General features: G+C 38.1%; 3 protein-coding genes and 1 long non-coding RNA gene across 4 annotated transcripts in view; 3 read left to right on the plus strand and 1 right to left on the minus strand.

Annotated features, from left to right (window-relative positions):
* LOC113304167 (F-box protein CPR1-like) overlaps positions 1-881 on the plus strand; it is a 1,125-nt gene extending 244 nt beyond the window's left edge. Inside the window, exon 1 of the mRNA XM_026553226.1 lies at positions 1-881. This exon is cut by the window's left edge and continues 244 nt beyond it. Coding sequence (XP_026409011.1) covers positions 1-881 — 881 coding nt within the window.
* A 29,418-nt stretch (positions 882-30,299) lies between these two features.
* On the plus strand, positions 30,300-31,040 carry LOC113304169 (F-box protein At3g07870-like). Its single transcript, XM_026553227.1, has one exon. The coding sequence runs from the start codon at positions 30,300-30,302 to the stop codon at positions 31,038-31,040; it is 741 nt and encodes a 246-aa protein (XP_026409012.1).
* Positions 31,041-38,570: 7,530 nt separating this feature from the next.
* Positions 38,571-41,541, minus strand: LOC113304214 (heat shock protein 83-like). Its single transcript, XM_026553270.1, has 3 exons — positions 41,046-41,541; positions 40,416-40,696; positions 38,571-40,322 (listed from the first exon to the last, which is right to left on the minus strand). Exons 1-3 carry the CDS (start codon positions 41,329-41,331, stop codon positions 38,766-38,768), a joined length of 2,124 nt encoding a protein of 707 aa, XP_026409055.1. The 5' UTR covers positions 41,332-41,541; the 3' UTR covers positions 38,571-38,765.
* A 5,293-nt stretch (positions 41,542-46,834) lies between these two features.
* Positions 46,835-50,246, plus strand: LOC113301238. Its single transcript, XR_003336118.1, has 4 exons — positions 46,835-47,750; positions 47,867-49,292; positions 49,475-49,683; positions 49,772-50,246. It is a non-coding gene; the product is annotated as an uncharacterized LOC113301238 (long non-coding RNA).
* Positions 50,247-54,493: the final 4,247 nt, after the last annotated feature.

Consider the following 54,493-nt stretch of genomic DNA (forward strand, 5'->3'; position numbering starts at 1 on the left):
GTACAGAACATCTGCATGATAATTCTGTTGAATTGGATTACCAATTCAATTCTTTACAATATTTTCCGTTGTTGGGTTCTTGCAATGGTTTGGTTTGCTTGTTGTTAGATAGCGCTACTAGTTATGAATCCGTTTGTATTTGGAACCCAGCTACTACAGAATACAAAATCATACCTGATCCACCAGGTAAGCATATTGCTCAACCAATCACTCACTGGGCGTTTGGTTATGATTACAAGGCTGACGATTACATGTTGCTATGCTGTAGTTCGTTATCCATGGCTGTCTATACATTAAAGTCAAATTCATGGAACACCATCCGAACCCCCTATGAGCTTATGTATGGGTTATTTGTCAATGGAATTCCACATTGGTTAGTTGAAACTCAAGGCCGACACTTCTGCAAAGCTATAATCTCTTTAGATATCAGCTACCAGAAATTCGTAGAATTGCAATTACCGAATGAACCTTTAGAGCATAATCATTTGTTTGTGAACTTGGGAGTGTTGGAAGGGTGTCTTGGTGTACTTGTGAATGTAATTGGGGTTTGTTGGGAAGTATGGGTGATGCAGAGTTATGGAGTTCGTAAATCATGGACTAAACGCTGTCTCATTGCCCAAAACCGAATTTTCTGTGACTCTTCCTTGTCTCTGGTGTGGTCTCTCAAGAACGGCGACATTCTATTGAGGGCAAGGAGCTACAAAACTTTTTTCTTATATGACACGGTGCATGGAATTGCTAGAGAACTTAAACATATGAGGCAAGTGTATGATATTGAGAACTATATCGAAAGCCTAGTTTCACTCAACTCTGGTACTTATGCCAAGGAAAGAGCAAATATAATAGGAAAAGAAACACGAAAAAGAAGCAGAAGCAGATGAAATATGTCATTATTCCTCTTGTGCACTGTTTATCATGCATGGCTGATTTGGTTTTGCAACTTTTTTTTCCTTGTTGACAAGCTACTAAATATATCCAGTCTAGAGCAATAGCAGAATTTCAGTTTACCTTATTTTTCTTTATATTTTTGTTATTGATATCAAAGTGGGTATCATTGTCTCCATATATTCTCATCTGTAGTTAACAAGCATGGAAGAGGAATTCACAATATATATTCTTTGTTTTGTTGCATATGATTCTTTTTATTATTCGACCCTTCGAAGTTCTTCTAACAATATCAGGTCATGTTTATAAATCCGTTATCATTCCCTTCATATGTAGGTATCTGAAAGACCTTGTCATGTTCACCTGATATACCTCTAGTTTTTCAATCTAATATACATGACATATACAGTCTGAATCCTATTATAGAAAATATAATTTTGCAAAGGAGGACCAAATATTGACAAATTTTGGAATAATGTTGAAGAATAATGGTTAAACTATTAATAGTCATGCATTAGGGATTTAAACAATATATAAGTGCAGTAAACATAAATAAATCTCCTAGCAAGGAGATTGGGAACATGCATTAGGGACTTGAGTGATAAAGCCCATTTCTGTTGCTCGATCCAAACTATATATACACCAGAGAAAAAAAGTTCAGACAAGAAGTTTCTTCATGAATTTGTTTTGAAGTCCCAGAAAAAGCATTTGGTGGTCTTGACTGAAATGTTCAAGACCAAACTGGAGTTTAATAAAATACCTTCCCAAGGGCAACCGGGACAGTACATTCTTTCTTCATCTCTACGAGCATAACCGCCCCCCACCCACATCACCCCCCCCCCCCCCCCCCCCCCCCCCCCCCCCCCCCCCCCCCTTTATCGCGTTCCAAATTTTGTCATCCGGGTCCTTGCCTGGAGAGGAGAGAGCACCACTGACCTGTTTCGAAGAATACTCTATTTGTCAACGATAATCAAGTGTACGTTGGGCCTTGAGCATAATTTCCTCTAACCTAAATCGGTCAGTTTAAAACTAACCATAAACCCATATCTTGCCGTACACATAGGTTTTAAAAAGAGTTGTTTGAAACCCTAGTTGTTTTGTCTCTCAAATTGCAAGGTGAAGAAGAAGAAATGCCTAACCTTCCGGAAGAACTCCACCAAGACATCTTCTTCAGGTTGAAATCATTACTTACATGTAAGTGTGTTTGCAAGTTTTGGTTTAAGCTAATTTCTGATCCTATTTTTGTCAAATCCCAACTTAATCTTTTTATCTAGAAAAACGTCGATTACCCTAGTTTCTGTTAGGAAAATTGGCACCCCGAGCACAGCGGAAATCAGGATCACAAAGGGCAATTAGCGATTTGAACCAAACATGGAGAAATAAAGAGAGAGAGACTAAAGATAAACAAACACATAACCACAACACAAGATATACGTGGTTCACCTTTACAGCTACATCCACGGCCAACACAACCAGAAAAACTTTCATTAAATCAAAGACCATTATATGCTCTTTCCGAAACCCAAAACAAGAACCAAAGAGTTAACAAAAATACCCGAGAACACCGTCGAAAAAACCATATAATCCAATTTTCTAACCATTCATCGAATCAGCCTCATGTCTTCTCTTCTACACCGTCTTCATATCTGTTACTAACAGAGGAGAAACATGGAAACCCTAGAAAATAGGTTTAGGGAAAATCCCCAAACCCTGAACATTAGAACACCAAAAATCCTCTCTCTACAAGTTTTTCTCCCACACCGATATTGACCTTCACGGTAGCACAGGACCCTTCCTTACAAAGAGACCAAAAACCTAAGCACAAGGTTTTTCCAATCTTCTAGGTTGGATTATCTACAAACCTACAATTCTAGTCCTATATATAGAGAAACAAACTTGGCCCTTAAGAAAATTACTTTGGAAACAAGTTTCCCTAACTTGGCCCTTAAATTCCTAAACTTTAGGAACAAGTTTTAACAAGGTAGAGTTTGACCAAAAGTCAAACTATCACAACCGACTAAAACCAAGAATTCTCCACCTTGGATCATGCTTTCAAGCATGAGACGATCACAGGAAACCACCTCCATCTTCCACCAGAGTTATTCACCATCTCTATATACCCGTAGAATCACTTTTGAAGCTCAAACCCGAACTTCCATCTTCGTAGAACCATCTCTTCGATCAAAACACCATGAAGTTGATAAAAGTCTTAAAACCATCTTCTTCTTGAAGAATACTTGTGAAACTGGCCACGCTTCACAAACACCATGAAAATCTTCTACCACTACAACTGATCAACAAGAGAACCATCCATCAGAATCACAACTAGCTCCACCAAACCAGTAAGCTAACAACATATTGAACTCTAACCCAGAAAGGAAAAATTAGATTCAATATCATACTCTAGCACATGTCATGATTACCGTGTTCCGAAACAAACCATCAGACACCTCCATTGTGATTAACAGGCTTAATCCTTTGAGCGATTCCCAAGGCATCACCAATCTGACATACTCTTACCACCATCACACCTAGCATACTCGCTCAGAATATATACCGTGTGAATTCCCATATTATTGTGATACATGATTTCGAGATCAGGACATTCTTGATATTCCGTGCAAGCCATCAAGAATACTTTAACATAGACTTAAGAACATAAATCTATAATATCTCGTGCATAACTTCGAAACATTGTCGGACTTGCTTCTACATGAGACCTCACAGCCCCATCCTTTCTTCAAACTTTGTCACCAATTATTTATGGTGTATGGTCACTAACACCCTTTAAGAAGTAAATATGTATTCCACCCCCATTCAATTTTATTTTGCATCGCATACTACATCATAAAACTAAACGAAGAACATAAACTTCTACCAAGTTGAACCTCTCTGATTTATAAATCACATCACAAACCCATGTTTGTGTAAACACCGATTGAAACATTATCTTCAAAACATATTTCTCCACCCGAATAATAAACCATCATTTAGTAACAGGTTAAATCACACCAGCCCGTCCATGGCTCTGATACCAATTGTTGGGAAAATTGGCACCCCGAGCGCAGCGGAAATCAGGATCACAAAGGGCAATTGGTGATTTGGACCAAATATGGAGAGATAAATAGAGAGAGACAGAAGATAAACAAACACACAACCACAACAGAAGATATACGTGGTTCACCTTTACAGGCTACATCCACGGCCAACACCACCAGAAAAACTTTCATTAAATCAAAGACCATTACGTGCTCTTTCTGAAACCCAAGACAAGAACCAAAGAGTTAAAAAGACATACCCGAGAACAACATCGAAGAAACCATAGAATCCAATTCTCTAACCATTCATCGAACCATCCTCATGTCTTCTCTTCTACGCCGTCTTCATAGTTGTTAGTAACAGAGGAGAAACATGGAAACCCTAGAAACTAGGTCTAGGACAAAGCCCCAACCCCTTAACACTAGAACACCAAAAATCCTCTCTCTACAAGTTTTTCTCCCTCACCGATATTGACCTTCACAGTAGCACACGACCCTCCCTTACAAAGAGACCAAAAACCTGAGCACAAGGTTTTTCCAATCTTCTAGGTTGGATTATCTACAACCCTACAATTCTAGTCCTATATATAGAGAAACAAACTTGACCCTTAAGAAAATTACTTTGGAAACAAGTTTCTCTAACTTAGTCCCTGAATTCCTAAACTTTAGGAACAAGTTTTAACAAGGTAGAGTTTTACCAAAAGTCAAACTATCACAACCGACTAAAACCAACAGTTTCATATTTCAATATTGTGGCGATAGAAAAGGTTATGGACTCTGCTCCAAGAGTTATCGTTCATTATCATCATCTTCGGAAGATTTGTATGATAACTGAGTTGAATTGGATTATCCGTTCAAATTAAATAAATGTGCTTGGTGGCTGTTGAGTTCTTGTGATGGTTTGGTTTGCTTATGGTTAAATAAGGGTAATGACAAAGGATTCCTTTGTCTTTGTAACCCAGCTACTACAGAGTACAAAGCAATACCTGATTCACCATTTAAGCAGAAGGGTGATTATATTACTTTTGCCTATGATTATAATTCTGATGATGATTATATGGTTGTAAGTGTAAGCTATTGTGAATGCCTTTCAGTGGCTGTTTACACGTTAAGATCTAATTCATGGAAATGCATACAGACTAACCTTTATAAGAGTTGGTATGGGCCAGGGGTACTTGTCAACAAAATTTACAATTTATTAGTAACCCGAGTCCAAGACTTCTCTAAACTTATACTAGTCTCTTTGGATACTACCAAGGAGGAATTCGTAGAACTACAACTGCCAGAAGAATCTAACTTAGAGAATAAACATTTTTTTAGGAAGTTGCTAGGGTTGGAAGGATATCTTAGTGTTGTTGTGGGTATATTTTGGGTTCGGTTGGAAGTGTGGATGATGGAAAATTATGAAGTGGAAGAATCATGGAATAAACGTTACGTCATTGCCATTGACAGAATGATAAATTCCCCTTTGAGGCTGATGTGGACTTTCAAAAATGGTGATATTTTATTAACTTCGGATTTTAATTTAGTTTTATATGACACGGTGCATGGAACCGCTAGAGAACTAATACGTCTGAAGCAAGTGTATGGGATCGAGAATTATGTTGAAAGCCTGTCTCTCTCAACTCGGGTACCTACATGAAGGAAAGAGCAAAAATCAGAACGATTGATAGAATCATGGGAGCATGCCTAACAAAAACAATAAGATGGAATATCATTATTCCTTCTTGTGTATTTATTATCATCGCTAAAAATCTACTGTCTCGAAACTGAAATTTATTCTTTGTTTTGTTTTATATTATCTCGATCTGTGAATACAATGAAGTAAATATTTTCATTTTCTCTGTCACAACCTTTTTACGATGTTTTTTCTAACGCGGAATCTTTTTTGGCATGACCAAGATTACTTGAAATTGGCGAACAATTTACTTGACCTTCATGAACTAAGTCTGTCATTATATAAAGGGGAAGAATATGCCAAAATTGAATCACTGACAAAAAAACACAAACACTTCTGTAAAATTTGAGACTTTTCCTATGACCATTACCACCTTTATCTGGACGCCATCCTAATATTTCAAGATTTGCAGAAATAACAGAAGGCATCCTTCCAAAACTATAAATAGTTGTTTCAAGACTGACTCATAAACCCGAATGAACCAATATTTTGGTATATAGGTTTTAAAATCGTTTTTTTGAGCTACAAAACCAAACCCTAGTTTGGTTTGCCTCTGAAATTCCGAGTAAAGGAGAAAGAAGCAATGTCTAGCTTTCTAGAAGAGCTGTATCATGACATGTTTTTAAAGCTCCAATGAAATCATACTTGGTTTGAACCAATTTCTCATCCTAGTTTTGTTAAATCCCACCTTAATCTTGTTTTTCAATCGAAGGACGTGAAGTAATCAGCACCATGAGTTATTGTTGGAATATTTTCAACGCCGCTAACCAAAGGGGGGTCCTGGGGGGCATCGCCCCCCAGGCTGTGGTCGATTTTGAACTGAAGGTTTTATTTGGCCGATAAAAGCCTGTTCGAAAATTTCGAATCCAAAAGACACCATTGATGTCTGTTGATGAAGGAACCTGACGTTTCGTGAATAGAAACCTGTTGGCGAATAAAAAACCTATTCCCAACAGGTGCAAAACCCTTTATAAATAGCTTCTCCCAGTTTCGTTTAACATATAAGAAAAATCAATCTGTTTTCTCTATTTCAAAAAAAAACATCATCAGAAATCTCTTTGTGTGTTCTTGATTGAATCAAGGGGTACAAACCTTGAATTCAGTTTTCGTTGCAGGGCTTTCATTGTATCCTGAAGGCAATATTTCGCATACCTGTTGTAATCGCCAATTGTTATTGGGAGGGTAGAAATATTTGTCTAAAAGAAATTTATACAAGCCTTGAAAGTTTTGGAGTGCAACAATTTCTTCTCTGTGTCATTCATCCTTTGTGAAACCCATTTATTTTCCAACAGTTATCATTCATTCTTTTTAGCATCTTATCCGAAAGATTTGTTTGATAACTCTGTTGAATTGGATATTTGGATTACCCGTTGGCATCCTTTATGTATTCATGAACTAAGTCCGTCACATTAATGCAAGCAAAATTTACGCTGGTGAATCGAAATGAGTACGAGCTCTTTATTAATCTTTGAGACATTCTTATTCTATGCTAACTTAAGCCGATCAGTACGACGTTCTTATCGAATCCTTGATATCATCCTAATGTGACAAGGATTGCAGAAATAATAGAGGCCTATAGCATCTAGAAGTAGAAACGAACTTCTCGATTTGTGCACGTCAATGGGCAGGTGCCTTACTAATCTTCTCTGTAACGAACTTCACGAATCATTTTTAGGTACGTAAGTTCTTTGCGAAATTAAAACCATCTAATCAAAAATATTTACGAAGCCCATATCATATGTGTTTGCTGCTTCGTATGTCTACTCAAAATGATTTTGCTCTTGAAAGCAATCATTTGGAGTATATTTGAAACCAACTGGAGAAGTGCACGGTTGAGCAATTTTCTTACAGGGAAATCGAGAATTGGAGAGTTAAAATTTAGGATTCCAAAAGAGGTTACTAGAGAATTCTTTGGCTTAGGATCACAAGATAAGAAGAGCATTAAAAAATTCAAAAAAAGCATACAGGTATTCGACTTATGTGATGATGACATTTATATCACTTACTAAATAAGTATAATTAACCGTAACTCGATTAAGCTCTCTTGAACCTAATTGCATCGTCGTTAAAAAATATCTGACTGGATCTATAATTTTCTACAAATGTGCAGAGTAGAGAGATGAATATAAAGAGCAAACGGGAAGGAAACATGGTGTGGTTTCCCTTGCTAATAATGTCAATCTCCCGGTCCAGGAATTTCAATCCATGGCTTTCTTTGCCAACAAAGGTTTCAGTACAAGAGAAATACTTTCTGTTGATGAAAAGAAGATTCGGTCCCGCCTCAATAGTTCTGTTGGCGATGACTTTGATACAACTATGAATAATATGAAGAAAAACACCCTCGCCTTTTATCAATCCCTCCTCTCGCAGAAGGAAGGTAGTCACTTAAAGTTGACTGACTTACTCATTTTTTCTATGTTATGCTACTTATTTCTCTGTTCTTTCAAATGTTAATTGTACAAATCTTAATTCTATGTTATTTTTGTAGAGTCCGAAAAGTCGCATCTGGCCACGATTTCCCAGCTGAGATCTGACTTAGCTAAGACTCAGAAGGATCGCACAAGCCTTGAAGTTTCACTTTCTACTTCTCGAGATCGTGCGCGTAGGCGACTTTCGCATCTTCAGAATTTCTTGGAGATTAATGCTAAAAACCTTGAGAAAGAATCTTATCACAATGCTCATATTGGTGCCCAAACTCTGGTTAATGGGATTTTTTTGGACAACTCTCTTCCCCCAGTAATTATCCCTCCTCTTGATGTAGGCGAAGATGAAGAATTTCCTGAATCAGATAGCGACTATGATTTTACGAGCGAGAATGAAAAAGATCCTGAAAAAGATAATGAAGCTTCTCCCCAAGATGTCTATCCGAGAAGGATAAATCTGACCAGGCGAATTTTAATGATAAAGACAGTGCTGAAGCCACTAATCCAGATTCGAGTCGGAAGACTGATGCTAAAGTTCCCATAGTTAATCAAGAAGCTTCTTCTAATGATTCTTAAATAGATTGATACATTTTGAATTTTCTTTAACTTGTTTCTTAATAAGAGAGATAATATTTGTTCACTTGAATTACCATACTTGCCTCTTATTATATGTCTTGTAAGAAACAAGTGTGTGAAATTACTTTTCTTACTTTATTTTAAATATTCTGCAAAACAAACATATAATTAGATAAATATATTTTCTTTATCTCTTGAGGTCTTATTGTGCCTTATTAAGTAAAGGTCTTATTTTTCCTGTCTTCATTTTTCTGTGCGACGAGATCGCATGACGTCCTTACATTTTACTTTATCGACCCATTGATATTTACTGTATCGGCCCATTGATATCGTCTTAACTTATTCTTGTATTATTACCTCTTCAGGATTTCTCTTGTGTGTAAATGTGATAAGCCTTAATACTCCCGTGAGTAAAAAGCCTCATGAAATTTACATCTTTGACACAATTCAGCTCCCTAATGGAGGGTGTCCTACCTATCTTCCTCATGGTTGCGCCTTCAAGGAGGCTTACCTATACCGGGTTAAGGTTGGCTCCTCCCATCCGGTAATACAACAACCAGTTGATTTCGCAGTCTCTTTTCCCTCTACCGATAAGTTTTATGGTTACGAGACTGCACCCTAAGTGGGGTATCTTCGGACCGAGTGCATCATAGTCAGGACTTGTCAAGAGTATAAAGTAGGCTCCAACGTCCCTCGCACTCTTGACTCAACCGTGTACCTCGGCGCCCTGATCGAGTTTCTGCACTGCTTAGGAGAGATCTTATTACCCCAATCTTTCGAGCTAAGTGTCTCTCTCGGATGGGCTTTTTCGTTTTTTCACCCCAAATCTTTGTGACTCAAGTTTCAGGGTTGGTATGGCTTTCCCTTGAGTCATGCGTACCTGGTTTTCCTCGAATATGACGTGCTTTAGGTCTTAGTTTTATCTATTGCATGTATGGGAACTAAGTTGCACGCCACATTCGGATTCCTAGCCTCCCTAATGGAGTTTTTATCTCCGATGCCTTCTACTAAGGTCTTATTTCTGACTCTTAGTTATAAGAGAATCTCTTAAGAAAAAAAGGAAATCTTTAATCTTATTCATTCCACCAAACGATACATACAGATTCAAGCGAATAATATTTCACACTTATATCTTTCATATATCTGTCTTTCTGCGAATAATATTGCAAGCTTTTATGGGTAATACGTTTTTAAGTACAACTTATTCCATGGACGATCTAGCTTGCGACCCGTATCTTTCCCTTCTGGATCAGCCAATTTATAAGCTCCATTTCCAACTATCCTTTTAATGACATATGGTCCATCCCATTTCTTTTCTAACTTCCCATCTGGTCCTTTTTGATAGATTGGTATCTCTCACAGCACTAATTCTCCTGGTTGAAATTCCTAACTTTAACACGTTTGTTGTATTCTCTGGCTAAACTTTTTTGGTAATTTTCCATATGTTGTAGAGCATGTTCTCTCGCTTCCTCTAGATCATCAAGTTTTGTGAGAATTAAATATTCACTTAAATTCTTCTCCCATGCTTCTTTCTTTGTTGTAGGGATAATTATCTCCGTTGGTAACACTGCTTCTACTCCATATGTTAAACAGAAAGGTGATACTCCCGTGGCTTCTCTCATTGTCGTTCTGTATGCCCATACTACATTATGTACTATTTCGCACCATCCTTTATTATGCCCTTCTAGCTTCTTTTTCAAATTGTCTGCGATCGTCTTGTTTGTCGCCTCTACTTTTCCATTACTCTGCGGGTATAAAGGGGTAGACTTTCCACATTGGATTTTAAATGCATTAAGTAACATTTCTATATTTTCTCCTTCAAACTGTTTTTCGTTGTCAGACATTAACTGAGCTGGGATACCAAATCTGCATAATATATTCTCAAATATGAACGTGAATATATCTTTATCACAAATATGTTGTACTGCTTTTACTTCTACCCATTTTGTGAAATAATCTGTTGCAACAATAAGATACCTTCGTTGTACGGTTCCTGGTATAAATGGACCAACTATATCAATTCCCCATCTTCCGAATGGCCATTCATTGACCGATTTATTTAACATTGCTCCTGGTGCGTGTATTCTTTTCCCATGACGCTGGCATTCTTCACATCTCCTTGACACTTGCTTTGCATCTTCGTGCATATATAGCCAATAATACCCTTGTATTCTCGCTTTGTATGCTAGCGATTTTCCTCCACTATGATTTCCAGCATCTCCATAGTGTAGTGCCTTTAAGATTTCTATACCTTCTTTTAGCGTCAAACATCTAAGTGAAGGTCCAAGAAATGATCTTCTATATAAGATACCATCTCTTAACTCATAGTTTGTCGCACGACTTTTTAATATATGAGCCTCTAATCTGTTTCTCGGTGTGTCTCCCTTTTCCAAGTATAACTGAAGCTCTGTTCTCCAATCTTCTTCTTCAATTTGTTCATATGGAATGTTTTCTACTATCATCCCATCCACACTTTGTTGTCGTTCTTCTTCTTTCTTTACGGGAGGCCAGAAGAGTGTTTGGATTTTCAATTCTCGTGCCACTAAATCTACTAACATGGAAGGAATTAAGGCCAACGCGTCTGCGAATCTATTATCTTTTCTACCGATGTGTCTCCAGCTTACTCTTTTGATTTTTGCTGCCAATTCTGATACTAATTTCTTATATTTTTGTAAAGATGGCTCATTTGCTCATTGTAAAGAATTTCCTCACTCATAGATTGATATAAATCTATCTCATAGGCCTTTTTAGTCTCGCTTGTCTCAATATATTCTCATGATTATTTTATTGCATGGCTTCCTGTATCTGTCAATCCTTTGATCTTCTCGTCTATGATGATGTTCTCGTGGCTGTTCATATCGATCATATTCCAATTGTTGCTCCGTTCGTCTCGCTTCACGCTGATCTTGTAGATTGTCATCTAATTGCAAGTTTTTGCCTAAATTTCTTTCCCTTCTAGCATGTCCTTGATTAGATTTACTGTGTCTTGATAAACTTCTAATGGTTCTTGATCTTGATCTTGTGTGTGTTGCACATCTGGATCTCTGATCTTGCAATCTAAAATTCTCTTCTCTCAGGTTAACATTTTGTCGTATTAAATTCGCACGTATTTCATCTTCTCTACGTCTTTCTGTAATTAATCTTTGCCTCAATTCTGCAAGTGTCATATTATCTTCATTTCCTTCTATCATTCCCGTTCCTGCAGTTCTTTGGTCCTCTTCTTCGGTAGAATCAGTTTGTGAAGTATGCACGCTTACTCTATCATAATCGATAGGATTGTTCTGTTCTTGTGTACATTGATGTCCAATTGGATCTTCGTTTGTTTGAATATTTATTTCTTCCATCTCTGGTTGATCTGGAATTTCACCTCTTCTTCTCTCAACAATTCTTGTACTCCTTCTTGCTGCCGTTTGTTCGATAACGGATCTAATTCTCACCATCACTCCTTCTTTCTGAGATTGAATTTCTAAACATATTCACCAACAGGATTTATCACTCCGAATTGTTTCTGGCATCAAATGTAGTTGCAGGAAATCCTAGAACCACACAAGTATCAGAATCTAACAATGATCAATCAATCTCAATGTAAATCATCTCTTTATTAATCAAAATCATAAGAACAATTACAAAATAATGGAAACTCTAAGTTTACTCTCTTTCTACAATCTTTCTCTCTCCTGATTTCTTGACCAAGAATTCTAAAAGAACTCTCCTTTTACATGGACCATTTACTCTTATATAGGGTATTACATAGTGGATGACAGCTAAGAGATCCTTTATTTTCACACAGAATTTCACATTTTACTTGTGCCTAAGATGACATCATTCAATACGTCACCACATCTCAGCTGAGCGACGACCTTCACACACACCTGATTGTCTTTTGCTCACATATAACACATGTGCGATATTCTATTCCTATACCTATACCAAGTAAAATTTCGAAACCCAATAGTATCCGGTCAACAACTTTGTGCATAGTATATATAGACCACATAGGATATAGCGTACTGTTTGGCACTTGTAGATGGAGGTGCAAAGCCAACGACTTCAATTGTAATTGGTGGGCATCAGATGCAGTTTAGTATTATAGAATTTGATAATGCAAAATCAAGATAAGGGTTCAGTCCACCAATTCAAGTTTGATCAAGTTGCAGATTTGTTGCAAACTTCAACGGGAAGGAATCATGTCCCCATCATTTATTTGTCTCGTTATTTTTATCCGTATCTATTCAATAAGACATAAATAAAATCTTTCCTTTAATGTGATCAGTCCCTCTGTTTCTGCTCTTTTCACCATCATTAACATTAAAATGAATTACCAAAAACTATGCTCAACCAATCACTCACTGGACTTTTGCTTATGATTACAAGGCTGACGATTACATGTTGCTAAGCTATAGTTCGTTATCCATGGTTGTCCATACATTAAAGTCAAATTCATTGAACACCATCCGAACCCCCTATGAGATTAAGTATGGGTTATTTGTCAATGGAATTCCACATTGGTTAGTTGAAACTCGAGGCCGACACTTCTGCAAATCTATAATCTCTTTAGATATCAGCTACCAGAAATTCTTAGAATTGCAATTACCGAATGAATCTTTAGAGCATAATCATTTGTTTGTGAATTTGGGAGTGTTGGAAGGGTGTCTTGGTGTACTTGTGAATGTAATTGGGGTTTGTTGGGAAGTATGGGTGATGCAGAGTTACAGAGTTCGTAAATCATGGACTAAACGCTGTCTCATTGCCCAAAACGGAATTTTTAGTGACTCTTCCTTGTCTCTTATAGATGTCCAAAATCCTACCACTACATCCAACCATCTATAGCTCAACAGATAAAGATAAATAAACAAGAGATGAACAAAGACACAAGATCTATGTGGTTCGGCATGATTACCTACGTCCACGGGGTGAAATGAGTCATCTTATTACTTTCAACAATGCTACAAGGGGTGAAATCTCTTTTCTCAATGACTTACTTTCTCTCTACAACGCTCTTAAGGTGTATTCTCTCTCACTTGTAACCTGCCTCACTCTCTCTATAAGGCTCTCTATTTATAGGACGGTGATGCATACATCCAAATTATAGTATGAGTCAGGATATATCTTTCTTGATGGTCTGGTCGGGCCACGAGTGATATTTGTCTGACATGTCGGCTTTGTTAGTGATTCCCGATGACCTTTAATCCGAGATAGGCTCTTGATGCTATATGACTCCGATGTCTCCCTTTAATTTTTGGATGGATGCTCTTGACTTTACTTCCTTCTTTGACCGAGTACCTTCTGTCTTCTCAGCTATCCCGTCAAAACATTAATTTTCCTTGCGTCCGACAGCCACTTACTCGCCATGTCTGAGCCACGTGATATCTCTTTCTTCGTGCCTTGAAGATTATCTAGTGCTTCGCTTTTGTTTGGGATTGGTACAACACCTCCTAGGATCTCTCCACCTGGATTTGTGGATTATTTACATCTACATTTATGCCCCTTCTTTCACTCGTGTGTTCGACACGAGTGGAAGAAACCGCTTCGGCTCCCACGTCCCTAGCCATGCCGCGTTTCCAGACATGCAGTTCCCCACTAATTTTGCCTTTATGACTTGTAACCGCCTCTCCCAGTTCTAATTACTGAGGGTATAAAACTGTAATTATTCATTCGTTCCTTCATCAAGAGCAGAGACTTCCTTCTTCTTCACCCCCGCTGCTTCTCTGTTGTTGTTGTTCCTTTGGTAATCTCACCACCGGCTTCTTTTTTCTTAGACTTTCCTGCTTCATTCTTGTTCTGCTACCGTGATTTTGTTTCTGCTGCGGTTGGTGATTCCTGTCCTCCATCGTCTTTCTCCAATCTCATATCTTCCAGTTCCTATTCATCCTTCGGTCTTTTCATGTCTTCGTCAAATCCGCCCATGACTGAGAAAAGGTGTGTGAGTGATAATTTTTCCGACGGCGATGTCGTCTCTCTTGATTATTTGTTTTTAATCGATAGTCCCTATCATCATGATTATCGTGCCAGTAACTCCATTTTTTCTGATGGTTCTCCTCCGTTTCCATGTAGGACTGACAAAAGAACTATTAAGGACTTGACTGATGAAAAGTTCATCAATCAGTTGAAGGATGACTTCCACCTCCATGATTATGACGTCAGCCTCCTCTCGGGCCAAAAAGGTACTCTGAAGAGAGAAGATGTTGAAAAATTTGAAAATTCACCCGAGGCGACCATCATTACTAAGGGACAACTAGAGCTCGGATTGCGTCTGCCACTATATGACCCTAGTCGTCCCTTCTACTATGAAGTGTTGTCACAGATTCGTCATTATCGTGCTCTGGTTCAGTGGAACGGCAACACTTATTGCCTCATGAATGAGTGGGAGAGGCGAGGTAGGGGTGAATGTTCTCCGACTACATGGTCTACTTATGATCCCGCCGACGTCGCCGATTACACTCCTGCCAGCTTTGTTGGTAATTGTCGGAGCGGGACTGCTACAAATGATGATCTTGCCGGCTTTACTGCTAGTCCTCATCGACACGAGGTCCTTCCTAGAGGTGTTAAGAGATTGATTTTGGATGAGGATCCAGAAAAAGGACACAACTCTAATAGGAATGCTCGTCATACAAGTGATGTTGCTTGGGACCGGGTTCCGCTTGTTGTTCGTGGCTCTATTCTGAATGGTAGTTTTCCTCCTCCAACATTTCCTGCTGAACCCTACCCATTTTGGGTGGTTAATGTTGATAGTGTAAGTTCCTTTCTCTACATAACTTATCGGCTCGGGTGTTCGACAAAATTTTGATTCGCCCATTGTTTGCAGTCCAAGCCCCAAAGTGGCCAGCCCAAGGTTCCTGCTACTCGGAAGAGAGGTTCAAGCACAAGGGTCAAGGAGGAGCAAGTGGAGGTAACAAATACACTTCTCTAACCTAAGTACATGTACTTGCCCTTATTTTTTGCCATCACTGAATCTGACGATGAGTCTTGTGCAGAAACTTAGGGCCGATGAAGGAAACTTTGAAGGGTCGTCCGCCCGAGATGGTGAGGATCCTGATGATCGGCTTCCTTTATCTCATTTCCTGAGGAAGTCGCCTCAGAAAACTTCTGATATTTCATCTACAATTGTAGGTGGTAAGCCTGATAGGAAAGGTAACGAGTCCAAGGTCGAGGAGTGTGCCCCGAGAAGGAATCTGTCCCGACAAACTAGAGAGAAAGGCGTCACTCTAAAAGATGCCGATATTGTTATTGTGATGTCCGGTAACGAGGATGATGAAGAAGTATTTGGTGATGATGAGAATTTTGGGGAGGACGATGAGGAAGAGCACACGGAAATTCCTGCTTCTGGAGGGGGGTCTGTTCTTGAAACTGTCGGGCAGAAGCAGGCCGAGACCTCTTCCTCTAGGAAGGATGTTATTCCTGAGAATGAAGTGTTGGATCGATTTCCCCATACCTCTCACATCCCAACATAGGGTATGCATACAACGTTCACTGTCTCGGGCCCAGTCTGTAACTCGCTAGGGGCCCTGACTTCTCCTGATTTCAGCTCTTACTCTGATGCTCAGATGGTTGCTGTCGTGCCCCACTATGACGCCGGTATAAGCGACACCTTTGATGTTATGGTAAGCCGTCTCTTCTTGATCGTGTAGGTGTGATGTGGGAGGTGGAATGATTGTTGTTTAATGAATGGAATTGAACTGTCCCAGATGGCAAACCGAGTGTTGCTGGAGGCTTCTCTTCGTCGGAGGGAGCAAGAGAAAATGGAGAATCTCCGCGTCCAGCTGCAGCAAGAGAATGAACGACCTCGGGGGTTGGAGATGCAACTGGCCGATGCCAAAGGTAATTTATTCGAAATTATATTGCTTTTGATTGAGCCTGAGGTGTCCATATCCTGAGTGAAGTATTATGTGCCTAGCCGAGATAGCTAGTCTAGATATGGATTCCGCTTCGGAGTATCGCCTGATGAAGAAAAAATTGGGCATCGAGAAAGACCATGTGGCGAACCTTCTCCATCGAATAACCAACAAGGATGATAAGATAGATCGGCAGGAGACCGAGATAGGACATTTACGAACCGAACTTCTTCGATTTCAAAGGTTTGAATACGTACCCGAGGAGATAGACAATCTTCGGGCTAATTTGTCTCGGGCTCAAAGTCTTGTTGTCTGTAAGGGGTTGTTGGCCGACAATTTAGAGAGTCAGTGTGGTTCCTTAAGACGTCATAACAGGGATCTTCACATCGATCGACAACGAATTCTTCGGGAGAAAGGAGAAGCTGAGAGGTCTAATCAGGAATTGCAGGAGAAGGTCTGGAGTTTTGAAAAGGTGTCCCAGGAGTTAGAGTTGGTACAAGCCCAATTGTATGGCCTTCAACTGTCGCACAATCGTCAGAAGGCCGATGGGAGTGATCATAAGAAATACTGCCCCACGAACGAGTTCAACGAACAACATTATAATGAATTGACCTCCAAACTTTCCCAGCTCGAATAAGAGCTATCCAAATCTGTGGAGTCATTAAAAGTAGTGTTGCCCGCACTTTCAGGTCTTGTAGAGACATTTGGAGTTGTCCTGGGAGTGATCAATCTCGTCATTAATGTATTCCCATTTTCTGCCTGTCTGTTTACTAACTCATTTTGGTTGTGTGTTTCAGCTGAGCAGGGCCGACTTCGGGACTTGGAGCAGGAGGTCGCTCAGTTGAGGAAGAGCGAAAAGGTCGTTACTGCTGAAGCCGCGTCGACTGAGTTTACTCGTCAGCTTAACAATGAAAGGGCCGCCCATCGCGCCGAGCTTGGTGACAAAATTACATCCGGTGCGAAGGAGTATGTTGACAAGAAGCGGGCTAATATTGCTGCTAAGAAGGGAGGCTCCGGGTCAAGACCTCCCAAGCAGTGATTCGGTCTTTTGTGGTGTTGTGCCACTATCTTGCGCTTTATTATGGGTTCTAATTCGCTTGAACACCTACTTTTTTCTGAACATCTTTATTTTTGGGGTGTTGCGTCGCCATATGGTTGTTTTATTTCTTCACATTATGGCTTGGTGTTGTTCGGATGATCGCTTTAGGAAATCTTGTTGTTCCCGCATTCACATGGTTTGTTAATTAGCGTTAATTCTATTTCTGTCGAACACACTCAACAGGGAGGATTATCGGGCCCAATGCCATGTCCCGATTAAGGTATCTCATCACTTCTTATTTAAGTGACTGTAAAGGTGTTTAGTCATTCCTAGGTTCTATGTCCCGATGGCCCCAAGGTGGCTATCGATAAGCCAGCTTAGGCAAGTGATTTCGGCCACTTGCGATGGGGATAGCATGTTAAGTGTAAGTAGGTTACCTAGTTGTCCAGAGTCCGTATCTTAGCAACCTTTGGTGTCTGATTTCCAACCATCATAACCCTTAGACTGCCTCGGCACTTGCACATTGACGCTGCCCCGAGTTCGAATAGTCCGTCGTCTGTAAGCCACCTCGGCACTTTTTCACTGCCACTGCCCCGAGTACGAATGACCATTCGAGTGTAAGTCATCTCGGAACTTGTCCACTTCCATTGCCCCGAGTACGAATGACCATTAGTCGCGCATGTCATATTCCCTACCTGTCGTAGCTGTTATAGCAATTAAATGACAACATATCATACATGTTCGTGCACCATTCATGGGTGATATAGTTTCAAGTGCGGAGCGTTCCACGGTCTTGGCTCCTCGGTTCCATCTGGTTTTAATATCTTGTATGCGCCCTATCCTACTTTCGGTACGATAGTATATGGTCTGCCCCATCGTGCCCCCAGCTTTCCACCTTTCTTGTCATGCTCATAACTGGGTAGTTATTTCATCACCAATTTCCCCGGGTGAAATTCTCTTGGTCGGACTCGCTTGTTATATTCGCGTTGGAGTCTCCTTTGATAGTTTTCCATTTTTTGTAGATCCATTTCTCTAGTTTCTTCTAATTCATCCAGCTTAGCTAGAATCAAATCGGCCGAGATGTTTCTTCTCCATGCTTCAGTCCTTGTGGTTGGTATCATGGCCTCTGTGGTGAGGATGGCTTTGGTTTCATAGGTCATCATGAAAGGTGACATGCCGGTTGCCTCTCTTCGAGTAATCTTATATTCCCATAGTACATTGTACAATTCTTCACACCATTCACCATATTCATCATTTAAGTTCTTTTTCAGGTTATCGGCTATTGTCTTGTTTGTGATTTCATCCTGCCCGTTATTTTGGGGGTAAATGGGCGTGGCTTTGATTTTCCTAATGTTGTAAGTATTGAACAGAAGGTCAATGTTCTTTCCTTGTAGTTGTTTTCCGTTGTCCGAGAAGATTGCTGCCGGGATCCCGAAGCGACAAATTATATGCTCCCAAATTTTACGAAACACGTCTCTGTCTCGTATATGTATCGATGGTGCAGCTTCAACCCACTTGGTAAAATAGTCCATCGCCACTATCAGATATTTTCTTTGTACTGATCCGACATGTAATGGCCCGACGATATCGATCCCCCATTTGGAAAATGGCCAAGGACTTACGACTGAATTTAATGATACTGACGGCGCATGTATTTTCTTCCCAAACTTCTGATATTCATCACAAACTTTTACCATATGTTTTGCATCGTCATTCATGTAAATCCAAAAATGCCCATCGTTTTGGCTCTGGCTGACAAGCTTCGACCCGATCTATGATTTCCCACAGCAACGTAGTGTAACTCGTTCAGGATAGAATATCCTTCTTCTTTTCTCAGACATCTTAAAAGTGGTCCCAAGTAGGATTTTCTGTATAGTATGTCGTCCCTTAACTCGTATGTGGCTGCCTTGCATTTAATTTTGTTTGCCTCGGGTCGGCCCTTGGGAATTTCTCCGGTTCCTAGGTACTGGTGTGGGAGTTTCCACCGGTCGCCTTCTTCATATTTATCGAACAACGTGACAGCTACTAGCGCCTTCATCTCGGGCATCTCGGCTACCAACGACATTAAGACTCTCATAACTTGGATAACATTAATGCTCGGGTCAGTTAGCATGGACGCGATGTATGCCAAGGCATCCGAGTGCCGATTATCTTTTCTGCAGATGTGTCTGAACTTGATGTTGGGAATTTGTGCGATGTAGAACTGAGCTAATTCCCAATACTTTTGAAGCACCAGGTCATGAATGGCGTACTGTCCGTTGAGCTGTCTTACCACCAGTTGGGAATCGCTAGTTAGCCTTACTTCATGGATCCCCATTTCTACAATTAGTCATAAGGCATGTATCGTTTCTTCATACTCTGTGACGTTGTTGGTTGCCTTAAATTCCAGTCTGAATGAATGAACTATCTTTTTTTCTTTTGGTGTAGTGAAGACTATCCCGAGGCCCGGTCCATCTTTGTTAGAGGAGCCGTCTACACTTCACAATGATCACGACATGTGACTTCCCACATATTCCCAGTAACAGAACTGTAAAGACCCTCAAGCTCATCAACGCTATTAAATTAGTCAAGAGATCATTTAGCCGCTAATGACTCGATTAGTTTAACACGAACGTTAATTAATAAAAAATAATCTAACAACGATTTATATATGAAACTAGTACCACTGTTTGGATCTCGAAAAGTTGTGCGAATTAGGAAACTCGAACGTGTCATTCGGATACCAGATGAAGAAAAGATCATTGGATGAGTACGAAGGGTAAAATTATTATTTCTCGAATAAATGCTTTTATTGCAAGACAGACACGTTGTGGATTCCTTATCAAAGCAAGTGGTGTCCTAGTAAATCCTTTGGTCTTATCATCCACACCAGATCGAGGGAATCATTCATTTCCTTTCCTTTTACTCTTTCTTTATTCTTCTTCTTCTTCTTCTTCTTCTTTTGTTCTTCTCTGTCTGTGGCCTCTGGAAAATTAAAGGGTAAAATGCTTGTTCTGTGATCGGTAGAAGGTGGAGAAGATCGTATATTAGTCAGTGGTGATGGTGTTGGTGTTCGTGATTCATTCAGAATCAAATGAGGAAGTGAATTAGAAGTTAGGGTTTCTGAGTTTTGAATTTGATTGAAGATTAATGAGAAATTGAAGATGGTTTTGAGTTATTGACGTATGAATAACTGGGGGCTTGTTATTTAAATCATGAGGAGAAGAAGAGATGATGATATCATGATGAAGGTCGAGTAGGGGTTTTCAGAGAATTGAATTAGAGGTCGATTTGAGCGATGAATAAGAAGAAGCTAGAGGATGTGTTGATTGAATTGAAGAGTTTAATTGATGTCTTGAGTTTTAATTCGAGATTGAAGATGATTAGGGTTCATGTGTTCTTCCCCAAATTGAAATTAGGGTTTCTCTGTAAATCAAAGATAGAATCGAATTGTTGGGTTGTTCAGTTTTGAGATGAATTGCTGAATCAAGTCCAAGAAAGAAGAATAAGCTAAATTGAATTGCTTGAGAGGAATCCTTCCGAGGTAATTATTCTTCTGAATTAATTGGTGAAGTTATGTAGTTTCGTTGATTGAATATATGTAGTTGATGATCGAATTAAGGTCTTAGTTAGGTATGGAATGAAGTTGGTTGTTATTTTGAGTTACTGGGAATTGTCTTATGTTGGTGATTTAGGAATTAAAAGTTACAGGAGGTGGATTGTATTGGTTTGAGTCTAATGAATTACATTTGCAATAATGTGAAGTTGGAGGTATTGTTGGTACTGAATTATGTAGGTGGTTGTGTTGAGAATTGAATGGCAGGAATGAATGTGTTGTTGGCGGTTCAGAATTAGTGTTCTGTGACCAGAGAATGATGAAGATGGGTGTTGCTGAGTGGAGAAGATGAGGTTGTGGTGCTGTTTGTGTTTGGGACTTTGTGGAAATGGAAATCGAGTATCTGGTGGAGGTATAATTGCAGGTAGTGGTTCTAAAATAGTGAAGCTGAGTTATGAAGGTGAGATTGAGACTCTCAAGTGAAATACGGTGGTATTCTAATGATATATGTAGATGAATGCTTAGAATTTTACAGAGCTTTACTAGCTCAGATGACAGTAGTAAAGGATACCGGTGGTAAGGCAGTTGAACCACAAATGATGGGGTTGCATATATGTTTGATTGTTGCAGATTATTATAGGGTTGTTGGACTAATTGTGTTGATTTGAGTTGAAGATGTTATTGTAAGGGTAAGGTCACAACTGTGGTGGCTGAAATGAGGTTACAAGAATGGATTAAGAGACCAAAGAATTGGTGTCAGTGAAATGGAGATGTAGGTTTAGGTTGTTGAAGTTTGACTGTAGGTGTGGCATTGCAGTTAGTAGTTGAATCAAGATTGTAGGTTGGTTCAGGTGGTTGGTGTTTAGGGGATTGGTAGAGGTTGCTTATAGTGGAGATGTATTATATGTAGGAAGAGTGAAACCTTGGAACTGCTGAATTGCAGGTAGGCTGTTATCTTTGTAATTCTATTTGAAATTTATTTGAATGATTCAATTGATGTATTATTAGTTTGAAATTGAACTTGAGTTAGGTTGTAAAGTTAGAGTTACAGTTGTGTAAGATGAACCTTTTGCCTATCTGACTGAACAGATTCAGTCTGACTTAGTTCATTTCTGGATGACTGAGTCGAGTTACCCTTATTAACCAGAGTTTAGTCCTGTTTGACTCAGTTGACCGATTTAGACTTTAAAATTTGACTTTTTGACCTTGGACGTTGACTGTCAGTTGACCCTTTACCCTCACTTTGACCGTTAGTTGACTTAGTTGGACTGGGCCTTAGATTAAGGGGTCAGTTTAGTGGACTTGGGCTTAGAACATATTCGGACCCTTATGGTCCGAATTAACCTTTTGCTTCTTTTACAAAGTTGTAGATATTCACAAGACTTATCTAATAGACTGTAGAACCAACCCAATTCAATTAGTAAATCTTAGTTATGCTAAAGATAGATAAATAAAAGATGTAGAACCTTAAATGGGCCTAGAATCATTAGAAAGACTTGTATGATTCATGTGTGAGCCTTTTGGATAGATGCTTAGACTTCTTGTGTGATTAACAGTTAGTCTATATTAACAAAGATCGATTCAAAAGATGAACCAGTGGATCGTGGATCTCGAGGTAGGCGTGGCTTGTCATCAAAAGAGGTGGGAATACATTTGACTCTTTTGTAACCATTATTGTTGCTTTTACAAAAGTTTATGCTTATCAAACTCATGCATTGTCTGTCCTTGCATTCCATGCTTTGTTTAAATTGCATTATGATAATTCTTTTTTATTATGTGAATCTTTCCACAATTTGGAAAGGACTTGTAATGTTTTGTTTGTCATTATGAATTGTTATGGGAAATGAGAATTTCCACTTGTAGTATATAGGATACGCTCCTTCACAATTATATCTACATGAATTCAGCTTTTATGCTTAGAGTGGGTCATCATGGTCTTGGTGATATCAATATCTATTGAGTGTGGTTAGCACGAATATTATACATTGTTTGAAAGAAGGAGTTTGTTCCGTATACATGTATGTTTATTTCAGTGACTTAGTCAATGTTCAATGCTTCGGAAAAACATGTATTTTTTTTAAACTCTTGCTTATGATTACTTGAAAGTTAGATTTTATTCTTGTTGGGCACCACTTTTAGGGATGATGTGCTCACCCATTCCCACTTTCAGTTTCAGAGACAGATCAGAGTTACGCAGCGAAAGCTTCAAGCGTTGACTTTGTTAGTTGATTAACTTCTGCTATGTGTATTATGTTGTATATTCTATTTGTAAACCAAATGATTATTATACATGTATCATTTGAGAGGAGTTCTTGTATATTTAGATTCCTGTGCGGGGCTAGTTTTTGGGTTAAGTTTTGTAGCAGATTTCTTAATTGAATGCTTAAGTATATGATTTAGATTCTTAGTGCCTCTGTATTTAGTTAATCTCTTGGATTAGTCAGCTGCTAGCTTTGGGTGCGCTACAGTGTTGGTATCAGAGCTCACTATTAGATCTTATACGGGAAACAATAGGATTATCCAGTTCCAGTTAGTGAACTAGATTAGTTAAGAACTGAGTTGGGTTTGTGAGATAAATCTTAATCACTAAAAGATATCCATAATTAAAAGATTTATTTGATTGTTGATTAGTTTGTTTGATTGTTTGTTTATGTAATGAAGTAAAAATTGTAGTGTACACCAATAACTTTAGCTAATAAGGACTAGAGAATAATTAGTCTAAAATGTGTGAACAGGTACACAATCCAATACTACAAAATAATGAGATTAGTATGATTGATAAATCTTAAAAGTCGCATAGAAACTTATAAAATACGTTGACTTATATGTAGAATCAACAGTTTATAATTACATAAATGTTAACAATATTTCTGGGATTCAATAATTTTTGTAAGAGTAGTTAGAATAATAGTTCAACCATCAATGATAATAATCAAAATATGATAATAATAGTTATAAATGATAATAATTTTAATAAAGTAGTGTTAGCATCCTCAATTAGTATCATATTGAACTTAAGTTAACTAAAATCTCACTAAAGATATATATCAATAAAATAATAATTATGAGTAAATAGTTATGGGAATTTGATAGGGCTTATTTACGATTTAGTTTTATAAATTAAACTAATTACAAGTTAGAGATATATGTTTTTCGTCTAAACCAAATAGTTAATATAATACTTATTAGGCGTTAGACGTAAGAAGGTGAGGATATAATGCATAAAATAAAAAGACTCAACTTGTTAGTCATTTTTTAACGAAATTATTTTTAGTCTAATAGATGACTTTTTAAAGATATACATGAAGTAGTAATAATAGTTTTCGGATGTAATAGTAGATTAAAATAAAATAAATTCATATATTAATAGGGTACTTTATATTAATAGCAAAATCTAAAGACTATTAAGATATAGTATAATTTTATGCAGACTCAAATTTATATCATATTGAATTACTGACGCTAATATTTAACAAGATATAGTATATAGATTCAATGTGAATAAATAAAATCTATGGTGTCAATCTTTAGGTGAATATAGAGTTATATTTAGAAGATTAAGGCTTAGTGTACCAACTGGACTATCAACTTAAGAGTAATGAGAATAATAATACAGTTGATAATAGTATTTGAATAATTAGGCTAGCAAGAAATTTATGGTAGATTATATTTGGAAGATCTATATATGGTATTTTAGTAAAGTTAAACTATCACATATTATAAATTGACATAAAATCAAATTTAGATTACGTAAATGATAATAACAATAGAATTTATAATAAAAATAATCAAAAAAAGATAAGATGAATTCCGATGATTAAATGGTTTAAAATGTTGCGAATTATGTATATAATTTATGAAGTAAAATTTTTAAGTCAAATCAGTTATAATAAATTTAGAAAATTAGTTAGTCATAATAAGTTAGCGCTTAATTAATCCAGCACTGGGGAATAGTGAAGGTTGTGTTTTCTCTGTTCGTAGGAAGACATTGTTGGGCTTGGCCAACCTTGACAGGGAAACTGCATTCAGAGATGACCGATCATAGAAGTTTGGTATAATTTTGTAGGAAACCGATAATTATAAATTCACTTAAAAAGATTCGTAGGATTCCCCCTTGTAATTAGAGACAGGTATGTCATAAAATAAATATTAGTGTAAGGAACTTGGACTTCCCAATTTGATAGAACTTAAATCAACATAGTTGAACTTAGAGCTACAAATTTAGTTGTAGAAAATCCATATAGGTTTGTTCTTGGTTTTATGTTATTTGCGCAGAGACAAGAGATGGGATAAATTTATAAGTTAGGGAGTTTTTCAAGATCAGAAGGATGGAGTGATTTTCGAGGACGAAAATGAATAAGGTGGGGAGAATGTAAAGACCCTCAAGCTCGTCAACGCTATTAGACTAGAGACGATTTAGCCGCTAATGACTCGATTAGTTTAACACGAACGTTAATTAATAGAAATTAATCTAAGAACGATTTAGATACGAAACTAGTACCACTGTTTGGATCTCGAAAAGTTGTGCGAATTGGGATACTCGAACGTGTCATTCGGATACCATGCGAAGAAAAGATCATTGGATGAGTACGAAGGGTAAAATTGTCATTTCTCGAATAAATGCTTTTATTGCAAGACAGACACGTTGTGGATTCCTTATCAAAGCAAGTGGTGTCCTAGTAAATCCTTTGGTCTTATCATCCACACCAGATCGAGGGAATCATTCATTTCTTTTCCTTTTATTCTTTCTTTCTTCTTCTTCTTCTCTTCTTCTCTGTCCGTAGCCTCTGGTAAATTGAATGGTAAAATGGTTGTTCTGTGATTGATAGAAGGTGGAGAAGATAGTACATTAGTTAGTGGTGATGGTGTTGGTGTTCGTGATTGATTCAGAATCGAATGAGGAAGTGAATTAGAAGTTAGGGTATATAAGTTTTGAATTTGATTGAAGATTAATGAGAAATTGAAGATGGTTTTGAGTTATTGACGTAGGAATAACTGAGGGGTTGTTGTTTAAATCATGAGGAGAAGGAGAGATGATGATATGATGATTAAGATCGAGTAGGGGTTTTCAGAAAATTGAATTGGAGTTCGATTTGAGCGATGAATAAGAAGAAGTTAGAGGATGTGTTGATTGAATGAAAGAGTTTAATTGATGTCTTGAGTTTTAATTCGAGATTGAAGATGATTAGGGTTCATGTGTTCTTCCCAAAATTGAAATTAGGGTTTCTCCGTAAATCAAAGATAGAATCGAATTGTTGGGTTGTTCAGTTTTGAGATGAATTGCTGAATCAAGTCCAAGAAAGAAGAAGAAGCTAAATTGAATTGCTTGAGAGGAATCCTTCCGAGGTAATTATTCTTCTGAATTAATTGGTGAAGTTATGTAGTTTCATTGATTGAATATATGTAGTTGATGATGGAATTAAGGTCTTAGTTGGGTATGGAATGAAGTTGGTTTTTATTTTGAGTTACTGGGAATTGTCTTATGTTGGTGATTTGGGAATCAAAAGTTACAGGAGGTGGATTGTATTGGTTTGAGTCTCATAAATTACATTTGCAATAATGTGAAGTTGGAGGTATTGTTGGTACTGAATTATGTAGGTGGTTGTGTTGAGAATTGAATGGAAGGAATGAATGTATTGTTGGTGGTTCAGAATTAGTGTTCTGTGACCAGAGAATGATGAAGACGGGTGGTGCTGAGTGGAGAAGATGAGGTTGTGGTGTTGTTTGTGTTTGGGACTTTGTGGAAATGGAAATCGAGTATCTGGTGGAGGTATAATTGCAGGTAGTGGTTCTAAAATAGTGAAGCTGAGTTATGAAGGTGAGATTGAGACTCTCAAGTGAAATATGGTGGTATTGTAATGATATATGTAGATGAATGCTTAGAATTTTACAGAGCTTTACTAGCTCAGATGACAGTAGTAAATGATACCGGTGGTAAGGCAGTTGAACTACAAATGATGGGGTTGCATATATGTTTGATTGTTGCAGATTATTATAGGGTTGTTGGACTAATTGTGTTGATTTAAGTTGAAGATGTTATTGTAAGGGTGAGGTCACAACTTTGGTGGCTGAAATGAGGTTACAAGAATGGATTAAGAGACCAAAGAATTGGTGTCAGTGAAATGGAGATGTAGGTTTAGGTTGTTGAAGTTTGACTGTAGCTGTGGCATTGCAGTTAGTAGTTGAATCAAGATTGTAGGTTGGTTCAGGTGGTTGGTGTTTAGGGATTGGTAGAGGTTGCTTATAGTGGAGATGTATTATATTTAGGAAGAGTGAAAGCTTGGAACCGTTGAATTGCAGGTAGGTTGTTATCTTTGTGATTCTATTTGAAATTTTCTTGAATGATTCAATGGATGTATTATTAGTTTGAAATTGAACTTGAGTTAGGTTGTAGATTTAGAGCTACAGTTGTGTAAGATGAACCTTTTGCCTGTCTGACTGAACAGATTCAGTCTGACTTAGTTCATTTCTGTCTGACTAAGTCGAGTTACCCTTATTAACCAGAGTTGAGTCATGTTTGACTCAGTTGACCGATTTAGACTTTAGACTTTGACTATTTGACTCTGGACTTTGACTCGGCCTTGGACGTTAACTGTTAGTTGATCCTTGACCGTCACTTTGAACGTTAGTTGACTTAGTTGGACTGGGCCTTAGATTAAGGGGTCAGTTTAGTGAACTTGGGCTTAGACCATATTTGGACCCTTATGGTCCGAATTAACCTTTTGCTTCTTCTACATAGTTTTAGATATTCACAAGACTTATCTAGTAGACTATAGAACCAACCCAATTCAATTAGTAAATCTTAGCTATGCTAAAGTTAGATAAATAAAAGATGTAGAACCTTAAATGGGCCTAGAATCATCAGAAAGACTTGTATGATTCATGTGTGAGCCTTTTGGCTAGATTCTTAGACTTATTGTGTGATTAACAGTTAGTCTATATTAACAACAATTGATTCAAAAGATGAACCAGTGGATTGTGGATCTTGAGGTAGGCGTGGCTTGTCATCAAAAGAGGTGGGAATACATTTGACTCTTTTGGAACCATTATTGTTGCTTTTACAAAGTTTATGCTTATCAAACTCATGCATTGTCTGTCCTTGCATTCCATGCTTTGTTTAAATTGCATTATGATAACTCTGTTTATTCTGTGAATCTTTCCACAATTTGGAAAGTACTTGTAATGTTTTGTTTGTCATTATGAATTGTTATGGGAAATGAGAATTTCCACTTGTAGTATATAGGATACGCTCCTTCACAATTATATCTACATGAATTCAGCTTTTATGCTTAGAGTGGGTCATCGTGGTATTGGTGATATCAAGAGCTATTGAGTGTGGTTAGCATGAATTTATACATTGTTTGAAAGAAGGAGTTTGTTCCATATACATATATGTCTATTTCAGTGACTTAGTCACTGTTCAATGCTTCGGAAAAAAACATGTATTGTTTTTAAACTTTTGTTTATGATTACTTGAAAGTTAGATGTTATTCCTGTTGGGCATCCCTTTTAGGGATGATGTGCTCACCCATTCGCACTTTCGGTTTCAGAGACAGATCAAAGTTGCGCAGCGAAAGCTTCAAGTGTTGACTTCGTTAGTTGATTAACTTATGTTATGTGTATTATGTTGGATATTTTATTTGTAAACCAAATGACTATTGTACATGTATCATTTGAGAGGAGTTCTTGTATATCTAGATTCCTGAGCGGGGCTAGTTTTTGGGTTAAGTTTTGTAGCAGATTTCTTAATTGAATGCTTAAGTATATGATTTAGATTCTTAGTGCCTCTGTATTTATTTAATCTCTTGGATTAGTCATCTGCTAGCTTTGGGGACGCTACAAGAACCTTCTACAAATCCGTACTTGATCACAATTCTCCTTGGCTTTAAGCTTCGGAAAATCTTTCTTCTAGTTACATCGGTAACATATCCAGACCTCGCCTTGGATAATCTTTTACATCTGGATTATTATTTCCAAATCCCCCGTTGTTTAGATATACCACTCTTTAACCCAATCACATTCAACTGTATCGGCGTATTATCATATATATCTAAAATAACATAGTAGTAGCAGCTTGCTCTTTGCCCTAAACAACTTCTCCCTCATCCATTCAGTCACTTCATTAACTTACTGAAATTTTTAAGAAGTACGTTAACAGACTACCTTCTCTGAATCGAAAACGATGAACATTGTCGCTTCTAAAGAAACAACACTCCTGCAAATCACGTTCTTCCCGATTAACATCCTTCCAAAATCTCTACGGTATTCCCCTTTCAATGCCTTGTTGAAGGACCGCACTGAATCCCCGTATTTCACTTGAACTTAAGAGTCCAAAGAATCTTATTTCCGTTAATCTCCTTCATCAAACTATTTTTCGAAATCTCCGCTTGTTTCGATGCCATCTCTAACTTCACACGATCAAACACTTGAATCATCGAGTATTCTTCCAAGTCGACCGTACCGAGACAACCATGGCTCTGATACCAATTGTTGGGGTTTTCTCTCTGGTAACGGTCGACTACTTACGTCTGGTGCTCTATCAAACATACATACGAACAACCCAAATATAGATATAGCAAAGAAAACAAGCATAAAACAATTAACAAGTAAACAATAAAAGCATACCACGACACGAGATTTATAGTGGTTCGGCAACGTGCCTACGTCCACTTGGATGATGATCCTTTTCATTATCATGAAAATCCCCGAAGAACAATTACAAGTACACCTTCCTATGTTATCCACTTATGTCTCTCTATCATTACAATCATGATAGAAGACAACCTTGGCTCAAACTTGGCTCAACCACTATCTTGTTACCTAGCATCACAGCCCCATTGATGTGATTACATACAACCCTTGAAGAACACTCTTCTTGTTGTAACCTCACGCTAGATACAAGAAACACTCATGATAGCCTCACCTTTCTCTCTTGACCCTGCACAATTCCGTTGTGTTTCCTTAATTCTCAGGAAGAAACCTTAGACTCACCATGAAATCTCTTCATAAGATTACCACCCCAAGAGGTGGGATGGAATCCCTCACAACTGTATTGTCGATTCCATACCTTTCCTCAAAAGAGATCACTCCTATATATACTTTATCAATACTTGGATGTCAAGTATAATGCTCGGTGACAAAGTTTTCACCAGTTTCCTAAATATGGAATACTACGGTTTCCTAAATATGGAATACTTGGTTTCCAAGACTTACTCCGTTAAGTCGTGCTCCCTTGGAGACCAAGGAAATATTATTGATTATCGACAAATTAACTTCACACTCCTTTGTCTGACATGGTTGGTTCATGCAATGGCTTGGTTTGTTACTTGGCACTGTGCAAGTCCGCTTTTGGGTACTATTATGATCCCATCTACATCAGCAATCCCATCACCGGGGAATATGTTTATCTTCCGACATTCAACTTCTTCAAACCGGTGGAGGGTTATTTTAGTTGTGGATTTGGTTACCATCATTCCACGAATGAGTATAAAGTTGTTAGAATCTTTCGTGAGTTTTTCATTTCTCATAATTGTTGCAGCTATGTTCAAGTATACACTTTGGGTAGTGGTCGTGGGTGGAGAGATATAGGAAGAGTTGATCTCCGTTTAAGTCCAGAGGCCGGTGTTTGTGCTAATGGAACCCTTCATTGGTTTGAGAAGCACGATAAGCAAATCGTAGATTTCGACTTAGCAGAAGAGAAGTTTGAATTGATCTCATTACCAACACTATTCCCAACAGTTTCGTATTACAGTTGTCCCGATACTTTTCTTAAATTGTTGGGAGGGTATATGTGTGTTGTTCATACGGATGATGCAGGAAAAGAAGACAGATTTATTCACATATTAGAGAAAAAGAAAAAGTACATTAAAAAGCAGCATGAGTTCAAGTACGTGTGGAGTTGGAGGAAGACATTTAGTATACCATGCAGCTATGCCGTAAGATATACGCCGTTTGCGGTTACAAAAAGCAATCAAGTTCTAATGTCGCATAATAGAAGTGTCTTTTATTACTCGGAAAATACTAATGTCGCATAATAGAAGTGTCTTTTATTACTCGGAAAATACAACACTAAGAAAACTCTGGGATGATAGTCCGAGGGTGATTGCTGAAGCGATTCCATAATCCAAGAGAAGAAGATAAATTTTATGTGTGCGAGCAAACTCCCTCCTTCCCATTTTGTTTGACGAGTATCACGAGAGAAATCCAAGAGAAGATGATAAATCTATTTTGTTCTCCCACTGAAACAAATGCAGCATACTCTAACATATGGTGCCTCATCAAGTGCCTTCCACTTGGTTTCGGCATCTCCTCTTGGAACCTCCTCTTTGTGGCCTTAGCTTAATAATGTCCCTGTGTAGTTTTCTTTCTTCTCACTTGCTTGTTGTTTTTTGTGTTTTTGTGTATATTTCTCTTCTTAATGCAATCCCCTTTTTCTCGCTCGCTTCAATATGATCGCTCAAATCCAAGTTTATTCCAGTTAGACACTGTTCGAGTTCAGGAGATGCCGCTGAAGAAAAATACTCCGTGTGCGCGTACTATTTGGGGGAAGGTATCAAGAACGGAAGTATTAGTCTTAAATGTAGACTTGAAATAAAAAGAAAGTTGTGTCATGGTTTTTGTGCAAGCATAACATCCCAATGGGTTCTTTGCCTTTCCGTTATCTTGGGAGTCCCTATTCGATTAATGGGCTAGCTATAATATTGATTTCCGTTGCGCCAAAGCCTGCGGAAGCGTTTAGATTTGCACTACTATGAGGTATCTCAATATCGCCAAGAACACAATCACACACAAGAAGAACAAGTATTTAACGAGGTTGAATTCTCGGGAAGGAATAGCAATTTTATATATCACCGTATAGGTTGGAATACACAAAGCTCAAGCAAAGAAGAAGAGAACTCTTTCTAGTTCTGGTGTTGTCTCTAGTTCTCTCTATGGCTATTTATACACATCAATAGGAGTAGACACATTTCTTAACAAGGATTACTTTCCTACAAGTACATGGTTTCCTAACTTAGCTCTAAGAGACAAACCTCTTAAGCTTCTATACTTAGGACACAAGTACTTGGTTTCCTTAACCAACTAGATTTCCTAACCTAGTCCTTGACCGACCAACCAACAATTCTCCACCTCGGATCATGCATTCATGCATGAGACGATCAATAGATAAAATCACCTCCATCTTCCAACGTCGATTGAACCATCACTGGCTGCCTACGTATCCTCAATAGGAATCAAACCCGACCGTAGTTCTCTCAAATGGCCTTGCTAGAAGACCTCCACCAGGTTCCTAAGAACCTCTACCCAAAAAGGGCCTTTATCCAAACCGGAAGGATATGGATCAATTTCGAACAATGTCGAAATTTGATCCCAGATACTGCTTTAGTCAACATATCAGTTGGATTTTCTTTGGTATCGATCTTCACAAGTGCAATGTCGTCTTCTTCAAGAATTTCTCTCAGAAAGTGAAACCGTACGTCTACATGTTTGGTTCTAGCATGATGCACTTGATTCTTAGACAAATAAATTGCACTTAGACTATCACAATGCACAGGAAGTTGGTCTTGTACACCTCCTAAGTCATTTAGTAAACCTTATAACCATATAGCCTCCTTAAATGCCTCAGTCACTTCCATATACTCCACCTCCGTAGTTGAAAGCGCCACAGTAGACTGCAAGATTGATATCCAACTTACTGGTGCCCCTGCTATAGTAAATACATACCCTGTAGTTGAACGTCTCTTGTCCAAATCACCAGCATAGTCATAATACACATACCCAACACACAACTGATTGTTACTTCTATCCTTCACAAACTCCAACTCAACATCAACTATACCATAAAGATACCTCAAAATCCATTTCAGAGCATGCCAATGTCTCTTACCAGGACAATGCATATAACGGCTGACCATACTAACTGCATGTGAAATGTCCGGCCTTGTCCATACCATCGTATACATCAAGCTACCAACAGCCTCAGCATATGGGACTTGACCCATATACTTTCTCTCTTCTACAGTAGTGGGAGACATACGAGCATTCAACTTAAAATAAGCATCAAGGGGAGTACTTACAGATTTAGTTCCTTCGTAGACACCAAACTTCTGTAACACTTTCTTTAAATATGCCTTTTGAGACAAACAAACTCTAACCTTCTATCTGTCACGTTGAATCTCCATACCAAGAATATTCTTAGCCTCTCCCAGATCTTTCATCTCAAACTCAGATGACAACTTGCACTTCAAATTATCGATCTCTTTCTTTTTATTCGATGCAGTCAGCATATCATCGACATACAATAGCAACTATATGAAAGACCCATCACGTAGCTTCTTAAAGTATACACAATGGTCATTGTGACTTCTTGTGTATGTTTGGAAAATCATAAACTGATCAAATCGCTTGTACCACTGTCTTGGAGACCGCTTCAGCCCATACAACGATTTTTTCAGCTTGCATACACAATCTTCTTTTCCAGCAACCTTGAACCCACTCGGCTGAGTCATATATATCTCCTCTTCTAGATAACCATGTAAGAACGTCGTCTTAACATCTAGCTGAACTAGGTATAAATCATATTGTGCTACCAAGGCCAACAAAATACGGATTGATGAATGTTTTACCACCGGATAGAACACCTCATTATAGTCAATCCCTTCTCTTTGGGCATAACCTTTTGCAGCTAACCTTGCCTTGTAGCGTACTTGATTCACCGAAGATCCTTCTTTCTTAGCATATACCCACTTGCACCCTATGTCCTTCTTACCGTTCGGAAGCTTCACAAGAATCCATGTTCCATTCTTGTAAAGAGACTCCATCTCGTCCTGCATTGCACCTTCCCATTGTTTACACTCTACACTGCGTACATCTTCTAAATAGGAAGTAGGAGTACCATCTTCAACAACTGGTAATGCATAAGCAATGTAATCATTCATCCAACCAGGTTTCCTGGTTGATCTTCTCGGTTTGCTGGTTGTTATGTCATCCGTGACCGTAGCTTTTATATCTTCTACTGACTCTTGTTCCTCTTCCTCAACAGTGTCACTATCATTTGGAACTTCAGTAGTTACCTCTCTTTCAGATCCAATGTCTTCGGAAGTATTCTGAACAGATACATACTTAAATGGAATTGGTGGAGTTGCATCAATCTCCACCTGCTGCAAAGGCTCACTAGTACTGGTGCTTCTGTCCTCCACCTGCCGAGAACCCCAAGACTTTACCATAGACAACTCATCAAATGTGAAATCTCTACTCATGACTATCTTCTTCTCAACTGGATTCCAAATCTTGAACCCTTTTACTCCACTCTTTATACCCACAAAGATTCCTTTTACAGCACGGCTATCAAGCTTGTTTTCACTAACATGATACCACGCAGGACGACCAAAAATATGAATTGAGTCATAATCATAAGCTGGTTTACCAAACCACTTCTCCATAGGAGTTTTACCTGCTAATGCAGCTGATGGCAACCTATTAATGAGGAAGCACGCATGCGTAACTGCCTCAGCCCAAAACGCCTTACCTAATCTAGCATTAGATAACATACATCGTACCTTCTCCAGCAAAATACGATTAATGCGTTCAGCCACCCCATTCTGTTGCGGTGTCTTCTTAACTGTGAAGTGCCTCTTTATCCCCTCATTCTGACATACTTGCAAGAACCGATCACTCTTGTACTCTCCACCATTGTCCGAGTGTAGTACTTTGATCTTTCTGCCAGTTTGATTCACAGTTGCCTTTTTCCACCTCACAGATATTTCTAGGAATTCATCCTTATGCCTCATGGTGTACACCCATACACGCCTAGAATAATCATCAATGAACGTCACAAACCAATATTTCCCTCCAAATGATGCATTCTTGGAAGGACCCCAAATATGTGAGTGAACATAGTCAAGAACTCCACTAGTGTTGCAGATAGCTGTGCCAAAGCTTGTTTTTGTTTTCTTTCCCTTAACACAATGTTCACAAAATGCTAACTTGCAGGCAATATCACATTTCAACAAGTCTTGTTGAATCAACTTATGCAACGACTTCTCACCTGGATGTGCAAGTCTCATGTGCCACAGCTTCGTCTTCTCGGTAGCTGCTCTCTCGATTTGTTCAAAAATAGACACATCCCCTGTTGTTGTACTCCTAATCAAGTAATACAAGTTATGATGACGTGTGCCCTTCATGATTACCATAGATCCAGATATTACCTTTAGAACACCATTTTCAGCGACTATCTTATAGCCTTAGCTTCTAAAGTTCCGAGTGAAATCAGATTCTTCTTTATGGCAGGTACAAATCTTACCTCCTTCAGCTCTCTAACCATCTCATCATGTATCTTGATACGAACACTACCAATCCCAATCACCCTGCAGGTATGATTGTTTCCCATGCGTACTTCTCCATCAAGCTCTTCAAAACTTGAGAATCAGTCCCGATATGGACATATATGATATGTTGCTCCAGTATCTAATACCCATGTACCATCTGTAATAGCACAAGCTGATGGTGCCACAGTCAGTGAGAAATCAGAAGCATCATCTGATTCTTCATTACCTTTAGCAATGTTCACCTCGGTATTACCGTTATCTCCTTTTCTCGACTTACGCTTGGTACAATCCTTATCCCAATGACCAAAGTCATGGAACCAAGTACACTCATCTTTCCGCAGTCGCGTTCTACTCTTAGAACGTCCTCTACCTTTACCATAACCACCAGTCTTCCTTCTCCTGTCTGTTGAATGACCTCTTGCAAGAAGCACATCATTATTAGGTTCACTTGCAAGGTCTTCACGCTCCATCTTCCTGAACTCCTCACTACGCAATGCTGTAGTGACCTCAGCGTATGTTATCTTATCTTTGCTGTGCATTAATGCTTTAATCACGGGTTCATACTTTTCAGGAAGAGAGTTTATCATACACAAAGCTTGTTCCTCGTCGTCGATTATCTCATCGTAGTTAACCAACTCAGCAAGAAGTTTATTATATGAATCTAGGTGCTCGGTTAGGGTTGCACCTCTCTTCATGTTATAGCGATACAAATTCCTTTTAAGATGTATCTTATTGGCCACGTTCTTCACTAGGTATTCCTTCTCTATCTTTTCCCAGAGATCCTTAGCTGAAGTCTCGTGCTGATAATTAACTCTTACTGTAATTGCTAAACACCCTCGTATCGAAGCAAGAAATAATTTATTCATCTTGTTCCACTGCTTTTCAGACATCTCCACTGGCTGACCTTCTAGAGCTTCTCTTAGGTCAAGATGAACAAGAGCATCCATTACGTCAGTTCTCCATAAACCAAAGTTATTGGTTCCTGAAAACTTTTCTACCTTGAGTTGTGATCTATGTGAATGAAGTATTTCTTCTTTTGTTTCTTTATCTTTATTTGTGGAATCCGAATGTTCTCCTAAAGGATTTTTCGGATCTTTGTCCCCGTCAACCATTGTTCACAAACAACCAAATATAGATAAAAAACAGAACCTTTGAGATTTGTATTACCTCAAGCAATCTTCAGAAAAGAAAAAAAATACCTTCACTTCAACTGCAATTCGAGTACCCGTATCCAAGAGCGTCTCCTTGCTCTGATACCAATTATTGCGCCAAAGCCTGCGGAAGCGTTTAGGTTTGCACTACTACGAGGTATCTCAATATCGCCAAGAACACAATCACACACACAAGATGAACAAGTATTTAACGAGGTTGAATCCTCGGGAAGGAATAGCAATTTTATATATCACCATATAGGTTGGAATACACAAAGCTCAAGCAAAGAAGAAGAGAACTCTTTCTAGTTTTGGTGTGTTTTCTCTAGTTCTCTCTATGGCTATTTATACACATCAATAGGAGTGGACACATTCCTTAACAAGGATTACTTTCCTACAAGTATATGGTTTCCTAACTTAGCTCTAAGAGACAAACCTCTTAAACTTCTATACTTAGGACACAAGTACTTGGTTTCCTTAACCAACTAGATTTCCTAATCTAGTCCTTGACCGACCTACCAACAAGTTCTTCATTGTATAGCTTCTGCGTGTATGAATGGCCCAAGGCCGGCATTCAAACACTTTATTTGGTTGGGGGATATTGATATTCGCAAGAATGTTACTGTCGCGTGGAAAACAGTTTGCTTACCTTTTGCAGAGGGTGGCCTCAACATTCGATCCATTGCTAGTCTTAACTACGCTGCTTTCATGAAGACGACTTTGCAAATTTTAACGGGAATATCTCATTGGAAAGGTTCTTTACGAGATTCATTTTGGAACTGATGTCGTTTTCATTCAATTGTGGGAAGCTTGTTTGCCTCGTAGACAGGAGTGGATAGTTTGGAAGATACTTCATAATTAAACTGTTACAGATGAAATTCGCCAACTTCTGGTCTGAATCTGGTGTCCAGTTGCCTTTTGTGTGCCTCACATCGTTTCTGTGAGACTACACAACATTTGTTCTTCAACTGTGCCTATGCTCAATCTTTGTGGCGCTGGATCTTAACCTGAACTCAATGTGGGAACTTGTTCGTGGTGTCAAAAACTATCGAAAGTCTTTGCAAGTTCAACAGTTACTGCTGATTTCAGTTGTCAGTTGTTGCTGGACCATTTGGGATTTGCGGAATAAAATTCGTTTTGAACATACCTTCATTTCTTTACGACTGGCTTGTACGTACTTCCTTGGTTAAGCTCACTGCTGAACCTGGAAAGCTCTATCAAAAATGAATTCAGGGAACTTCTAGGTCTACCATATCTTGGTGTTCCTAGTAAAGCGAGAAACGCTCCAATCATTTAAAGGGTAAACTGGTATCCTTAACATCACTACTTCAGATATGGCTGAATTTTGGTGTAAATGTGACTCACTTCTTATCATACATGACTAATTCGCACATAACCTCGTTCCCTGGAGGCTGTGTGCAGTGAATTGCATCAAATATTTATAGAGATGGAAACTCTGTGGTTGATCTAATGGAAAAAAGGAGTGTTTCTTCCAGAGAAGACCGTTTCTGGAGTGGTCCTCCTATCTTTATTAGAACTGCAATAGACGTCGACAGAAGTCCGCTGTCTGCGTATAGATTTCGGTAGTTTGTTCTGTTTCTCTTTCTTCTTCCTAGAGGTAAAAAAGCGAAAGAAAATGCGAGCCCCGCGAAATTTGTACATCGACTTGCATCGGAAAAGGTCAGTGGCAGATTGGTTTTTGTCCTTAAAATCAAACATCTATGATCCATTCCATTTGCTAAAACTCTCTTAAAGGCCTGCAATCTAGTGTGAATTAAAATGTAAGTCATGAAATCATGGTGTGGAGTAAGCTACATCTAGGTAGGGCAGCGGCACTGCTTGTCCAATTAGTGTTAAATCCACGACATGGGCATCTCTGACAATGGCAGAGGAGCTTGATAATTCATTTGTGGAAAACTTGAGCTGGAAAGGGGCAATTCCATCTTGTTCGCCAGATGCTTCAAGAATGAACTTTTGGTAGAGATACTTTCCGATACCTTAGCTCTTCTTGACTATCTCAATTACAATTTTTTGTCCTTCGCGTACGCTAGATTGCAACATTTTTTGATCAAATATATGACAATTAGAATGAGCATGAGAAAGACTGTTGTATTACTAAAACGAAGCCCAAAAACAACTGTCAAGTATTAACAACTCTTTACCATTCCATGACTAACAGAGGGACTCAAAAGCAAAACAAAAAAAAAAACAAACAGAAAAGATCTAACTTTTTAGCAGATGACCACCACAAGCAGAAACACTCCTAACATGACCTGGTAAATCCTTAATCAACTTCCTCCATCTTGCTCTCTTCGGTTGCATCTTCCTCGAGCGCAGGCATATCATCACCAGCGGCTTCTTCCTCTTCCTCAATGCTGAGACCTAGCTTCAACATCCTGTGAATTCTCGCTGCAAAGGTGTTCGGTTCCTCCAGGCTGAAACCAGAAGTCAACAGAGCAGTCTCAAACAACAGCAACACCAAATCTTTAACGGACTTGTCGTTCTTATCAGCCTCAGCTCTCTTCCTCAACTCCTCCATGATTCCATTGTCAGGATTTATCTCCATAGTCTTCTTGCTGGACATGTAAGAACTCATGCTGCTATCCCTTAATGCTTGAGCTTTCATAATCCTCTCCATGTTTGCAGTCCACCCATATTCTCCAGTCACCAAGCAGCAAGGAGAATCCACAATTCTGTCAGAAACCACAACTTTCTCGACTTTGTCACCCAAAATGTCCTTGATGGTTTTGCAAAGATTCTCAAAGGACTTCTTCTTTTCCTCTCTCAGCTTCTTCTCCTCTTCTGTCTCATCATCTAGTTTCAGACCTTCCTTGGTTGCAGAAACAAGCTTCTTCCCATCATATTCCTTCAATTGCCCAACTGCATACTCATCGATGGCATCAACCATAAACAGAACCTCATAGCCTCTCTTCTTGAGCCTCTCTAAGAATGGAGAGTTCTCAACAGCTTTCTTACTTTCACCAGTAATGTAGTAGATATCCTTTTGCCCCTCCTTCATCCTGGTAACATAATCCTTCAAGCTGGTCATCTCATGTCCACTCTTTGTAGAGTAGTAGCGGAGCAAGTCTGCAATCTTGGCTCTATTCTGGCTGTCCTCATGAACACCCAATTTCAGGTTCTTAGAAAACGCCTCATAAAACTTAGCATAATCCTCCTTGTTCTCAGAGATTTCAGTAAACATTTCAATGCACTTCTTCACAAGATTCTTCCTGATAACCTTCAAAATCTTGTTCTGTTGAAGCATTTCACGAGAAATGTTAAGTGGCAAATCATCTGAATCAACAACACCCTTCACAAACCCAAGGTACTCAGGAATCAACTCTTCACAATTATCCATAATAAACACCCTCCTGACGTACAACTTGATGTTGTTCATCTTCTTCCTGGTATCAAAAAGATCAAAAGGAGCTCTCTTCGGGACAAACAGAATCGCCTTGAATTCAAGCTGTCCTTCCACAGAGAAATGCTTGACAGCAAGATGTTCCTCCCAATCATTGGTCAAACTCTTGTAGAAAGCAGCATACTCCTCCTTTGTGATCTCCTCAGGTTTCCTCAACCAAATTGGTTTCTGCTTGTTGATCAATTCCCATTCATGAGTAACTTCCTTCACTTTCTTCTTTTTCTTAGCATCCTTGTCTTTCTCCTCATCAATTTCCTCAAGAGCTCCTTCTTCTTCCTTTTCCTTCTTTGGCTCTTCATCTTCATCATCACTCACTTCCTTCTCTACTGTCTTCTCAGTCCACAGATAAATTGGGTAACTAATGAATTCAGAATGCTTCTTCACAAGATCCTTAATCTTTCTCTCTTCCAAGTACTCCAACTGAAAAAACACCCAAACCCACATTCAGAAACCAAACGAACATCAACTGAACCAAATACAGAAACAAAAAGGAAACTGGAGAGTTTGTCCTACCTGATCCTCCTTGAGGAATAGAGTGATCTTGGTTCCTCTGCCCAACTGTTCACCACCAACATCTCTAGTAACAGTGAATGATCCACCAGCTTGCGATTCCCAAATGTATTGCTCATCATCATTATGTTTAGTAGTCACAATGACTTTCTCAGCTACAAGATAAGCAGAGTAAAATCCAACACCAAACTGCCCAATCATGCTAACATCTGCACCAGCTTGTAAAGCTTCCATAAACTCCTTGGTACCAGATCTTGCAATTGTTCCCAAATTGTTAACCAAATCTGCAACATCCCCACACCCAAAACACAATCAGAACCAACAGAATCACCAAAATCTTTTAAGCTAGAATCCTAATACCTCGGCTTTGAAATCGACTTCTAGCAAGAATTCATAAGAAATCATTTTTTCATACAGATAATCGCGAAAAATCATAAGAACTCATTTCAAAATCATCAAATACTGAACAAGAAAAATACAAATCGCGAAAATCACCGATCACTAACTGATCAAAACTGAGTCGCACCGAGTCAACACCGATTCCAAACCAAAATGAAGAACACAACTTCAGATCGGAGTACTAATTAACTGAGAAAATTGAAGATCAAAATTAAAGGTTTCAGAAATTCATACCCGCTTTAGTCATTCCAACACCACTATCAATGATTGTAAGAGTCTTATTAACTTTATCAGGAACAATCCTAATAAACAACTCGGGTTGAGCCTCCAATTTACTCTTATCAGTTAATCCTTCAAATCTGATTTTATCCAACGCATCAGATGAATTACTAATCAATTCTCTTAAGAAGATCTCTTTGTTACTGTAAAAAGTATTAATAATCAGACTCAACAACTGATTGATCTCGGCTTGGAACGCAAATGTTTCCGGAGCTTCTCCTCCCATCTGTACTTCCGCCATTAGAATCTAACCAAATCAAAATCAGAAATGTTTTTCTGAACCGAGATTTTTTTGAGATTGAGATTGCGATGAGAATGTTAATGTTTATCTCAAATATGTGATGATGTGGAACGGAGTTTTAAGGGCGGAATTTTATATGGAGTGGTATTGGGGTTTCGGGATTGTTCTGAGTGTGGTTTTTGGAGGTTCTGGAGGGTTCTACAGGTATTTACTTTTTTGGCGGTTTTATGGAGATGGTTTTAGTCTCGAGAATGTTCTTTGTGATTTGTCATTTTCTAGAGAGTTCCACATCGTTTCAGGTACTAAGTGTTGTCGGGCTGGGTCGGGATGGCCGTTTTATATTTTTTTTGTTAGTGGGCTTTTGGTGGAAAGACCAATCGATAAAGGATAATTTTGTTGGAAGGCTAAATTGGGGGTCCTGGAAAAAAAAATTGGGAACCCTAACTACAGGATAAAAAAAGGTCAGGAGATAGTAATTGGGAGTTATCCCTTATCCCCACTTTTTTAAATGGCTGAACTACCCCAAATCATTAGTGGTAATTAAGTTAATTAATTATTAATTAGTTTAATTAGATTAAAATCAGATTTAGGGATAAAATTTTGATAAAAGAAAAATTGTGTTTTTGTGTTGTGGAGAGGAAGAAGTTGAGTTTTTGGGGGATTCCAGTAGAGGAATCATATTGCTCAAAATGAAGGAACCAATCCTCAAAATGAAGAACCCGAAGCTCAAAACAATCAAGTAAACTTCCTATACTCTTCAAATTGTATGAATGATGCCCCAAGTGGTCGATTCATGTACACTATGCAACTACTCAGAGTGAGGGTCGTTAAGTCGAGAGGGTAATAAACGAACGACTCTAAGGAGTCGTCAATTACTTGACACAACCTTTGACGACTCAAACCTGCAACTTTTACAGGTTATGAAAAATCGTCAACCAAGTGTGATATAATTGACGACTCCAGCTAGTTAGGTCATATAGAGTCATTAACTTAATATGTTTAGAACCCAACGACTCTAAAACTTTTTACTCTCTGAAGATGTTACTCTTAGGGTCGTCAATTAGGCATTCCTATATAATGACGACCCTAGTGAGCCATTTCATAGATCAAGGGTCGGCAAGCAAAATTTATAAAGCCAAACGACCCTTCAACATCGTTAACGACTTCACATGACGACCCTTCAACATAGTTAACGACTACAACCATTTGACATGATGACCCTTCCTATTTTTTGAACAGGGAACAAATTTTGTATCATATAGAGTCGTTAGCGATTTAGAAATCCCTATACGACACTATTCTAGGGCAGAAAACCAGGTTTAGGGTCATTATCTACTACACCCTAATGGTTAACGATTTTTTATCAATTCAACATGCATATAAAAAATCGATAAGCAACAAAAAACCGTGGTTAACGACCCTGGAACTGTAACTGCAATTTTGCAGTTGAAAACCTAATTCTTTTTAGTTTACTTACGACGATGAATCGATGGAATTTTTTTTTCTCAGAAGTCGTTAATTGAATGGGAAACAGTGGGAGAGAGGGAGCGGAGGAGAAGAAGAATGAGAGGAGAAGAAGTTATTAGAGAAGGTTAAAATAGTTATTTCACCATCATTTTGGAAGCCCCATATATCTTTTGGTGTGGATATAAATGTGTCCTGGCCCTCAATTAGTTTCCATGGCCCCCAATTCAGCCTTGTTTTGTTGGATTAGTTTTGATTCTTGAAACTTGTTCTGACGCATATATTTGTCCAAGTTCAGCTGAAAAGTTATCAGTCGAACTTATAAATTGTCAGCTGAATCTTGGTAAAATTATAGGTTCGGTAGATAACTTAAGTACGTCTAAAAAAAATTGAGTATGCCTGTTTGTTTTCTCTTTACTTTTCGGTGCGATCAGCACGCTATATCATGCTGTAATAATGAATATTTGGAAATTATGCTCCAACAGAAACTATTCTCTAATTTTTGGGATATCCCCCGACATGGATATTCTTAATTAGTGTCGACTTTTAATTTAACTTTTCGATATTTTTATCGTGAAAAATTCTGTGTAGCCCAAAAATGGCTTCTCTGTCTTCCTATAGCCCATCATTACGGTACATTATATTTTATTATAGCGATTTATGTCATTAGTATTATCGTATTTTTATTTAAATTAATTTAAGCATGCCAGATTGGCTATTTTAAAATCAATTGGGCATTATTTCACACTTCGACAATTGTTTTATTTGTAGTGATTTAAACTCGTACAAAGAATTAGTGTATTTCGAGATAGTAAACATTAATTTTGTGCTTTTTAATTTCAATAGTTAATATTTCGAGGATCGAACTGTCACATGGCAATGTTCCATAGTTTAATTTTTTTATTTTTGGTTAAAAATGATGGCATCACAAGCAAACATTTTTAGCTTTAACTTCGTACCGTTTAAGTTTATTGGAAAAAAAAAATGGTGCGAATTACAAGGTATGGGAATAGGGAAGATACTACAATATACAACTACTCCATTTTTATAGAGGTATTCCCAAATGTGAGCCTAAAGAAAGAAAAAAAAAAAGAAAAAATCATAGTTGCAAAATAAACTCATCACACTGAAAATAGCAACATAAATTGATATAAGGATGTCCATTTACTCCATCCAAACCCATCCTCGTGGGTAACCACTCTGTTTGGGTAGGTTTTACCTGTATAAATGGGGATGGGGTCGGGTATGGGGAATACCCGAAACCTGAGTTATGGAGATGGGGCGGGGTCGGGATTCAAGGTCCCCGTACCGTCCATTTCATATTACAAAGGTTACTATTGTCCGAGAATTTTTATCGTATTTATTTAAGTTTATACTTCCACCACTAAGATGAGCTACTCTTTTTATTTATTATATATTCTTGATCGTTCTTGTTTATCAATCACTTTCACTTATTTCTAGTGATCAGACACATGCTCCAAAAGTTAAAATGCATAGAGAGATTGGAGGAGATAGTGAAATGATTGACTTGGACAAAGAGTGAATAAGGAAGGAAAAAGTAGACAAAGTGATAGTCACTTATACATTATTTCAGTTCCTTATAAGATGAATTTCCAAATTTAAGATTTTTTAATGCATTGTTTTTGCATTATTGTTTAAATCATATTTAAGTTTTGATTATAGAAAAATTTATATATTAACTCAATGTTATGGGTAACCCGACGGAAACCCGTCCCATATGGGTATTCCCCTTACCCGCCCCGTCCCAATTCATGTGGGCAATGGAGCGGATATGGATATTTTTTTATGGACGGGGCAGTGGTTGGGATTGGCATACCCTCCCCATGGACATCCCTAAATTGATACCTTTTTTGTTGTTGTTTGTCTTGACCATTAAATCCTAACTTCCGGTTAGTTTAGAACTGTTGTCTCCTTTATATATACTCGTCTTTGTGGGCTTATAATAACAGCTCAATTGTTTGAGAGGCACAATACTAGGACTACAAATTGTTAGAGTATTATTTGGTTGAGCACTGACGTTGTTATGTCAATTCAGTTGTCAAATTTAGATGCCAAAAAACATTCTTGATTTAGTTTACTAAAGTTAACTTCGGACTAAATTAAGTGAATTAATATAGTAAGCAAAGCTATCCTTGAAGACTAGAGAATGAAGATTACACAAAGACATCTATCGAGAGCTTCATTAAAGGTTAGTAAAAAATACTTTATTCTCTTTGTTATTCTACCTTTATTTATCGAAACAACGTACTTTGTTTCTAAGCCAACAAATTTTATCAAAAATAAAGATGAAGGTTATATAAGATAAAGAGTTCCAGAGCATCACTTAAAGTTAGTAACAAATACTTGATTCTTTTGTTTATTCTACATTTTTATTTATAAAAAAGTGTGCTTTTTATTTTTTTTATTTAAACCAACAAATTATTTAAAAAAAATGAAGGTTGCATAAGGTAAAGAGATCCACATCAGGTAAACCTAAAATAGTTACAATCAAGAAGTTCTAACCTGTACAAGTTGCTAGCCCTAAAATTAAAAATCATCACTTAACCCTTTGCAAGATGAACCCCTTTAATCGCACAAAACTATTATGAGAAGTTAATCTCTTGATAAGCATTTCCATCTAAACCACACAATCTAAGAAAGTTTATTTTTCATTAATGTCGTAATAGCTACAGGTGAATATGATCGAAGAATAATTCTGAGAAGCTGATGACCCAAAGCTCATTCAAGTGCACAGATAGTAGACATTATTTCGGCAATGTAATTTATGGAAAATCCTAAACCACCGGACATATAGATACAATGAAGTCACCAATGTGATTTTCGAAAAAGCGGGGGTCTAACAACCACACCCAATAATTCGTTCGGCAATATATATGGACTAACTCCAATATAATCCGTGAGAATCAACTCCAAAATCGCACTCAATCAAGGAAATATATCAAGGAGTTATATCTCTATTTCTCAATACAATCTACAATCGAACAAATAGGAATATCTGAGCCCGATTGATAAAGAGAAATAACTTGAATGGTACCAAAAACCAATGTTCAAGTGTCAATCAATTACCACCCAACAAAAAAGCTCGGATTCCCTAATTGACTGAACTACGCACAACCTGTGATATTTCAATTATATAAACAAATATAATGCGGAAAAGAAATAACACAGACACCAAAAGTTTTGTTAACGAGGAAACCGCAAATGTAGAAAAACCCCGGGACCTAGTCCATATTGAACACCACACAATATTAAGCCACTACAAACATTAGCCTACTATAAGATAACTTCGGATTGGAATGTAGTTGACCCCTAACCAATCTCACACTGATCAAGGTACAGTTGTGTTCCTTACGCCTTTGAATCCCAGTAGGACTCTGCGCACTTGATTCCTTTAGCTGATCTCCATTAATGGAAATTTATTTTATGTAGTAAGTAATAGGCTCACCCGCAACCAAGATTTGCTACGACCCAAAGTCGGAGAATTTAATAAACAAATTTGTCTCACACAGAAAAGTCTACAGGAATAGATAAATATGCCTGCCACAGAAATACCTACGAGTTTTGTTCCGTATTATGATAAATCAAGGTGCACGGGAACCAATTGATAATTCGGTCTTATATTCCCGAAGAACAACCTAGAAATATCAATCACTTCACAATAACTTAACTATATGGTGGTAGAACAAGTTATTGTGGAATCAAAAAGAATGAAAAGGGAAGCTTTGTGATTACATTTTATATCTTACCTATCAGAGATAAGTCTCAAGCAAATATTAGGGAAGATAGTACTCAAAACGAAAGAACAAGTAAGATCAAAATACATGTCATGTGCACAAGGGTACCCTTATCTTATGTATGTGGGTATTTAGTAGTATCTAGTAGAGTGTAATGAGTGCTTTAGACTAGCCCACGTGGATAGCTTATAATCGTCGGATATTGAGAGAGGGAGAGAGTGTGTGTGTGTTGAGTTATATACTCTCATATCCTGTGTAATGGAACTCAATGAGAAGAATTATCAATATAATAGTTTAGTTTAGCAATTAGGCTTGGTTCACTATGAATCAAGAGTTTACTTACTCAAATTATGATCCAAACCCTGTAGTTGTACATCCAGGTACACTACAATTGGCATCGGAGACGTTTCTTTCCGCACAAATTCATCCAAATTGTTTTTTATATCGATCTAGGGATTATTGGTATAGAGTTAGGGCAAAAAATGAATCCTATAACCATTTCCTTGATCTGCAGACACAATATAGAGATTTATCCAATGAGGTATCTTCATGGAGTAGAAATTATCAGCTTCAGAGATTACAGTCTGAAATCTCCTGGGCTAGATTGGGAATCCATTCAGGTACCCCAATTAGAAGAACAATTCGTGAATAGAGTTAGGAATACAGAAGCTACAAAGAAGGAATATGAGGTTTTTATTAAAGAATTGGTACCTGAATTCAGTGAAAATATTACTCCGAATTCTGTTCCTGATGCTACTACAGATTCAACTTTAGATTCTGAGTCCATTTCTGGATCTAAAACCGATTCAGATAAGGGTTTAAATGAGTTTTCAAAATCGACATCAAACATTGAAAACTCTACTATCTCAATTGGTGATTTCATGGTCTCTTCATATGAGGAAATCAAATCAATCTCTACTGGTGGTGTTGTTGAAGAAAGCAATTCTCTCGATTTGGAGTTGATTCCTCCATTTTTCTTCGTTGAAAACGATGCTGATGATTCAACCGAGGCTGTGAGTTTTCAGTTTACAGCAACTGATAAAACTGAAGTGAATGATTTTGGAAGGACGGATCAGACCGGAATTGGTGAGTGTCTTTAAACAAAGAGGCATGGACTCAGGAAGAGGAGGCGACCTTGGTTCATGCTCAACAAATTTATGGGAACGAATGGGCCGAGTTAACAAAGTTCTTACCGGGAAGGTATGTTTTTAATCAGATTAGTTTTCATTTACTTTCCTTTTTGCGCATTTTAAGTTTATTTGTGAGTTTTTCCTCTAATCTGATTATTGGATTATCTTCTGCTTTTGCATCCTCAGGACAGATAATATGATAAAAAATCATTGGAACAATCATGTGAAAAACAAGTTACAGGGTCTGCCTCATGTGGGCAACCCAAGCCAATATCCCTCTTCTTCTTTGAGAGCACAAAATAGTGGCAGAGAAGATTGTTGTCTGAAAGATGGGTCCGAGATGGAAGAGGTATCAGAGTGTAGCCATGCTTTAACTGCTCTTGCTTGCTCTCAAACTGAAACTAATGTGGATAATAGCAATATTCCAGTACATTCACAGGATGACTTTAGATTGAATGAAGAGTTAGGTCACATAGAATTGCAAACTTCAGACCTGTCATGTTCTCAGCAGTACTCTACAATATTAAATGAAGTTCTATGTGCTGGCGGACAACCTTGTGTTCCGGCTACATCTGTTAAGTCCCTGAGCATAATTTTCTACGGGATCCATCTCCTGTTTTTGAACCGTCTGGACATTGTACAACGGGGGCTGAAGGAAATCACGAAACAGGATCGTTGATGTTAGGAGGAAGTTCGATGGAGCATCATGTGGTTAGGGCTGATGACCAGGAGCACTCATCTATGCATCAAAATGACCGTTCTGGTGTTTTCCACTCTGACGAAGGGACAAGTGGATGGTTTTCTTCTGTAAATGTGCACTTCAATGCAATGATTTGCCAATCTGAAATTGTTAGAAGTTTATCCTCTGACATGTTAGCAGCATACTGCGGTGAACCTCTAATGAATTATTCAAGACCCTGAGATGTTTACATGCTCCTGTGATGATGAAATAGAGGAGGATGCTTCATTGAACCTTGATAGTGTTGAAACCCATTCAAGCATGGACAGAAGCAGAAAACTTGATGTTGGAGATCGGGATCAGGGAACTTTATTTTACGAACCACCTTGCTTTCCAAGCCTGGATCTTCCATTCCATAGCTGCAATCTCATACAATCTAGGGAGGATTTACAAAAAGAGTATAGCCCCCTTGATATCCGCCAGCATACAATGTCTTGTATGAACTGCTATTCTCCATATAGACTATCTGATTCAACATCTCGAGATGATAGTCCCCATGGAGTTTCGAAGAGTGCTGCTAAAAGGTTTCAAGGCACTCCTTCCATTTTGAACAAACGTCTGCGTGAGTTCTATTCACCTTTACATGATAGAAAATGTGGGAAAAAACTCTAGGGGGATAAAAATCAGAGGAAGTTTTGCTCATCCACAATGAATAGCAGTGAATCTCATGATCTTAATGTGGTTTATGATGAAAATGTTCTCTTTTCTCCACCAAATCATCAGAAAAATCATCTGGGCGTCTCCACTTGTAACCAAGAAAATCTGGATCATGGTGGGATGCCTTCTTCAGATGCTAGAATCTCGGATAGTGTGTCTGAAACAAGGCCTAGAAGAAACCAAGAGGCTGATGGACTTGTTGGCACCACCGAAATGGTAACTTAACTTATCCTTGTGTAATATCTGTAGTGTATGGACAGGCCTTCACTGCAATCTGTTTTGACATGTGCAACTGAAAATAGGTGTTCTTCACTTCTTACGCAGCATGCAAGTTTATTACTATGACGCCCTATAACATCATCCGCGGAGTCACTTACCAGTATGGTTGTAATGTGCAGGACATGGGATATTTCATGAACCCTGGAGATAGAAGCTATGATGCGCTTGGGTTAATGCACCAGTTGCGCGAGCATTCTGCAGCAGCAGTAGCGGAAGCCCATGAAGTTTTAGCAAGTGGTCATAAAATATTCGCCAAACGGAAGACTTTGTAATCAGGATAACTCGTCTGAAGTGAACGATCAATACTCAGGCAGCAAGCTCGCTCGTGGTAAACATCGTCCTCTGGTTTCCAACTGATCATCCTTTACCTCCATTTCTTCTATTCGTGAAACTAACTTTTACTTCATCTTCTTCAGGCGGAGGCATGTTCTTGATTTCTGTGAACGTTGCACATCTGGAAAGGGAACAGAGAGCAGGAGGTCTGCGGTTGGAATTTCAGTAAGCTTCTCAAAGTATTCCCGTAGTACAAGGATGGGCCTAGCAAGGGGCTAACCTAGGCTATAGCCCGTCCCTGTTTTTGGCCCAGCATCTTTTTAGCCTGGAATATCTGTAAAAATTTATTTTAGAGTTAGCCATTAACTCTATCTATATAGCATCTTATAGTGGATTAGAGTTAGCCATTAACTATACGTTTTGTTCCGAAAAAAATCACTGTCTTTGACCGCCTTGTAAATCATTGACGTCCTAGCCCTATCCAAGTGAAAGTCCTGGGTCCGTAGTCTTGCTCTAATGGTTCAGTCACATCATACTCTTTAGGTCCGAGTTTATATTGTAAGTTTTCCAACAAACCATCTTTTATGCAATTTTTTGGGATTGAAATCGAAATCTTGATTAGACGCACCCGGATTCAATTTTAAGAAGATAGCCAAGCAAGAAAGTATGTTTTCTATGATTTCCAATGGTGATTTCTTCACATAAGAATCTTTCTAAAACTTTTTTTTTTTTTTAAATTCTTGTCTGATTACATGTATACTGGTTCATTATCATCCTAATTACTTTGTTTTTGATTTGGGTTAGAGTTAAGGGTTTGACCATCTAATAAGACCCCTACAACTTCAAATAACAGAGTTAGCCCACAACCAGATGGAGTATTGGGTGTAACCATTTGGATACATTCTCAATTGTTTTGGCTTGATTTTTGCTTCAGAAAACAAAGTAAAATTGTTTTTGTCAAAATTTGATCAGGGGCAGTAGCCCCGGTCAAAGGAAGTTGACGGGGTGAGATCGGTACACGAAAAAGTGGAAGGAAACTGGTCAAATTGCATTGCATTTTGGAGAAACATAATGGAAATATATCATTCATTACACAGAACATACAAGGAAAAAATCTTGAGAAAAAAGAATAACGGAGTCCCGGACTACCGGAGTCTATATTTCATTGCAACTCTTCAACCATACTGATGCGCGAACGACGAATCATTCTTATGTAGTCTTTCTCTAATGGTTCGGTCACATCATCATCTTCCATATTTAAATTCTCTTCTTGCTCTAATGGTTCATTCACCTCATCATAAATGAATTCATCTTCCATATTCGAATTCTCTTCTTGCTCTGATGGTTCGGTCACCTCATCATAAATGAATTCATCTTCCATATTCAAAATCTCTTCTTGCTCTAATGGTTCAGTAACATCATCATAAGTGAATTCATCTCCCATATCCAAATTCTCTTCCACAGTGATTACCACATTGGCAGTAAGCTTAAACAAAATACCTGGACTTTCTGTAACTTCAGATGCCCGAACCAAAACACAATCAGTAACGTATTCGAAACAACACTGAGGAACACTCAAACTAGAAAGCAGACTAGCTATCTTTTCTTCAACTAAGTTTGGCGATCTAAAATCCTTAATCACACGTATACTCATCAGATCTTGACGAGATACAGTTAGGACGAGATACAGTTAGGGTTTCCCCGTGTAGAACTTCATTATAGAAGTACTGCAACTGAATTTCGAGATATCCTTGTTTTGATGTGCTGTTTTCTTGTGCCTTGAAAACAGAAGGGGTGTCAACTTGACAAGAATAAGAGAAGGAAATCTGAGGACTGCTGCTATGTTCTAACTCATCCATATTGCAAAGCTTGTAATAGCCGTGGAATTAGAAAAACAAACTTGGTTCTGAAGAATGACAAGAGAGGTTCACCACTCGGTCTCTATTTATAACATATGAAAATTCAGAATTAGGAAACTCACAAAAACAAAGCAGCTTCTAAATCAAAGCAAGGAAGAGGTCGACATGCGTAAATCAAAGCTAAGAACATTCCAACCCATGTTACTCTTTGTACTCGGCATGGTAATTATGTCCGAGCATATTGTAAGTTTTCCAACTAACCATCGTTATGCAATTTTTTGAATTAAAATCAAAATCTTGAACCGGATTCATATTTGTTGATCCATAAGTTGCCTGGCAATTATTTATCCAAGACGATAGGCGTTTCTTTTCCTTGCGGCTCATCTCTAGGAAATATCAAAAATGATTCACACACCGGACAAAAAGGACTGAACATTTGTACCGTGTGAGTGAGTGGTGTGGCCCATATCTTTCCTTTTCCATATCCCAATGCTAAACAGACAAAGTTGAGACCGTGCCATGCCCTTCGGGACAAATGAAATACAAAGAATTTTATTGTTGGGGCTTTGAGGGGTATGACTTTGGGGGTTTAAAAGGCTAGGTGGAGACTAAATGGTATAGGAGGAGATCAGATTTATGTGAAAGTTCAAAAACACCCTCATTAACTGATTAATCTAATCCGAAAAAAAAACTGAAAATCATTAAATGAAAAGAAAACTGAAATTCATTAAAAGAAAAAAAAAACTGATCCCTCCCCCCTCTATTCATTCCCTTCTTCTTCTTCTCTGCCACTCTGCTCCTCTTCTTCTCTTCATCTTCTTTTTTCTTCTTTTCTTCCGTTCTCTTCGTTTAATCAACGATTAATCGTCGATTCCAAAAAAAATTGTCGTCGACTAAACTCCTAGTATAAAAGCATGAAAGAAAAGGAAAAATTAGGTCAGTCTTCGTCGAATCAACCTCTTATTGAAGCAGAGAAACCAACTTCAACTAATGAAGTGGTAAGTGAAGATGAAGAGGAATTGAATGAAGGAGATGCACCAGCCTCCCAGACTCCTGAGATAACAGCAATAAGGTATCAATCGAAATACCCACTCTTTATTTAAGCTTTTTATCGATCTTTCATTAAGTTTTGAAGATTTTAGGTCTGAAAAAACAGTTTCAGAAATTGTTTACGGCTGGGAGTTCTTTGATTCCCAGCCGTAAATATGTATCACGGTTGGGATATGTTGGTTTCCTAGACGTTTATATGTATCACGATTGGGAGATCTAAGAACTCCCAGCCATTTATATGTATCACGATTGGAAGATCTAAGAACTCCCAACCGTTTATATGGTCACGGTTGGGAAATTTTAGAATACCCACACGTAAATTAGTCGATGCGTACGAGATAGAATAATCCCATCCGCAACAACTTAATCACGGCTGGGACTTTCCTAGCCGTATATATCTCTGTGTTTGAATTCATATTTCAGCGGTAGTGGTTACGTCTATGTTTTTCAGTCTGTAATTGATCTTCCCAATCGTGTATGTTAGTTACCTAGTCAATTATATAAGGCGGCTAGGTTTTCCAATTCGTAATATGAGTAAGCAATGAGAAAAGAAAACTTCCCAGCCGTTATTGTTTTTACGGCTTGGTCGATAAATAAAAATCCCATCCGCTATTTTTATTGCGGCTGAGACTTTTCACTTTTCCTAGACGTTTTATGATTACGTTTTGGTCGATTTATAATCAACCCATCCATAATTTTATTTTCTTCTGGAACTATGTATAAACCTAGCAGTTTTTATGCTGTCAGCTGGGTTTTGGCAAGATTTCCCAGCCGTTGTGACTTATCTTCTTTTGAGTTCTTGTCTGGTTTATCTTTGAACAAAAAAGAAAAGAGGAAGAAAATATCAATAAAAGTAACACCTTCTAGTGAGCCTACTCCGCAACCTCGTCACGGAAAACCATTGGGTGCAAACGCAAGGAATACAAGTGAAGTTGGAGTTGGTGGAGTAAGTGAATGTGTGCTTGCTGTTAGTGGAGGAAATGAAGTTGGAATTTCAGGAGGAAATGATGGTCTTGCTGTTATTTGAGGAAATGAAGGTGAAGTTGTTTTAGGAAATCAAGGTGGAGTTGTTTTAGGAAATCAAGGTGGAGTTGTTTTAGGAAATCAAGGTGGAGATGTTGTCGCTGTAGGAAATCAAGGTGTGGATGTTGTTGTAGGAAATCAAGGTGGACTTGTTGTTACTGAAGTTTCCACTTCTAGTGCTACTCTTGATCAAGGTGTAGTTGTTACTGAAGTTGGCACTTGTAGTGGTGATGCTCTTGATAAAGGTAAATCAGTGGTTGAGGAGGACAAGAAGGATGGAAAGAAGAAGTATCCACCAAAGGATAATGTAAGAGCCATCATTGATGCTATGGAGTTTTTACCTAAAAAGAATAATGGGAGACCTTGGGGTGCGCCAAGATATCCTTCCATCTTGATTGGTTACCCGTAATCATGGGCTGCTAGAGTATGTGAAGCAAAGGTAATAAATCAAACTTAATAAATGTTATTTTCATTTTGTTATGAATAGTTAATTGTAATAGCCATAATTTTATATTATTTGTAGTTTCCTAATAAAGAGGTTCCTAAACTAAAGCACCAAAAACCAAAGTTTTGGCCGTTGGGTGAGAATCCAGAGCATCCAGATGTGGTAGCTTTGGTAAAAGCTTCGGGGTTATGGTCTGGAATCGAGGCGCTGCAGAAGTTGTATGATATTTTGTTATCTATGCCTTTGACATTTTATTATTTTCGTAGTTTGGTTAAGGATTGGGATGGGTGAATTTTTATAACTTTGCATTTATGAATTAATGTTAGTCTTTCAATTTGTCTAATCTAAGAAAAATGACGAAAAAAATAACATAATTTAATTTTTTGTGCACTTTCGGCTAGGTCGATGCTTCATAAAACCTAGCCGACAATGCCTATAATTCTTGTTATTATTATACCAGAAAGGCAGAAACTAATTATTCCAACGAA

Source organism: Papaver somniferum, chromosome 8, assembly GCF_003573695.1.
Source record: "Papaver somniferum cultivar HN1 chromosome 8, ASM357369v1, whole genome shotgun sequence".
Taxonomy (NCBI): Eukaryota; Viridiplantae; Streptophyta; class Magnoliopsida; order Ranunculales; family Papaveraceae; genus Papaver; species Papaver somniferum.

Coding starts and splice junctions, on each gene's coding strand:
- LOC113304169 (XM_026553227.1), top strand. CDS start 30,300: ATGGTTGGTTCATGCAATGGCTTGGTTTGTTACTTGGCACTGTGCAAG.
- LOC113304214 (XM_026553270.1), bottom strand. CDS start 41,331: ATGGCGGAAGTACAGATGGGAGGAGAAGCTCCGGAAACATTTGCGTTC. Junction 40,697..41,045: donor TGTTGGAATGACTAAAGCGG/GTATGAATTTCT, acceptor GGGATGTTGCAG/ATTTGGTTAACAATTTGGGA. Junction 40,323..40,415: donor TATTCCTCAAGGAGGATCAG/GTAGGACAAACT, acceptor GTGTTTTTTCAG/TTGGAGTACTTGGAAGAGAG.